Source organism: Cupressus sempervirens, chromosome 5 (assembly GCF_028749045.1).
Source record: "Cupressus sempervirens isolate cs-2001-9-10 chromosome 5, ASM2874904v1, whole genome shotgun sequence".
In the NCBI taxonomy this organism is placed as follows: Eukaryota; Viridiplantae; Streptophyta; class Pinopsida; order Cupressales; family Cupressaceae; genus Cupressus; species Cupressus sempervirens.
The window spans coordinates 642,204,692-642,276,780 of NC_143122.1; the positions used below are offsets into that span (position 1 = coordinate 642,204,692).

The 72,089-nt window shown below is 36.8% G+C and overlaps 1 pseudogene across 1 annotated transcript; it reads left to right on the plus strand.

The window, feature by feature from the left end:
* The first annotated feature begins 17,282 nt into the window (after positions 1-17,282).
* On the plus strand, positions 17,283-42,308 carry LOC149557543 (cysteine-rich receptor-like protein kinase 2; annotated as a pseudogene). Its single transcript, XR_016364891.1, has 8 exons — positions 17,283-18,091; positions 26,262-26,426; positions 26,681-26,811; positions 26,925-27,138; positions 27,237-27,468; positions 27,563-27,713; positions 27,829-27,915; positions 41,514-42,308. The product of XR_016364891.1 is annotated as a cysteine-rich receptor-like protein kinase 2 (transcript).
* The last annotated feature ends 29,781 nt before the right edge of the window (positions 42,309-72,089 follow it).

A 72,089-nucleotide genomic window follows, 5' to 3' on the forward strand; every position in this document is an offset into this window, starting at 1 on the left:
TTTGCTAGCTCTACCTCCTTCTCTAATTCTTGTTCTTCTCCTTCTTCTTCTCCTTCTTCTTCTTCTTCTTCATCCTCTCCTTTACCCTCAGTAAGCATAAAAGGGCCAATGGAAGCTTTAATCTTGGTTATCTTTCTCTTTCCTTTGTTGATTGCCTGGGGTAGCTTGATTTCAAGCTCAATTCCAGCTTTGGCCTCATCATATGTACCAAAAATTGGTAGCTTTGGATCTATAGGTTCATTCACCAGGGCTTCTATCATATCTCTAGTTTCATCAATGTTGACCCCATGTGGGAGAGGTTATACCCATGCAACTCAGGGCTTGACTACTTGAATGTACACTCTATCACAGTCAACCATGAAACACACATCATCTTTATAGTCCTCAACAAGTTTCGGAGGAATCCTAAACCTAATGTTCATCCTTTCCTTGAAATCTTCAAAGCAGTTATCCATAATTCTGTCAAAATTTATACCCATTTCTGCAATGAATTCATTTATCTGATACAAGATAGGAACACCTTTTCTCCACACAACAGAACCTTTTGATGGGAAAAAGTTTTGCACATAAAAGAAAAGACATGTCAACAAAGAACCAAATTTATAAGGGTTGTTCTTTCATGTCCTAATACTATCCATATTCTTATTCAATTTCTTCAACAGTAATTCTGATAAGACAAATTCCATATTTTTCTTCACAACCTTACATGTTAAATCCACTACCTTACACAGCACAATATTCAAATGACTAGATCTATAAATCTTATGAGCAATTACATGAATGCCACATCTTAATTCCACATCAAAAAAAGTGCTAATTTTCAAACCTCTACCATCCCACTCAGCTAGGGTTTTCTTCTGGAGTTCATCTCGACCTAGGCTTTTGGTAAATTTTTCTTTGTTCAGCATGGGGAGACCTATAATCTTATGTATCATCTTCTTGGTAATTAACATTGGCTGGTCTAATGATAGTTGACCATTGTGCACATGACTAAGAATGTACCTAATCTGCTTAATCTGAAAGCTTCTTGGCATGTGTGTGATATAGTTTAACCCTTTAGTTTCTAAGTTCTTATGCTTGAGTTTTGATGAACCATCAAGACGCATTTCTTCTAATGCACTATCCATCTCTAGGTTTCTGATCTCTTGAATAGAACACTTAAAATGAGTGCAAATGTCATTAATTAGAAGTACCTTTGGTAGAATTTGAGCTTGTGCACCATTGGGGTCTAGAGATTCTACAACTACTGGAACTAGCTTAAAATTTGGTGCTTTCCACTCTACACCTTTAACCAACATTTTGGATCCTCTTTTTGCCTTGCTACAGTTGCTACTCCTAGATGACATCACTGCTCAGTAAATGATAGAAATTTTCAAAAAAATTCTTCGCCAAAAATTCACTCAAAATTTCCCGGATGCACCTCAAATCACTTAGCTCTATGTATTCTAAATTCATGGTGAAAAATGAAGTCTAACTCTACCCCTTTTGATGAAAATTCACCATTAATGCTAGGTACCATAATGACATAGTGTATGACAGACTATCATCCACTCACTAGCTTGGTAGAAACTTGAGTCTCGATGATTGAACAAAACTTTTATTACTCCCGACCTAGCTCAATTGATTTTGTGACCAACGTTGCTCAGTATGAACTAATTTCATGTGACCCCTCTATATTTGAAATACTGATTTGGATCTTCTACATTTTCATTTGGAACTGCTTGAGATATGACTTGATGATATAGTTCCAATTCATCCTTCATGAATCTAATTGGAATTGGTGAAGTCATCCACTTCTTGAGTGACATGGCCTTCATTTGAACTATTTTTCTCAATAGATTTGGGAATCCATTGTTGTCTCATCTGCTTCCTGATGCTATTAGCTTTAACTTTCTTCTCATCTTCAACTCTTTCTATATTGATGTTGTTTTTAGCTATTTGACCAATTTCAATGCATGTATAACATCTTACTATTGAATCTCTCTTTCTCAAGTGATGCCTTGTACAGTCTATGCCAATGTGTCCTTATTCTCTACAATAGTGACATCTAGACCAACTATTGTAGTCCTGACCAAATATTGGTTTGACAAGTTGTTCAGCTAGATTGAATGATTTGGATCTACATTTAGATGCCTTGTGACCCTGTTTCTTGCATTTGTGACATTTGCCTTCAAATTTTGGTTTTTCCTTGCATTCATTAGCTTTATGACCATGTTTACTACAATTGTAGCATTTTCCATTACTCCAACATTTGTTTGATGTGTGACCAAACTTACCATAGTGATTGCAAGTAGGTATTTGATTCCTTTGGGTACCTTGTTTGGAAGATTCACCTTCTTCTTTGTATCCAAGTCCTGTTTTACCTTTTTTCCTAGGAAGATTCTGCTCACTTTGCTAATTCAATTGATCCATGTTTTCTTGAGATTTCATCATCCTTTCATTGATTTTCTTTTTATAAATTAGATCAACTTTCAATCTTTCATTGATCTGTCTTTCAATGATAAAACCATTCCTTAAACTTTCATTTTTAGATCTCAGATTCATGATTTCTTCATTTGCATTAGAGAGCTAATTGATAATATTTTCTTGCTGAATGGATTGATTTTGAGTTTCATTATTTCTTGTCTCCAAGTCTTCACTTGCCTTATTTCTTTGTTCCAAAATTTCACACATTCTTATTGATTAAATTTCCTATTCTTTTTACAATTTTCTTACCTCTTCTTACAGAGAGCCATTCTTTTCTAGGAGTTCTTTGATTGCCTCATTAGTTTCATCTAAACTACTTGAAGGGAAAAAGTCTTCAATCTTTTCTTCAACATATTGATCGTCATTCATCTATCTTTCAAGTTCCTTCCTTCTTTTTAAGGATTAAGAAAGATGCTCTTTTGCTTCCTTGAGTTGAGCTATGGCCATTTCCAAATCTAGCTTTTTATTATCAATAGCTTTGTCAAGTCTGAATATCTCCATTGCCCTTGATCTTTGCTCAAGCTATCAAACTTTATCCTCAAAACCACAAAGCTCTGATACCAATTACTAGAAATAATCAAGACTAGATAGGTCACTGAGATGGGAGGGGTGAACCAGTAACCTCAAAAACTTTAAATCAATTCAGCACTTAATAATATAAATCATTCATCATTCATTCATCTATTCTACTGCATGCATGAGAAAAGATAAACATTCATAACACATGAAAATAGTATTTTGGTGACCAAAAACCTTCTAAATAGAAAGTAAAATTGGGGTGGGATGATACCCACAAAATTTCACTAATGCAATATAAGTTGGCCTGTTAGGGCTTACATTGACCACTTCTGATGATCTACCCTATTAAGAGCAATTTGGACTGCTAGATCCACCTTGTTAGAGGTTTTACAAAAATACAATGAAGTATGCACTATGTTAAGAGAATTATACAAAGACTATTAAGTCTACCCTATTAAAGGATTTAGAAAACTAATTCCCCTATTAGGATGAAATAGTAGATTTGACTTACAACTTAAATTTTTGATTAGATCCTTGAAGTAAAGATCACCTCTTGTGATTGATATGACTTTGTTGTTCCTTGATGACCATGTTGAATACTCTACTTTGTTGCTGATTCACATTCACTTTTTTCAAAATATCACATATCCATTCCTTGATCATGCCATACATACATTGTAAATGATACAATAATTTATGTATATATATCATTCAAATATTTACAATTACAAGGTCGGCTAAAACACCAGTAAACAAGATATTACCGAGTTAGCAAAATAGTAGAAAACTCAAGTTCAGAAGTTGACTCGATGAACTTCTAATACAAAACATCTACTGTATTACTCAGCATCATCATGCACTCGATAGAAGTAGAATCTCGATCTATACTAATCACACAACATAGCTTCGAGCCTGATAACCATTGGAGACTCAGTGGATATAGTGTCACTCGATAGATACAGAATCATTTGTTTGCCTTGCATTCACTTGGTAAACACTACACATCCATCACTTGGTAGACACTAACTTCACATCACAAATACTGATGACTTGGTAGACACTGTAAAGCTCAGTAACCACTATTTTTTTGGTGAACACTATAAGCTCAATAAATAGTATTTAATTGCAGACTCACTCAGTAGCTTCAAGAATGCTCGGTGTGAACTACTTTAGTGACAAACTTACTTAACAACCATTAAATGCTAAGTATAAATTGTAGACTAAGTGATGAGCTTGGTAGCCATTCATAATTGAATAAGCATTATCACTAATGACAAATATAACATAATGCCAACAGTTCTCATGGATGAGATTCAAAATGAGACCAAGTATAATTCCTTACTTTATTCTTTCTCTAAAAGTTTTATTATATTATGACATTTTGTGTTGTCATCAATGCCAAAGAAGGAGATTGTTGAAACAATTTATTAATTGTGTATTGTCCTTGATGTTACATAAAATTTCATATCATTATCATAAGTGTATGCTAAACTCACTCGGGCATTGAAGATAGTTTCTTGTGTCTATCGAGTGTTCCAAAGTTTGCCTAGTTCAGAAGATAGTGTCTACCAAATTCACTTGGGCACCAAAGGGATGTTTCAAAAATATGAGTGTTAACCAAGCTCACTCAGTTAATGAAGAAAATGTTGGATGGAACCAGTGTTAACTGAGCTCACTTGTTTACCAAAGAAACTTTGTGAATATGTAGTGTTGATTGAGTTCACTTAGTTAACAAGGAGAAAACATTTCTAAGTTAGTACCTCCCATGAAGGGTCAACTAACAAAGGATCTTCTTGTTTTGGCATATTAAGCTCAATTGATTTGTGAATTGGTTCAAGCCGACTAAGGAGACGAATATTAATTATTCTAATTTGTATTCTAGTTGACTTGACTATAGGAAAGATATAATGATAAGGTCAAGTTGAGATTTAGAAAGTGAGAAATGCATGGAAGATAATTGAAGACTTAATTATTCTAAGAGGAAGCAAATTAGAAGGATAAGCAGAATATCCTTATAGAGATGAAAGGACATATTCAATCAAGAATGATCAATTATACAAGCTAGAATTGAGATCTATAAATAGTAATATAGTTTTATCCAAATTAGGTCCTGCCATTATTACTCTCTAACCATTGTAGTAGTGATCTAAATCTCTTAACAGAGTTGGGTTAATAGTTATTTGAAAATCCTCTAACAAGGTGGCATTTCTATTGAAGTGTCTAAAGACATCTAACAAAGCTAGTCCTAACAGGTTGATTATATCCTCTAATAGGGTTACACCTAATAGTGTGCTTTGTAACCTTTAATAGGGTTGGATCTTAACAAGACTCACTTCAAAAGAGTAAAAATCAGTAACTAGTTGTAATTGGTGGTTTTTCCCAAATTGGGTTTACACATTAAATCTTGGTGTTAAATGTGTTAATGCTATTTCTTTTATATGTTTGAAACTATGTTATTGTAATTGCAATCATAGATAACATATTAATATTTTCATGTTATGTATTTTTTGATCATTTTTAGTATTTACCAAGTTACAACATTTAATGTGTGTTTGCCAAGCACCATTAGAGTTCAGTTTTCAAAGTTGATTTTGTATTAACATTTAATGGATCTGTGATTTATTTAAGTGGTAACTAATTCACCCCTCCCCTCTCAGCTACTCCTCTTATATCTCCAATAGGTCGACCATCAAGATCCCCCTATCTAGATTCCACACCAGTAAGGATCATTAATGGAATAAGTGTGTCAAACTTTCATTTAGAGATCCAATCAGGGATTTTTAGGTACAAGGAAGAGAGGGTAGTCATCGATTAGGTCCTAATGGAGTGTGAAATAGGGGAAAAACTAGGAGGATTGGTTAGGTCCTACCTCAGTTTAACCTAGGAGAAGAAGAAGAAAAGAAGTGAAGCCTATTCTTAAGGTGTGAATATGAAATGCAGAGGTCTTCAATTGAAGTGTGTTGAATTTAAGATGGTACACATATATAATATGGAAACCCACAATAGGGGGATACATGGTTTTTCCTAAACAAACACTAAACTATCAATTCAAAAAAAAATTCACTTCCAAATCCAAATTTTAATTTAATTGTTACAAATTTGAAGATGAAGTAAATTGGAGTCTTTTGGGATTTTTGGTTTATAATTTTTAAGTAGAATTTTTATTTTAGTTTTTCAACTGATTTGATTCAATTTTTTTTCTCTCCTTAAATTTTTTATGTTTTCAAAAGCCTAATTTTTAAAGAGTGAATTTATTTTTGACAAACACAAATTCTTTTTTAATAATAGATATCAATGTGATTCTTACACATTTAGTTTTTCAACATTGAATCCAAGCCCATTGAGTTAGTTTTATGTCATTATCTTTAGTATTGCATATTTTAGTGATGTTTAAACTTGACCTAACTCTAATTTTGACATACATTTTTTTTTATGCATGTAACTTATTTTGTATTTGTTTGATTTCATATTTTCTTTTTCTGATAGAAAAAGGACTTAAACACAAAACCTTTGGTTATTTTTCAGAATTTGTGTTCTCTTGTTTATTATTCTTCTATGAGTGTGTAATAAAAAAGTTTATTTTGGGCAATAAACCCACATTTGATTCACATAAAAAAAACATAATGAAATCAAAATATACCAAATAGATATAATCAATAGAAAACATGTTCTAAGTAATTGTTCCATGCAAATGGGCATGACTTAATTTTTACATCCTCTAATTGATTTCCCAAGCCAAGATTTCTTCATCAAATTTTTAGCCTTTGCAAAATATGCTTACTTGCAAACTTTATATTGAAAGTATTTGAATTAGTTTCTATCCAAACTATTTTGAAAATTTCATGTGATTTGAAGCAAGTACTTTCAATTGAAAATATTTTGCTTTCAATAGAAAGTAAAGGACTTTCAATTAAATATTTTTATGGGTATCTATTGAAACTCTTTGTGTAATTATTTTGGCATTTCTTTTTTTGGGCGAATTCCTTCCTCCAATAATGTGTAAGCCACTATTGTTGGGTGACAAATATTAATATATATGTATGTGTCTACACACACACACACACACACACACAAGAACATACATACAAAGATACACATATATACACATAAAATGGAAACAGGCAATGAAGGAGGAAATTTTGACACATGATTATAAAATAATTATAGAGTTGACTGTGATATTATTATAAAATATGTATTGATATCTTAACACTAATTTATATGATAATAATTTATTAAGTATTCTGAAGTACTTCACATCAATAAGTGCACTAGGATGGTGTGCAAAAAAGGGTATAACTCTCCACTTCTTTTTCTAAAATCAGGAAAGAATTCTTTGAAGAGACACTTGAGTATCATAAATTTAGAAATAGGATTTGTGAAAATAATAAGAATTTCAGTACTCCAATCTAGTTTCATAACTACTAAATTATTTTTATAGAAATAGATAAGATTAAGAGGGTCAAACCTTTCATGCATGAAAATTTATTTCTAAATTTTTCAAAAAAAAACATAACATAGTTTTGTTTATGTACTTCAAAAGATATATAACTAGATTTATTATATTGAAAAACCCTTTCGCTTGATGATAGTTAAAAATGAGATATAGAAGTTGTGCTTTTTTCAAAAAAAAAAAACATTATTTATTTATTTATTATTATTATTTTTCAAAGTAACTACCTCCTAAACATTTGGCATCTATTCATGTGTGATGGGTTTAGCTTGTGTAAAATAATTGAGACTTAGAACTTCTTTTAAAAAAATTATTCAATCCTTAAATATAGAATAATAATGTGTTTTTTTTTTTTAACTTGGTCACGTATATAAAAAATTACTAAAAAATGGTAGATATGTGTTTAAGATGATTGTCAAGGTACTAATCAAGACAATTAAAGATCTCCATGCTAAGGTTGTCGAAGAATAGTAAAAATCATATTGTCAAATAAATGAGAAAACATGTGAGATTGTGTTGGTAATTTTATAGATACCCACTTGATCATTTGTCTACCAAATAATGACAAATCTAAGAAATAATATTGGAACATGAAAAAAATGTGTAAATGGACAAAAATGGAGGGAAACTAGGCTTGCAAGCCTTATGTTCATTTCCTAGTCTCTTAATAACTATAATCCATATAGATCTTAATGTAAAAAATAACCTAGTTGACTTTTGAAAAAAAAAAGTATCTTTTTAAATTCTTCATAACTTGGGTCATGTTTTAGAAATTAAAAAGTACATTTACACATTCTACATAACCCATACAAGTATGAAGACCAAAAAACATGCTTCAAATTTGAGAATACAGTAGAGATATGTATAGATTAATGTATACAATATGTGACTATGTTTGTGAATTTAAAGCTCTAAATAAATATATGTAAGTATCTCTCAATTCATGTGTCACCTCTCTTTTCAATATTTCTTCCCCATTAATGTCTCTATCTATTTTAAGCCCTACCTAACCTCCTTGAGTTCTATATCACAGACTTCTTATCGTTTCCTCTCTCTCTCTCTCTCTCTCTCTCTCTCTCTCTCTCTCTCTCTCTCTCTCTCTCTCTCTCTCTCTCTCTCTCTCAACACACACACATATTATCTCCCTCTCTCCTCTATATCTCTCTCCCTCTTTTACTCTCATAATCTCTCCCTTATTCACATTATCATCATCTTCATCTCCCACTCTATCTCTTCCGTCTACAATCTCTCCCCCTCTCCAACATCTTGTATCTCTCCTCTAACCATTTTTACCTACTCCTTATCCATCTCTCCCTCCCTCCCTCTTACCCCTCTCCTTTTCCCTCCTCTCTCCATACATCTCATCTTCTCTTTCCTAATTTCTCATCCTCCCTTAATCTCTTTCACTCAACCTCTCTCATCTTCCATGCTTTCGTACTCTCCCTTTGGCTCCCCCTCTATCATTAATTTCACTTTTCCACTCTCCTCTTTCCCTCCACCTTCACATGCTACTCCATCTCTACCCATTTCCCACTCTCCTTATTTTCCCCTTTCTCTATCTCCCACCTTAATATACCTCTCCCTCCCATATTTATTCCTATATCCATCTATCTGCCTCTCTTCAACTTCCCCTCCTCTCCTCCATATCCCTTTCCATGTATATCTCTATGCCCATATCACCATGTCCCCTTATCCTTTCATTTCTCCCTCCCTTTACTACATGATTTCCATGTTCATCCCTCTTCTTCTCTCCTACTATATCCTCCTTGTTCTCATATCTCTCCCTATCTCTTCCCTCTCTCTATCTCAACTTATATCCTCTTCCTCACCTCCCCACTGTATTTATGCCTCTTCCCTTCCACCTTCCACACTCTCCTTTTCTCTCTCTCTCTCTCTCTCTCTCTCTCTCTCTCTCTCTCTCTCTCTCTCTCTCTCTCTCTCTCTCTCCCTCCCTCCCTCCCTCCCTCCCTAAATAGCTCTCCCTTATCCCTCCCTCCCTCCTTACTTCTATCTCACTCCCTCTCTCCTTCATTCCCTCTCTATCCTCTCATCTTCTCTCTCTTACTCTCCTTCCCTCCCTTTATATCCTCTCTTCTCACCCTTCTTCTTTGTCTTCTCTTCCCCCCTTTCTCTCCCTTATTCTACCATTTGTCCTTCTCTCTCTCCCTTTTCCCTCTACCCCTTTTCCCTCTCTTCTTCCCTCTCCACCTCAATCTCTCTCTCTCCTGTTCTTCTCTCTCCTTCTGCTTCTCCCTCCCATAGATTCCACCTTCTCTATCACCCCCCTACCACCCTCTCTTCCTTATCTCATCCATTTATTTTCAAATTATCCTCTCCCTTTTCTTATCCCCCCACTCTTTCTCTTCCTCCCCATATCACTCTCTCCCTCTCCTCCCCTTCAAATACCAAATGTGGCCTCCCCCATTCCTTCCCTTTTCTCTTTCCATTCCTCCTACTTGAACTCTCTCCTTGTCCCTATCTTTTACTTCTCAATATTTGCATATATCACTCACTCCCTCTCCCACTCTCGCTCCTCCTCTTCCTTCTCATTGTACCTTTCCCACCTCTCTCCATCTCCCCTTATCTCTACCCCTCCCATATCTACCTTATCTATCATCTCCCTCTCTAACTCCACTCACCCTCCACTCATCATCCTCAACCCATCACACTCTCCCTCCCTATCCCACACATTATCACTCCCTACTCCCCTCTCCCTCTATATACGCACTCCTTCATACCTCATCTCTCTCTTATTCATAATCCTTCTCTACCACTCTCTCATAGTCCTCCCCCCTCTCTCTATGTCTCTTTCCCACTAACCCACCAACCCTCTATCTTTCTGTCACCTTATCCACCTTTCCCACCTTTTCCCTCTCACTCTCTTCCTCACTCCCCATCCTTGTCTTTCCCTCCCCCACAACCTTTTATTATTTGCATCTTTTCCTCTATCCTTCCCCTATCCCCCGTCTCTCCTCACTTCCTCTCCCCTCTTTCCCCACTTGCCCTCTCTCTAAATCTACATCTTTCTCCCTCCTCTATCTCCTTGTTCTCTCTCTCTTCCTCTCATTTTTCATCTCCACCTCTCTCCCTAAACCCTTACTTTTCCTTCTCACACCCTTTTCTCCTCCCCAACTCTCTCCACTACCTCTGTGTCCCTCCTCTCTCTATTTGTTCCCTACTCTTCATCCCTCTCTCCCTGTCTACCCTTCTCCCTTCCCACTTCCTTTCTACTTGCTTTGTCACTCTCTCCACTTCTCTCTTTGTCTCCTTCCCTTCTTCTTTATCTATCACTCTCTCCCTCTCCTACTTCTCCCTCCCTATATATTCATCTCTCCCTTTTCCATCATCCTCCTCTCTACCCTTGCCTTACATCTCTCACTCTATCCCTTTGTCTCCCCCTCCCTCCTTTACAAACTCCCTCTCTTCCTTTCTACTCAACTAGTCCCTCCTTGCCCTTCTCTAATCCATCCTGTCTCCCCCTCCCACTCCATCACTCTCCCTATCCTCCTTCCAAACATCCTCTCCTTTCTCATCCCTCCCTCTTACACCCACCCTCTTCACTCTCCCCCACCCCCCCCTCCCACCCACCCTCTCCTTTATCCTCCCTCCCTCACACCCCTCCTCTCTCAACCTCCCCCACCCTCACTATCACTCTTCCCCTCCATCTTCCTTGCCCTCCCCCTCTCCTTCTCCCCCTCTCAACACATACTCTCCCCCTCACTCATTCTCCATCTCTTCCCAATTTTTTAGTATTCCCCTATACTCTCTCCCTCACCCCTTATCCATCTCTTCTATTTTTCCTACACTCACCTTGCCCTTCTTTTCCCCTACTTCTCCCTCTACCATCTCTCCTTCTCGCCATTTTTCATAACCCCCCTCTACCCCTTCCCCTTATCCTCCCTCTACCTCATTCCTCTATTCCTCCCTCTCTGGTTTCTCCTAGCACCCCCCACCCCCCTTGCCCCTCTATTCATATCCCTCCCTAACACTTTGAATCTCCCCCACTCTCCCTCTCTAAACCCTCCCACCCATACTCTCCTTCATCCTCCCTCCCTCCCACCTCTCCTTTCCATCTCACCCCCCACACTCCCCATCACTATTCCCCTCACTCTTCCACTCATGCTCTCCTTCTCCCCCTCTCTAAGTATATTCTCCCCCTCACTCCTCTATATCTTCCCATTTACCTACTCTTCCCCTCCTCTTTCCCACTCACCCCTTCTCCATTTGTTCCATCTTTCCTAATTTCTTCTTATACCTCTCTCTCTCATCTCTCCTTCTCCCCCTATCCCTTATCCCCTATCCCCCTCCCCTTATCCTCCCTCTACCCTCTTCCACTAATTCTCCATCTACCCTTTTCCACTAATCCTCCTTCTCACTTCTCCTCCCCACTCCCTTATCCCTCCCTCCTTTTATGATCTCTCTCTCTCTCTCTCTCTCTCTCTCTCTCTCACTCACACACACACACACACACACACACACACACACACACACACACACACACACACACACATTTTTGCCACTATATAAGCCACTCAGAATTTATCCTTGTGTTGTAGGATGTACTTAGTATGCTTTATATTTTTTTTTTAATTTTATTTACTAAAGAGAATGAGGAGAAAAATATAGATGGTGAAAATTTATGGATTATTTTGAAAATTTTTTTTAGTAAATTTATATTTTTTTAGTAAATTTATATTTGTGATATTTTTTAATGCTGCAATAAATTTAATATTTATGATATATAGAAAAAAAATGTTTAATAATTGTTGCATAGATTGAATTTAGTGAATAAATTAAATTAAATATAGAGATAAAAAAAAGAAAACATAGAATATAAATATATTATTTTTTGAAAAATAATGTAATATTGAATAATAAAATAAATAAAATATTGAATGTAACAATATTGTATATGAGATATGAACCCAAGATTAAAGATTACAATAGAGAATTCAATATTTCTGCACATTTAGTTTCTAGCAATGAAGTAGTAAAATAACACAATAATTTAAAGATATTAAAATCATTGATTCACATGTTAATGGCACTATCTATGAGATTACATGTCCATGTATGTTTTCAACCATCGAACCATGAAGATCCTAAATGTGTACCAATAGTACCTATCACCATGTCTTGGCCTATCAATATGCATAAATCCTAAGGGCTTATGCTACAAGAAAAATGGATATTGGCATAGCTCCTTATTCGACCTACTTTCAACATTGATAGATACTCCTACATGAAAACTAATTCATATATAGTTATATGGAAGAAAGATTAACCTTGCTAAATCATATTGCACTTCCAGAAAAATGCAATTACTCTGACTCTATAAAACATTAAAAATCATAAATGAATGATCAGATATTTTATTGAATTTTCAAAACTTAATTGTGACCATAAATATTGTAGTAATTGTTCAATATTGTCATAAAAATTATATAAGACTATTGCTTAGCCCTTGCATGCTTCAAAGGTGCAAGAAGTAGTTATAAAACTAGCATTATGATTTAGATCCTAGTATTTCACCTTTTAAAATAAGTTGGTTGGTTTGATCAAAATCTTTTGATGTGCTAAGTGATAATTATAAATTATTTAATTCATTCCTACTCCTTTTTGGGAAAAAAAATGTATTTGGCTTAAAAATATTTTTCATAGGTTTCACATATATTTTTCTATGCTTAAATTCATAACAACTAAAACAAGTGGTATAGGAAAATTTTGAGTATTTGTAAAGTAATTTCTAGAAATCTAGTTTTTACAATTTCATTTCTAAGATTTTGTAATTGGTATAAAAGAAATAATTTAAACCTGGGATAGTGTTTATTATTTTAAGAAAAGAAGCAATTAATGGGTGCTAACCCAAAGTACAATCAGGATGCTAGACACCAACAATAGAGAATTACTAGCACCAAGTAATGAAAGACACATATAAGTCAGATCTTCCATTGTTAAAGGCAATGGTCTATAAGTGAATGACCTACCAACCATGGTCAACTCTAATAATGAAGGACTTAGGACAAGCCCCCACAATAATTGTAGACTTAAATGAAGAGAAGAAATAAAGGAACAAAGTGTACCCTTTAAAACTTCTAGCAATCACTCGATCATAAGGAAAAGAAAAACTAAAAGAGGAAAACACCATAATAAAAAGTTAATAATCTCAAGCCATCCATGCCTATTAGAAGACTAATAAAATAAATAGGACCCAACGAAACTATACCTTCAATCTTGGCAAACACAGTACATATCTTCTAACCATAGATCGAGGAATTGCTCAACCTCTAACCTTGGAAAGACTAGACAGAAGTCTTCCAGCCTTTGGTAACTCCTAGATCATCATAATAGAAATGAAAAGAGCAACGAGGAGGAAGACCAAATCCAAAAAGTAAGAACATCCTCCCTTCTTCCGCTAACAAAACTACTAAAAGTAGTGCAAGTAAACAACATCTCTATTAGAGTCTCCTATACTTCCCAATACCTAAATATGATTTCCACCTCAATAAGAGACTATTCCACCTCCATAGGAAATGTGAATGTAGAAGTAAAGAGGAAGACCCGTTCCATCCTTGTAGGTAGTAACACACATATCTGCATCAAAATACTTATTTGCATAGTCATTCCCTCCACACATGCTCTATCCAACCATATATCTTACAATAAGAAAGGGATACTCACAAAAAATAGGAGAGTATTCACTAAACACGTTCACCACAACTTTCCTCTAGCAACCAACTACCTCCATAAGAATTTCCCCCACCTCAATATGTTTTTTTATAGTTTCAACCTTATCATCTAAACTAGCACCCAAATTTAGTATTGCACCTAGCCAATAGAAGGATGAGGAGAATCCCTTGGATTCAAAAAATTTACTAGAAGAATGCCCCCTTCTCAAAGAAATGTCATGACTCATAGAATGATACATTTTGTGACATTCTCTCATAATAGACAATTCAAAGCATCTACAAATGGAGGCTAGGTATCACTCAACATAAATAAAATTTTCTTTCTTTGATCTATCAACAGGAGAAAGAATAGAAGTTATAACTAAATATCAAGAGGTGGGAAGATGTGCATATGGTTCTGGACAATTGCCTCATTTTCATTTATTGGATGGTGGAGACGAAACCACAACATACATGTACATCAAAGTCTAGGAGTAGGAATGATTCCTATTCTAAGATATAGTTTACTTGTTACTATTAGGTATAAAGAGTTACTTATTTAACCAAATGCATAGATAAATATTGGGATTAACAATTATACTAGGTCCAACTACTTGTGAGTGACCCATATATTTAATTGCCTTTAAAATTTACACCATCAACTTTTATTAAATGTGTATATGTCATCAAATTGATATCATTTTTTATGATTTTTATATTGCAAAAATAGTTGACATTATGCTTTTGGAAATGATTTTATGCAACTTTTTTCATCAACATTTTAGATCTCACACTATGTGATTCATCTTCGAGATGTAAGAAAGAACAAGGAGAGAAGAGACTCTCTTACATCTTTATGATGGATTACATAGTGTGATCCAAAATATCATTGATGAAAAAATTCACACACTATCACTTCAAGAAGTTTATAGTATCCTTATGGATTAGGGAATTCTAATAGATCTTATGGTTGAGATCTTTATTAATATTTGCAAGAAAAGAAAAATAATATAAAATAGTATAAAAATAGACCCTAAATTATATAAAATTGTGATTTCATCCTGAAGGAGTTGGCTTACTTCAAATTCTCATTCATTTTTTATATTTTTGTTTTATAGGTTTGGTTTGTTTGTTGGTTTCTTAGTACTTATCGTGAGGCATAGTACTATTGTAATCATTTTTTTGTAACTCTAAATGAATAATTTTCAAACATGATTATACAATTAATATTTCCTAAAGCACATTTCCCAGAATTGTAAATTAAGAAAAATAATTTAGAGTGATTTCATTGGCTAAAAATATTGGAGTCTTATACACAAATTTCTCACACCTCTTCAAAATTACAGTTTTTAAGATATGACCAACATTTATGCATAGTGCCATAATATTTTATTTACTTTGTTACTATTATTATATAATTATCAAATTTTATTTTTAATGCTCTATGTGAAATATATTTACTTACAAAAATATAAATTTTTTTTTTTTAAAATTATAATTATAATTTTTCCTCTCCTTATCCTATCTATATTATGAATTAGTTCAATTAAAAACATTAAATTAATTATGAACAAAATTTAACTTTTTTATAACTTATAAGAAATGTCGATTATTATTATAATTATGATTATTTAAAAATATCATAAGAATATTTAAATATATTTATCATCAATTGAAATATATTTATTTAAAATTAGGATTTAATTAATAGTTGACATTTAAGATTATAATTATACTAAGATTTTTTTTTTTAATGAAAAGACCTTTTTATTAATTAAAATAATAAAGATACATATTCACAAAAAGGGGTCGAGAAACAGGATCACCCCGTGAGTTCAAACGTCCTAAGGTTGGAAAGAAACTATTCATCAAATAACATATAAGAAAAAACAAAAAACATCAGGCTGCAAGAGTAGTGCCAGCTAAAGGAGGGTCTTTATCGTCAGAACCCTACAAATCCTTGGGGTCAGTGGTTGGCTCAGGAGGAGCCCAACTCTCAACAATAGTAGTATCTTTATCAGCTTCTTCCTCAACCCTAGGAGGAGAAATGTTAAGATCTAGTTGGGGGAAAGCCCACTTGGGGTCATGGGGAGCAAATAGCGAACCCACATCAACGGCAACATAAGAGCTACTGGGGACCATCCCGAGCCCAACCTCCGAGGAGGTGAGCAAAGCATTGACAGCCACAAAATCCACCACTAGGAGAGCGACAACAAGGCTACAACCTATGGGTCTGTAAGCGGTGAGCAGAGTTGCTCTGGCCTCATTGGTGACCACTGAGAGGAGTGCGGTCACCGAAAAAAGTATCTAGAGGGCAACCGTACAAGGGGCATTTCCCCAGTGACAAATTAGCACCTCAAGTGATCCACTTCTAGCACGACCTTGTTAGTTTGTACTTGAATTTGTAAAATGACATTATTACATATATGTGCTTTATAGTACATTGCAACATAAATATCAAGAAAGTTGTGAGGGAATAAAACAACATTACGATCCTTCTAGATTGTAAATAATATCTCCATTTTGAAAGCATGCCAGATCTTGACATATCTAAAAGCAAGTCTAGAAGCATCACCCATAACTATCATATACCAAGTGAAAGCATCTAGATACAAAAATTCAATGTTTTATCTTTTGTCACCATAGTCGTAATTTTGGTCCTTATCATATAAAGCATTGTCAAACTCAATATTCTCATTGAAATGACATTTTTAAATATATTTTACTAAAAACTTTGACTTTTAGTTAAACGTTATAAAAAGTCATGAATTATTTGGTTTTTTTCCAAGAAAATGTCTCACTTAGTTGTACATCCAAATTCAAAATCATCACTCAACACAGAAACCAAGACTTAAAAAAAGGTAATTTTACTATTTGTGAATTGTAGTTTCAATGCTTTTGTTTTCAATCACTAATATATCTATTTTTCTATTGAGATGCTTTTGTTCAGAATCACCTACTCTATTATCAAACAACTTTCTAGGCTATTAGGGTCCTTTAAGGCGGCCAGCCTTAACCATCACACACTAAGGAAGAAATTAAGCCTTAAAAAGTAAGTCAAACTTTGACTATTTAACACTTTTGCACTAGGAATCCAACCTTAGTGTGTGATGTTTAAGCCGTTCCCCTTAAGACCACCATTCGAATCATATCACTATCAAAGAGTTTTCTTCTTAAAAGCCGCTCATATTGTATTGACTAAGGAAACCGTATCAATATAGCTGTTCAAAACACTTGTGACCGCAAATTTCATTTCTCTTTGCGCAGGGAAATGTCAGAAATTAGCAGCGTAGTATTATTTGTGGGCAGTATAATCGCAATTGTAGTGGTTTCAGCAGCAGATGACCCGCAGACCACTTACCTCGGCTCCGGATGTAGCGAGAGTATAAGTGGCTGGATCTACAGAAATGCTACTACTTTCAATAACAATCAAGCTGCCGTTTATGAATCGCTTGCCTCAAATCTATCTTCGAATGGATCCCATTTTGCCACGTCAGTCATCAACAACGGCACGACAGATCCAGTCTTCGGACTCGCTCAGTGCAGAGAATATCTCACGACTAATGAATGTTTAGAGTGCCTCAACGCGGCAAAGGCGAAACTGAAACAACTTTGCCCAAGATGCAACGGAGCAAAGCTTCATCTGGATGGCTCCTTTCTACGGTTTGAGAATAACAGTTTCTTCAATGAGGGAACGGACGGTGGAGATAGTGAGAAGTGTTCCTCGGTCACCGAGTCTCTAGATTTCTCAAAAACGGCGCAAAAGCTTCTACAAACGGTTGTTATGCCGTTGGCTCCCTCGATTCTCTCTATGCTCTTGGTCAGTGCGTGAAAACCCTTGATAACGACACGTGTCAAGAATGCCTCTCGGAAGCTTGGGGGCGTCTTACGATGAATTGTATCCTCAACCGGGAAGCCCGTGCTCTGATGGCCGGTTGTTTTATGCGCTATGCAAATTATCCCTTCTTTTCTCATAATCTCACCGGTGCGCCCCAACTTCTTTTTCATAGCTTGTTCTGTTCTGGACTTGTATAGGGGAAGATACTCAGTACTCGATTAGCTTAACTTTCTCTATTGAGATCTTCTAAATAAGTTAAATTATTTCAATTTTTTTGCGTGTATTTCTTTAAGTGATTCAAGGGTTTAAAGCTAAGATTTTAGAATTTGAGCATTTAAGGTCTCTTCTTATATTGTGCTTAGAGCTTGAACTGGTAAAAAAATATTATTTTGAAACATTCCTCCAACAAAAACACCACTATTCGAGGTGAAATGTTTCAGTGGTAGTTATGCAATATTCTAAAAAATAAAATGATGACTGTTAATACATGTGTGTCTGATCTGCCAGTGGGACGAATCTATGACATCTCCATCCATCTCACTTTGCCCACCTACTGTTCCTAATCCATATATCAAAATTTGTCGATTTTTTTGGTGTACCACCATATTTGAGTGAAGAGCTTAAAATCTTTCATAGGCAACCTGTTATGTCCATCCCTCAATGTTATGTCCACGCCCAAATAATGACAAAAATGGACCAATCAGCAACTAAGAAAGTTAAAAAATTATCAATTATGAGTACATGTGGTATCATTGTTTAGAGCTTCTTATAAACTATAATTAGACATTTTGATGTGGTAGTAATTCAAAAATAGACTACAACTAGTTTAAACTAATGACTATTAGAGCTCTTCCCCAAATTAAGTACATTGATATATCTATGGTTTGTATTTGTGTTTAACAGTGTCCCAAGGGAATAAAAGTGGATCAGATTCGAACAGAGTTGCTATATTGGTGTAAGAACCCCAAATAGGCTCTACGTTGATCACTGTTTGTTTCTTCGGGTGTAATAATTGTTTTTGGTTTATTTTTGAATGTTTTAAGCTGTTTTTGGGTTTTTGAGTTGATGAAAAGAAAATACAAATATTGAAAACTAATCTACCTCAAATTATAACTCAAATCTGATTATAATGCTAATCAAATTCATTTATTCAGATGGCTCCTAATGTTTGTACAATACTTATTGCTGGAAGCATACATTAAAAACATCATCATTAATAGTTGAAAAAAATCTGATTTTTGTCTCCGATACGCAACCACGCTGCTGGTTGCTTCATCCTTGGGCAGCGCCTATCAAAAATTGCAATATTAAATCTCTGATTTTTAAATTCACTGGAGCGTTGTACTGTTCACAGCACTGTAGCTGCTGTTATAACCCCTTCCAACCTGTAACAGATTTATCCAATTCTTTCCTACTAAACACAATATTGACTCTAGAATGAAGTCAACTCACATGCAAAATTCAAGTGATATTTCACACCCTCAAATTGCATCAACTCTGAAGATACTATGTCCTCCACAGTCTGAATTCTTCTCAAACTTGTAGAAACCCTTCTTGCCACAACTTCAAGAAATTTCACAAGGCAAAGTTTTTAAGCACTTCTCATAACCTGCTCTTGAAGGAAGACAAGGTTTGTTTATAAGGACTCCTCGACTCCAGAATGAGTCTCCACGCTCAATGTGGGATAAAAGATATAATAATAACATAAAAAATGTTATTACATTAAAACTTAGAAAATCCCTTTTAATTTTTCCATAAGCTTGGACCCACAATTAATTGAAACAATGGCCCCTTTTATGATATCATGACCCTCACTTAAGTTATATATTATAACTTAACAATATAGGCTGAAAACCAATAATGTTTATTTTAACTAAATAAACATTAATATCTCCATTATTACTCAACATTTTTGAATGTCGTTTGGACTGGGAGCTAACATGATAGAACTACATATGACCATACCCCTTTTCTAAAAATAGCAGGGGTCTATCTTTGTAACTCCAAAACTACTAAAAATAGCCTGACCAAGCCAAACTCAAAGGAAAACTCATCATAAACAAACTCTGGCAACCCAGAAGAGTACTCTGCTTTGGTCCTTGGAGGATCTCCACACCAAGGTGACCCTCTATTCAATCTTATTAGCCTACGAGGGTCTCTGATAGGCTAATCACCAGCTAAAGTGATGTCTCTAGCTAGAAGGGGACATCACAGTCCGCCCTCCCTGAAATTGCTTGTCCTCAAGCAATCTCAACTCTGGATGCTGTAAAATCTCCTCGCTCTCCCAAGTAGCATCCTCTACCGGAAAATCCTTCCACTTCACCAAATATTCTCGGATGGTACGTTTCCTCAAGTTCCTCTCTCTAAAATCAATGATAGCCTCTGGCATCAAAACAAGTTTTTCCTCATCATCCAAGGGTGGTAGTACTGTAGAAGGCACAATATGATGCCCTAGCGCCTTTTTGAGGCGTGACACATGAAAAACATTGTGCACCTTGCTCTCCGTCGGCAAGTCTAACTCATAAGCCACCTCTCCCACTTTCTTGATAATCCTAAATGGACCATAGTATCGTGGCTTGAGTTTCTCGGCACCACTCTTCTTGAGAGTGGATTGACGGTAAGGCTGCTACATAAGATACACCATGTCTCCAACCTCAAAAGTCTGCTCAGTCCTCTTCTGATCTGCATACTGCTTTTGCTGATTTTGTGCCTTAGTTGGATTATCCTTGAGAGTCTTAACAAGGTCTTGACTCTCCTGTAACAAATCACCTGCACTGGGCACTCTACTGTCACTCAAAAGCAGATCCATAAAATTGGGTGCCTCATACCCATACAGGGCCATAAAGGGTGACATCTGAATAGACATGTGATAAGTGGTATTGTAGCAATACTCACAGAGATAAATCCATTTTACCCATGCCCTCTGTTGCCCTGCTATATAATTTCTAAGATATCCCTCCACCCATTTGTTTACTATCTCTGTTTGACCATCTGTCTGAGGGTGGTAGCTAGTACTCGGAGTGAGCTCTGTCGCACACAACCTGAATAGCTCCTGCCAAAAGTGACTCATAAACCTGTTGTCTCTGTCACTTACAATGCTCCGAGGTAAGCCATGTAATCTGAATATCTCTTTGAAGAACAACTCTGCCACCTGTGTCGCAGTGTATGTAGCAGTGATCAGAAAGAAGTGTGCAAACTTCGTAAGGCGATCCACAACCACATATATGCAGTCTCTGCCTTGGGCTCTAGGCAGTCCTGTGATGAAGTCCATAGACAAACACTCCCACTTCCTATCAGGAATCGGAAGTGGCTGAAGTAAACCGGCTAGATAGGAGTGTTCTTGCTTATTCTGTTGGCAATTGGGACACTCCCTAACATATTGAAGTACCTCTGCTTTGAGCCCTTTCCATGTGAATCGCTCTCTAATCTGTCGGTATGTCTTGTAAAAACCAGGATGTCCTACCATAGGTGAATCATAAAAAGATTTCAAAACCACCCTCCTCACTACTGATCCTGGGACCAAAAATATTTGTCCTTTGTAAATGATGAGCTCATTCACAAGGGTGTATCTGCTGTCCTGAATAGTCTCATCTATGAATCCAGTTGCCCAAGTGTCCTTTGCATACTCTGCAAGGATCAAGTGTCTCCAATCCTTCGATATGTCTGTCAATAAGCTCAAATGGGGCCTATGTGATAAGGCATCAGCAACTACATTCTGTGTCCCCTTAAAATATGTAATGTCAAAGTCATAGGACTGTAACTTGCTCACCCACTTTTGCTGCCTATCATTGAGATCTCGCTGCCCCAAAAAGTGTCTTAGGCTATTATGGTCGATTTTGATACAAAATTTGCTACCTACCAAATATTGCCTGAATTTGGCCAAAGCGTGCATAATGGCTAACATCTTCTTATCATATATGCTGAAGCTCCACTCTGGCCCTCTCAATTTCCTGCTCTCATAAGCAATAGGGTGCTTCTCCTGCATAAGCACCGCTCCAATGCCCTCTCCGGAAGCATCACAATGTAGCTCAAAAGGTTTACTGAAATCTGGTAATGCTAACACTAGACAAGAAGTCATCAACCCCTTAAATTTCTCAAAACACTCCTGTGACTCAAGAGTCCACAAGAAAGCTCCCTTTCTCATCAAATCTGTCAAGGGTGCTGCATGCCTGGAATATCCATCCACAAACCTTCTGTAGAAACCACATAGTCCTAGAAAGCCCCTCAACTGTGTAAGGTTCACCGGTGAAGGCCACTCCACAATGGCATGAATCTTTTCAGGATCCATGCACACGCCCTCTGCACTGATGATGTGACCCAAGTACAACAACTCTGTCATATCCAAATCACACTTCGACTCCTTTGCATACAAGGATTCTCTGTCCAATATACCCAGCACCATGTCCAGGTGAACCAAGTGCTCCTCCCAAGATATCATCGAAGAAGACAAGTACAAATCTCCTCAACTGAGGATGGAAAACCCTATTCATTGTTGCCTGAAAAGTAGCAGGTGTGTTAGTTAGCCCAAATGGCATAACTACAAACTCAAAATGGCCACAATGACATCTAAAGGCTGTCTTCTCGATATCCTGCTCTCTAACTCTGATCTGGTGATAACCTGATCTTAAATCTATCTTTGAGAAGAAGCAAGCTCCATGAAGCTCATCTATCAACTCATCGATCCTGGGAATGGGGTATCTATTTTTAATCGTCTTCCTATTAAGCACTCTGTAATCAATGCACATCCTCAATGTCCCATCCTTCTTCTTTACTAACACCACTGAAGAAGCAAAAGGAGACTTACTTGGTCTAATGTGGCCCATAGCAAGTAACTCCTTTATGGTTTTCTCAATTTCATCCTTCAACCTCTTCGGATGCCTATAAGGTGTAATCATGATGGGCTTAGCCCCCTACTCTAACTCAATGATGTGCTCAATACCTCTGTCTGGTGGTCTACTTGGTGGAATGTCACTGAACACCTTAGAGTGTTTAACTCTAAGCTCCTGAATATCAGGAGGATATTCAATCTTATGTTGTCCCTCCTGTGATGGCATCAACATGCACTCTGCTGCCCACTCTACCTGATCATGTCGAATCAATCTAGCCATTCTACGAAAAGAGACCATCCTGAGATCACTGTCCCTGATTGCCTTAAGAATATGTGTCTTCCCATCCACTTTAAACCTCATCTCCATCTCCTTGAGGTTAAGAGTGAACTCACCAATATTGTGCAACCAACTCATCCCAAGAACTATATCTGTATCTCCCATAGGTACAACATAAAAATCTGCCTTAAAGTCATAATTATTAACTTTCAATGGGAGTCCAGTGATCCTACGATCACATTTGAGGACATAGCCATCCGCTACCCTCACTCTAATTCTCCCAAACTCCTCTGTTTGTATGCCACTCTTCTCCACCATCCTAGCATCAATGAAATTATGAGTGGCACCTGTATCAACCAAGGTTATGACTCGCTGTCCAGCGAGTACTCCTCTAATCCGAAATGACCCTTCTTGCTTAATACTAGTGAGACGAGCTTCCCTAAGTTGCCCATCTCCTTCCCCATCCTTGGACTCCATTTTAGACAAGTTTTCAGCCTTGTCTTCCTCTTTTTCACCATCTATTTCCTCTATATCAGACTGCTGATCTGAATTATCTGATTCTGATTCCTCATAGTATGCCCACATAACTCTGTTAGCTTTTCCCTTTGGCCTAAGAGGACAATCATGGTTTGCATCATAGGGTCCCTTACAGTAGAAACATAATTTTTTCTTCCTCAAATCGTTTAATGTTTCCTTGTCAAAAGGTGCTGGAGTTTTATCTTTAGAATCATTTTTAAAATCAGTCCTCTCTGATTTTTTATAAAATGGTTTGTTATCCTTACTAGAAGATGCTCCTTTGGACTGAAATTTGTTTGTTGGGACTGCATGTTCCATACTTCTTTCCTTTTTCATCGCTTCCTGTAAAGAAATAGGATCAAATGCCTTTATCCAACCTCTCAGTGGTTCAGATAGGCCCTCAATGAAAAGAACTATCAATCTATGCTCTGAAATGTTTGGCACCATGACTACCAACCGCTGAAATTCACCAATGAAATACTCCAAGTTGCCTGTTTATTTCAGCTGTGCTAAGTCCCGGAAGTAAATCTCTGGATTTTTTTGTCAAATCTTTCAACCAACCTATCCATGAAGTCCTGGTATTCTGTCACTTGGTTATGCTAAAGTGTTACCATACCATGGTACCAACAATCATGTGCTATTCCCTCCAAATGCAAGGTGGCATATTTGATAGCTTCAATCTCTATCATTGGCCTCAGTGCCAAAAATGTGTCAAGCTTATGAATCCAATCTTGAGCTATCATCTTACCACTCCCATCAAATGTAGGCATAGTAAGCTTGCCTGTAGCCCTCTTCAGCTCACTATTTTGACCTCTAGGCCTCCTATCTTGTTTGAGTGACCTATAATGCTCTCTCCTCTGATTTACAAAGTGTTCAAAGGTCATCCTCTCCCGAACCTGCGGAGCTAATAATTCCCATTCATCATTTGCAGCCATGAGTGCATCTGCGAATATGGGGTCTCATGTCGCCTCCTCTACCGGAGCTTCTTCTGGCTCCTCCGGAACAAATGTAGGGTGTGTAGGCCTAGCAACTGTTTTGGAATGGGTCCGTTGTGGTCTCTGATTACCTGTAGCACTCTTGTTATCTCCCTGTTCTCTCGGCTCCCCATTTTGTCTAACAGGTGGGTTCATCCTTTCTACCATAGTAGTGAGTGCCTGTAATGCCTGTGCCATCTGTTGCTGCCCTGTAACCATAGCACGGTAGAATTCTCTGGTATCCTGATCATCATTATTCCTCCTGTTTCTAGGTGAACTACCATCATGCCTCTCTTCCATATTTCCTGTTTCCTGTAACTGTTCTCTTTCAATCAGAGCTCTCCTACGAGTATGGTACCTGTGTGGTCCAATTTTTGGTGGCTGCATATGACTCCCCAAACCCTCAGGATGCCAAGAATGAGGCTTTGATACCAATGTAAGAATTCCAAATAGGCTCTACGCTGATCACTGTTTGTTTCCCTGGGTGTAATAATTGTTTTTGGTTTGTTTTTAAATGTTTTAAGCTGTTTTTGGGTTTTTGAGTTGATGAAAAGAAAATACAAATATTGAAAAATAATCTACCTCAAATTATAACTAAAATCTGATTATAATGCTAATCAAATTCATTTATTCAGATGGCTCCTAATGTTTGTACAATACTTATTGCTGGAAGCATACATTAAAAACATCATCATTAATAGTTGAAAAAAATCTGATTTTTGTCTCCGATACACAACCACGCTGCTGGTTGCTTCCTCCTTGGGCAGCGCCTATCAAAAACCGCAATATTAAATCTCTGATTTTTAAATTCGCTGGAGCGCTGTACTGTTCACAGCACTGTAGCTGCTGTTATAACCCCTTCCAACCTGTAACAGATTTATCCAATTCTTTCCTACTAAACACAATATTGACTCTAGAATGAAGTCAACTCATAGGCAAAATTCAAGTGATATTTCACACCCTCAAATTGCATCAACTTTGAAGATACTACGTCCTCCACAGTCTGAATTCTTCTCAAACTTGTAGAAACCCTTGTTGCCACAACTTCAAGAAATTTCACAAGGCAAAGTTTTTAAGCACTTCTCATAACTTGCTCTTGAAGGAAGACAAGGTTTGTTTATAAGGACTCCTCGACTCCAGAATGAGTCTCCACACTCAATGTGGGATAAAAGATATAATAATAACATAAAAAATGTTATTACATTAAAACTTAGAAAATCCCTTTTAATTTTTCCATAAGCTTGGACCCACAATTAATTGAAACAATGGCCCCTTTTATGATATCATGACCCTCACTTAAGTTATATATTATAACTTAACAATATAGGCTCAAAATCAATAATGTTTATTTTAACTAAATAAAAATTAATATCTCCATTATTACTCAACATTTTTGAATGTCGTTTGGACTGGGAGCTAACATGATAGAACTGCATATGACCATACCCCTTTTCTAAAAATAGCAGGGGTCTATCTTTATAACTCCAAAACTGCTAAAAATAGCCTGACCAAGCCAAACTCAAAGGAAAACTCATCATAAACAAACTCTGGCAACCCAGAAGTACTCTGCTTTGGTCCTTGGAGGATCTCCACACCAAGGTGACCCTCTATCCAATCTTATTAGCCTACGAAGGTCTCTGATAGGCTAATCACCAGCTAAAGTGATGTCTCTAGCTAGAAGGGGACATTGATATATCTATGGTTTGTATTTGTGTTTAACAGTGTCCCAAGGGAATAAAAGTGGATCAGATTCGAACAGAGTTGCTATATTGGTAGGAAGCATTGGAGGAGGAGGTTTGTTCGCGGCGTTGTGCGTTTCTCTTCTTTGTAGATATTATCAGTGCTTTCGGAAGTTTAAAGGCTTCATACCGTCCTTCGCTAAAGCAGGTGCTTTAAATTTCAGAGCATATTTTATATCTGATTCTTTTCAGATTTTAACGTATTGAGATGAGGGAAAATGATGAAATTTTTTCATTTTTGTTAGATTTTAGAAATATTAGTACATAAAGAATAGTCAACTTATGTAACATGATAAGATTTGTTTTACGTGTACTCAATTCGAACAAGTAAAATGTGACTAAAGAATAACACAAATTCAAACAAATAAATGTAACTGAGATATAACGTCGTCTAATCTGCAGAGGATGATGTGCGTGCAAGAGAGGCACTGGATCAAGTTACAATTTTCAATTATGAAACTCTAAGGGATGCAACTCATAATTTTGATCCGAGCAACCTGCTTGGAAAGGGGGGATTTGGCGAAGTTTATAAGGTTTATAATACAACTTGAAAACAACAATATTGTCTTCTTGAAAAGAACAATATATTAATATTGTCTCCTTGGGTTCCTCAATGATGCTAATTCTAAACTGTATTTATGTTCAGGGAAAACTTGTACATGGGAAACTGATTGCAGTCAAGAAGCTTAGCGAAAGACAAACAACGCAAGTCATGAATGAATTTTTGAAAGAAGTGAAGCTGATCAACAGTGTTCGTCACTGCAATCTTGTTCGATTGCTTGGCTGTTGCTCGCATGGCCATGAACGCCTGCTCGTTTACGAATTTATGTCAAAAAATAGTCTTGACAAACATCTTTTCGGTGCGTAATGATTTAGATTAATCAAGATGTACTAATGAAGTTGGGTTTGCTTGTACTTGATCGCTTATGTGAAATTGTAACATTATATGCAACTGCAGGAGAGAAAGGGATGTTTTTGGATTGGGAAACACGTTTGAATATCATAGTTGGCACAGCTCGAGGCCTTGCTTATCTTCATGAGGACTCGAATGTTCGTATAGTGCACAGAGATATCAAGCCTGGAAACATTCTTCTAGATGATAAATTTCTTCCAAAGATAGCAGATTTTGGATTGGCTAGATTCTATCCTGAAGGGGAATCCCATGTTTCCACCAAAGTTGGAGGAACAATGTAAGCGCACTTACACTAATATTCTATCAATTATAATCCACCATAAGTTTGCAGATTTAAAACTATTCATATCTAACATATATATTTAAAACAGCGGTTATACTGCCCCTGAGTATGTCATTCGAGGGCAATTAACTGAAAAAGCTGATGTATATAGTTTCGGGGTGGTGGTTCTTGAGATTGTTAGTGGAAGAAAGTGTATAGATGAAAAGTTGCCAGATCCTCTTCAACTTCTTTTGCAATGGGTGTGTTCTCAATCTTCTCAACTGTTGTAACTAGTTATTGCTCTTAATTAATTTGTTCATGAATCATCAAAGGCATATATTATGATGAATACATTGTTAAATTTTGTGGTTGTAGATTTGGCAACTGTATGAGAGGGAGCAAATGTTGGAGGTAGTTGATCCGAAGTTGGAGGGAGAATACCCACAAGAGCAAATAGTGAAGGTAATAACGATTGCTCTACTTTGTGTAAAGCCCATTCCATCCATGCGTCCAAGTATGACCCAAATTGTGTCAATGTTAACAAGTGATGTGGAGATAATTGATCTGCCAAGCAGACCAGCGTTTCTCGAGAGTAATGTAAATGATACAACTCAAACTTCTTCGTCAAGGGATTCAGCACCAGGATCTCATGCATCTGTTACTGTAACTTTATTCCCTCGTTAGTTATTCCTGTTCACTTAGTGGTGGTCACTATATCACCCTACAACTGTCTACAGACTACAGGTACAGATCTGTATTTGTATGCTTATATTTTAGATAACACTTACTATTCAAATTGATCTTCCTTACACTATAAATTGAATTTTCCATTGTAAATTAATAATAATAAATTAATAGAATATTTTCCCTAACTTAAATCTGTGCATTTGATGTTCTCATTTCTTGCATTATGAGAATTTGTTTACTTGATTTTTTTAATATTGACATTTCTTTAGTTGACTTCGAGATTCTACATGGTAGCACAATGTCATTTTGAATGAACAATTGTAGTTTGGCAACTAGCATTTGTATTTGATTTACAAATGTTTGATATGTTGAAGACATGATATCCTAATTATGCGAGGTCATGATCTATGGTTTCCTGCACCATGTTTGGATGAAGGAGGTGTGATTGCCTACATAAGGAGCAGACTTGATATATTGTGCTCATTGAATCCTTACGGCCAAGCACTTACACGAACTTACTACCTTCTTCAACAACCGATTCATATCCATAGAGAAAAATGAAAGCTCTTGAAGGGGATTCAAACACACAACACCATGTTATGCATGCCATAAGTCATGTAAAATGTGTATTACTCATATTGTATTCCTGTTCTTCTGCTAATAAGACTTCTTTTTAAAAATTATAGTTTTCCTAATGGTGTAATTTCGATGTAGGAATATGTTGGGTTCTTGAAAATCTTGCATCAACAAAATTAGTTTTGTTCTTTTGTTTTTTTTTCTCATTTGTGAAATCATGAGAGTTGTTCATTGTTTGTGCATTTTAGTATGCACTATTTCCACATCTTGTTTAAGACCTATCATGAATTATTCTCCTATGATAACACATCATTTGAATTCCTACTTGATGAGTTATCATATTTTTACCATTGGAGAGCATGTTCTTCATTGGTATATGACCATGAATTGGAATTGTAATATGTAATAAATTGTTTGTGGTTTGTGATAATCAGGGATAACTTTAAGAAACTCCCTTTGGAAAAATGTATAAAATTGTGGGATTATAGTGGTGATTTTTTTCCAAAATAGGAAAAATTTACTTTTGTTGGCTAGTTTTTTCTTAAACTAAAAGAGGGGTAAAATTTTTATTGAATATCAAATAGAGCTAAACAACACAAGAAACAAAGAGAACTACAGAGCTTTATCCTGGTCCACAAGTTGATCCAACATCTGAGATAAATCAAGGGGAAGCATCCTAGGATCAAGAATGTTCCAAGCCGGTCCTTGCTCAAAGGCCCATTTAGCCAAACAATCAGCCACACCGTTCCACTCACAAGGGATATGCATAAAGGACACGGAATCTAAAGAATTGCATAACTGAATGATCTTCTGAATAACCAGAGGTAAATGCCAATCCAAATGCACAAGGTTCCTATTATACAATAAGTTCACAACCACCTGCAAGTCAGTCTCACAGATGATTCTTTTCCAACCACGTAGACAACATTGTTCCACTGCAACCAAGATAGCCAGGGCTTCCATGAGGTTATTAGTATGGTAACCCTTGTATATAGACAACAAAAATTGGATAGCACTAGAACTATCACGCCCAACTCCCCCAATACCAACTGGACTAGGATTTCCTTGAGAAGAACCATCAGTGTTGATTTTAAGAGTGCCCGCCGCAGGAGGAGACCAACGTCCCTGATGATTAACACGCTAAGGGTGTTGCTTAGCTCTATTCCAAGAGAGGGTGTGGGGGATCGAAGGAGAGCAACCCAGAAGAGGAAAGGAGAGGCGAGAGTAAATACCAGCATCAATAGGATCCAAACCCCCACCAATATCACATTTAGCAAGGAGTGTTTCTAGAAGAGAATTAACATTTCCCCCATAGGTGTATGATCTCAAATTGCAAATCATGAAAGATCCTTCTATTCCTCTCAAGCCAAACATGCCATAAAATAAGAGAAGGGTCGATAGTCCAAGCAACTTGAAGAAAAGAAGTCTTGGAAGGGGAATGGCCCAAACGGTCCTAGAATTCAGACAAAGAGGACAAATGCTAGCACGTGCATCCTCACACACTCCACCAGAAGAGCCAAATCTATTTGGCAAAGGGGCACTGGAAAAAAAGGTGAGAAACAATCTCTTCACTATTGCGGCAGAGAACACAGATGGAAGGCCCCTAGAAGCCTCACTTGCAAAGATTATTACAAGTGAGACAATGATTATAAACCAAAATCCAGAGGAAAAGGTTACACTTAGGCCATGAAAAACTATTCCAAACTTTCTTCCACCAAGAGACCTCCACCTCACCAAAAAGTTGCTTCGTCAACGCAAGGTACCCAAAAGAAACAGAATACTTGCTAGAAGAAGCACCTCCCCAAGCTAAAACATCAGGTTCCTACAACGAGCTGCACTCCCTAGAAGCCAATATCTGAGATAGTTCCAACCAATCTCCCTATCAGCCACCCACAGGCTAATCAAAAGAATTCTTCCATCTATAACCCACAGCAAGGCCTAGGTTACAAGCCTCCTTATAATGAGCCACCTTATTCCATCCAACAAAAAGGAAAGAATCACAAAGAGCCTGCAAGTGAGGATGAGAGGATAGGAGAGGAGGATGCCCATTCCAAGAATCACTCCAAAATAGAGCCTCAATGCCTCTGTTGCATATCCAAAATAAACTTCTCTTCACCAGGTGAACACCAATCTTGAGGGTATTCCACACCATGGAGCCTCTTCCCTCAAGAGAAAACCTGGAAATATTTGAAGGATCAACAGCAGGTAAATACTTGTGTGACAGGATATGGGCCCAAAGCTGAGACTGGCTAGTACACCAACACCCATAGAACTTGGCAGCAAGAGCTTGACTGCACAAGATAGTAGACCGAAGGCCAAGGCCTCCTTCCTTTTTTGGCCTACAAACAATATCCCAATTGATGAGGCTCCATTTGGTATGTTCCCTTTGTCGAAGTTTGTCAAGAAAGCTTTGCTAGAAAAGCCTAGGCTATCTACCCACCACAATAGGGACCCCCAAGTAAGTCAGAGGGAGAGACACAATTTGAAATCTCAGGATATTAGCAATCCTCCGCTGGATCGGCTCAAGAGTGTTGAAGAAAAAAATAGAGGACTTGTGGTCATTAATTTTCTCCCCAGAGACAACCAAACAAGTATCCAAGGTGAGCCTAAAGGCTTTAGCTTCCCAAATCCAAGCTCTCCCAGCAAGAGCAGTATCATCAACAAATTGGAGGTGAGAAAGAGCAGGCAAACCATTTCCCCATTGCCATCCTTGAATCAAATTTTGGGAAACATGAAACTTGATAAGTCTACCAAGTCCCTTAGCCATAATGATAAATAAATAAGGTGAGATGGGATCTCCCTGATGAAGACCTCTAGAAGCCCCAAAAAGCTCTGTCGGTTCACCATTAAGAAGGACTGAGAAGGAAGGAGTAGTAAAACAACTAAGAACCCATCTAACCCAATCTTGACTGAAGCCAAAAGCAAGAAGAACTTTTCACAAGAAATCCCAATTCACTCTGTCATAAACCTTAGCCATATCAAGCTTAATAAACATAGCACGTTCCCTGGAAGTACACATAGAGTGAATAGCTTCAAAAGCAATAACTACCCCATCCAAAATTTGTTTTCTTGCCACAAAACCCCCTTGTTCCTCAGAGATAACCATAGGAAGGAAAATCTTAAGCCTCTCTGCTAGGAGCTTAGTGATGATTTTATTCAATGTATGAAAATTTTGTAAAACAAGAACCTATAATTAGTTTAGAAATAGCAACCAAAACTAAAAATATATAGAAATCATAAATTTATATCATCCAAGATATAATAACCCGTTTTATTGATCGTGAGATGATCCAAAATCAATGGTATAAATCCTATTTTGGGCTAAAAAGTTAAAGTACAACATATTTTAGAGAAATTTTCTAAAATAATTTCAATTGTCCACAATATAATCTATTTTAGGCCAAAGGTTAGAAGGATAAAAAGTTCATTAGAAAGTCACGAGAATAGAGACACTTGTGAAATCTATGTACTTTACATATAACCTGACATAAAGTTTTGCCATATTAGCAAATGTGACCATCTATTAAGAAATGCCTTTGAAATTGGAGGGAACTTTTTTTATTTTACCATGTGGAAAGATTAGATTCCATTGTCGAAGTAATTGTCAAAATAAAACTAATTATGTATCATATTGGTGATTGGTCTTAGCATGGGACCTAGTTTTCATAAATTGCAAGTGACATTGCCACCCTAAAAGTGCCAAAAAATATTGCCAAAGTATCACTATTGATCTCTCAGCTTTACCAATTAATTTTGGATTTGGATGAGTTCTTGTTTGAATGGTAATCACTTTCCATTCCTTGATGATCCTACTATCCCAAACTGAGAAATAATGATCAAAAGTTATTGAAGCAATTGATGAATTGAAACTTTTAGATATACTTTTCTCGATCTATTCTTGCATCTTGTTCACTTGTTAAAAATCATGACAAAAGGTTTGCTTGTTTCTTTCCCACCAAAGTACTCAAACAATTGCTGATGGGGCACACTTGCAAATACCATGAGAAATGATTTACAATAAAGCATTGACCATGATTAAAAAATATCCCACATGATGTTAGGAAGTGGCATGTCATAATTAAGCTTAATAAGCACTTGTAACCAAAACTATTGTGCATATGAACATTGTAATAGTAAGTGATATATAGTCTCCTAGGTCTCCTCACAAAACACATTTGAAGGGTTGAGCTATAGAGAGTCTAAAAAGTTTATCGCTCATCAAGATCCTTTTATTTAAAGCAGTCCATGACAAGCATGCTACTTTGAGAAACACAACATTATTCCAATAAAGATTGAAGGAATGATGTGATGACCTAAGCTCAGCCATATTTTGTAATGCTTTATAACCTTCTTTAACACTCCTTATCTTGAGAAAAATAAATAATTCTTTCATTAAAAATACCTAAGGAAAAGCAACACTAATTATTATCAATAGGTAAGAATGTAGGATCCTTCCAAATACCCTTGCTCGAGTGTATCTCAATTGCATCTAAAAAGTCAATCAATTTTGTACCTCAATTTTGGTAGGTGATTAGCATAATCTCGATGACAAGTGTTTACAAGAGGTGGGAAACCCAACCAAGAATCTAACCAGAAAGAGACATTTAACCTACTATGTACTTCCTATGTGACGTAATGGGAGACCACCTCTCTCAAAGTCATCATAAAATTCAAAATTACTTAACCCTATGGAGTGTCCACTAATGTGAAGATTTGCACTAGGTCATCATTATCTAGAAACTTCTTACACATAATAGAACACCACTTGTTGTCTAGCTTCTCATACATAAATAAAACAAGTTTACCTCCAAGCTCTATATTTCTATGTAACCCCACTCCTCTATTAGACTTTGTTAGAGACATCTCTTTCAATGATATTAGGGGGATCTTTTTAACCCTAGACATTTTATCTCTCCAAAGAAAGCTTCTAATCAGCTTTTCAATATGGAAAATAATTGATGCAGGTGCCTTTAGGACAGGAAAAAAATAATTTAGAATCATTGTCAACACACTTATAATTCACAATATTCTCCTAGACATCAATAGCCACTTTGGTTTCCAAGCTGAAATTTTATTCTTTATTCTCTCAATAATGTTGTTCTAGTATACTACTTTGTTTGCACCCACAAAAAAAGGAATTCCCACATATGTCGATGGGAGTTCTCAGATATTTTGAATCCTCTTAGCCAGAACTAAAATTGTATTGAAAAAAAAAAAAGATTTTTTTATTTTTGGTGGTTACTGACCCGAAGCTAATGAGTATGCTTGGAGGGTTCTCTTGATCTTTTGAGCTTTTTGAATTGATGGAAAGACAAAAAGTAGTGTGTCATCCAAAAAAAGAGAGTGTGTAACCAACTCATTAGTGCCTACAATTGAATCACCCTTCCATAAACCTTACACTTGTTGGGACTTTATTGATCTACTCAATGCTTCTTCCACGAAAAGGAAAAGAATCAAAGATAATGGATCACCTTGTCTGATCCCTTGTGAAGATGAGAAAAACTTAGTTGGACTACCATTTATAATGATTTTGAACCATGTGCCAGATATACATGATTTTACCCATTTACACCATGCAGTAGAGAAACAAAACTTGTCCAACATTTTGATTAAAAAATTCTAGAAAAGCCTTCATAAGCTTTCATCATATCTAATTTTATAACAAAATTTTAAGTTTGATGCAAATTAGTGGAATGTAAAGCTTCATGTGCTACCAAGACACCTTCCATTATTTCCCTTCCTAGCACAAAACCCCCTTTCTCTAGAGAAATTATACTTGGTATTAATTTCTTTAGTCTGAGGTATATAGCTTTAGTAAAGATTTTATAAATTATGTTCCATGATGAAATGACTAAAATTTGCAAACGCCTTAGGAATAAGGGCAATATTAGTAGTATTAAAATTTGGCAACATGGCCTTTCTTCTCCTCAATTCCTCCAATGATACCAATAGGTCCCAATAAATAAAATCCCAATATTTTTGAAAAAAAGAGTGCTATAAACCTATCAAGCATGGGGAATTTATTGGGAGATATAGAAAACACAATTGTAAGAAGTTCCACTATAGTGAATGGTGCCATCAATGTGATATTATCCTGAGCTAAAACTAAAATTGGGATGTTATTTAATATCTCATCTTGTTGCTTTTGTGAGGGTATATCAACCTCTTGAGGGTCTGGCAAATTCTTAAAGAATTTTACACTTTCTCGTTGAATACCTTTAAAATCAAGAATATAATTCCCCGAGTCTAAATCTTTTATATAAAGAATAGCATTGGCAACACACTTATGTTTTGCAAATTTGTTGCTTAACAACCTCTTTCTTTGAGGATACATTTTTTAAAACATATATATTCCATTGCTTAATCTAAATCTTCATATGTTCAAATTCTGACCAAAACTTTAATACATCTTGGTGCCCCTAATATCTGGAGCATTAAGCCACCACTTCCTAAATAAAATAGGAAATTGAGGATTTTTGAATCACATTTGTTCAAACTTAAAAGATGGCCTATGTTTGTGAGCAGCCAAAGAAAGAGACAAATTTATTATCAAATCAATTGCAAAATGATTTAAGCATGAGAAGGCCATAATATCTAATGAAATAACATAGTTTTGTATTCTCCATAACAAGGATATCAAAAGTCTATCCATTCTCTCAGCTATCTGAAAGAAACCCATCCACTTATTAGTCCAATTATAACCACCTGAATTAGGAATCGTGTCTAGTAAATCATCATCTACTGTGAATGAAGGATAAATCTTGCATGGTCTGAGCTGGAGGGAAAATATCCCAATTTTATTTATCTTCATTTAGAATAGCATTAAAATCACCACCCATGATAACATTGAGGTCCTTGATTTTTGAATTATTCTCTTTAAAATTTTCCACAATCTTCTCTTATCATTTATAGTGGATGGACCTTGAAAAGGTGAAAAGAGAGATAGAAGTGTTGAACCTTTATCAACTATCAATTTGGTTTTGTTAAATCAACTAGTCTTGCAATGTCTTAGGATTCCAAAAAATATGTAGTCCCCCTAAAGCATCTATTCCTTGCTCATGAACAAAGCACCAACCCTTCCATTTTTAAATTGTCTTTTCATAATTTCTTTGAGATAACTTAGTTTCTTGTACCAAAACAATATCCACCTTCAAAGAATCAAGTTGGTGCTTCATTCTTTATCTTTTGTGAGAGGCATTAATGTCTTCGATATTGAAATAATCTTCATGACTGACAAGGAGAGATGTGTCAAAGTCATGAACTTTCCATCAAGAGTAGATTGAATGTCTGCTTCCACCTCTTCTTTGGCTTTCACACTTCTGGGTTTTTTCGCCCCACTCTAGGCATATTTTTGGTGTCAAAATAACTGCAATTGTTTGTTCGAGAGACAAAATCTGAGTATAGTCAAACCATCTATCAGTGACAAGGTTCACCTTAGTTCCCACTGATTCTGGTAGATCCTTAGCTCCCTAAAAATCCTGACTTACTTGTGTATATAAATCATCTTCTTCATATCCTGACTAACTTGTGTACATAAACCATCTTCTTCATGAAAGGTAACCTCTACATCCTGTTTAGCAGGAGAGCATTCTAAATTTTCTATTGGAATTAAAGTTTGGCATTTTAGATTAGTAAAAGAGGGGGGAACTGCCAATATAACCTCAACCTCATTGTTCCAACCCCTCCTTATTCTCCTGCTGATTCATAATATCTTCATTGAAAAAATCATTTACTTGGCATCTCAGATAATCCTCAATCTAGTTTGAATCTTCTAGCCCCATTATATCTTCCTGATGATCCACATTATTTATAGAAGTCTCCAGCTCACAACTCGGTTGCATGTCATTTTGATGGTGTTTAATGTTATTAGTCTGGGAGTCATCCTGAACTACGTCTTCCCCTATACAAACTCCTTCCCAAACAATCTCCTGAATCATGCCTGTAACCAAAGACCTTAGCATCTCATTTGCAATTCCCTCCAACTGTTCGTCAAACATCTCACAATTTTTCCAATACGAATTCTTTGGGACAAATGTAATGGCTTATTTTGATATATTAAGGCCTCAACTATTCCAGTTTGGAAATCAATAGGAGGTGGTGGCTCACTTTGAGATTTTGAGGGCTATTTGTATCTCCAAGCCCTAATACCTTCACATTTGTCGAATATAGCTAGAAGACAAGGAACAATTGAAATATGAACTCTTGTAGGTTAAATGATCTTACTTGAGATTCGTTATCCTTATGATTTTGTAGATTTGGTTATATATCTTAAAAACCACATCCTCGGAGTTAAAAAAAAATTGTATAAAGTCCATTGGTAAACCTAGCAAGAACTACATGAACTCTATAATTGCCATCCATATCAGTAATTGTATTTAATGTGAGGACTCTATATGCTTCTTTAACATTGCCACCTATATCAATAATTGAATTTAATGTGCAATTTTGAAACATTGAACAAATCCCAACTCAAATCTTGTTTATGTTGTTAGAAACAGTCAAATCCACATCACTTGCTATTAACAACCGATTAGAAGCAAACTGCCTGTCAATTCCTATAAATTTGGTAATGGATAGAAATGACCTCCCTGATACTAGGTCATACAACCTTATCACCTTATTCTCTAGAATCATCTTCTCATCTCATGGGCTCTCTATATATAGAAGCCATTGCATAGCCTTGTAATCAGTTTGTGAATAAAAATTTGTTTGAGGTGTTGCTCTTAATTTTTCTATACTACTGTTATATTCTCTGTTGTTTATGTTTTCATCATGGTATCAGAGCCTAGTTTAGCCAGGTTCAGCTGGAAATTCGTCTAGAAGTTCAGTTAGAAATATTGCTAGAAGGTTTGCTGAAAATGGTTTGTTTGCAGGGCTGATATATATATATATATATATATATATATATATATATATATATATATATATATATATATATATATATATATATATATATATATATATATATATATATATATATATATATATATATATATATATATATATATATATATATATATATATTTGGAGTGATATTTGGTTGCAAGGTTGTTATGCTACTAGAGTATTGCTAGATTTGTTTGAAAGCTGATCTTTTTGCTAACATGGGTTCTTCAAATGAATTTTTGCCTATCTTTGATGGAAGTGGTTTTGCAGATTGGAAGATTGCAGTGAAGAATGCTCTAAGAGAGAAGGCTTTATAGAGGATAGTAAATAAAGAAATTGGGGAACCTCAACAAACTGATAGAGAAAAGGAGTTGTGGAAATGCAAGTTGGAGCAAGCTAGAGGTATTATTGGTAAAGCTTTGAGCCCCAATCTAAATAGAAGATTTGTTGATATTGATAACCCAATAGAGTTGTGGGAGACTTTAGAAAAAGATTATAAAGATGTAGACATTGCTAGCATGTTTAGTATAGAAGAAAAATTGATGAATTTAGATCCATTTGATTTTGGAAACATGTCTGATTACTTCAATAAAGTTACTTTTTTAAATACTCAGCTAAAAAAAATAGGTGCTGAATATGCAAAAAAAGATTTTCAGTTGATTGCAATGGTTGAAAGTAAGCTTCCCCAACCATATAAAGTATTTAAGGAATCAAGGAAAATGGTTCTTCAACTAAATCCCAATACCCCCCAGCAAACTTTTGATCAATTTTGCAAATCTATTTTAGATGAAGAAGTTCAACTTATTAAAGAAGGGCATATTAAGAAGAATTGTGTATATACAGCCAAAAGTAAATTTTTTAGAAATGATGGAAAAAAGAATTGGAAAGGAAATAATAAATTTTGAAATCATGAAGGTTGTAATCATTTTTCTAGAAATGATGGTGCAGAAAAGAAAGCTAGAAGAAAGCCCTTTATTTGCAGGTATTGTGGAGGTGAGAATCGCATGGAGAAGTTTTTTTTGAAGAAGAGGGACAATGAAAGGCAGAAATATAAGCCCAAGCAAGAAAGGTTTAAGGATGGAAAGAAGGATAATCATAGTTTCGTAGCTATCTCTTTAAAAAGGCAAGAGAAATCAAATGAGGAAGTAATTGCTACACCCAAAAGTAAATCTAGTGTTAAGGGGGGATACTTTGCTTCAGATTCTAATAAAGAATGGATTTTAGATTCAAGGGCATCGTCTCACATGATTGGGGATAGATCTTTTTTTATTAATTTTTATGAAGGGAAGAATTTAGATCAAGAAATTTCTATTGGAAATAAAATGAAACGTCCTGTTTTAGGAAGAGGAACTGTTAATGTAACACATGGGTCTTTGAAAAATGTTTTATTGGTTGAAGGACTGGGGGTGAATCTTATTCCAGTATTCAAAATAGTTCAAGATGGATATGAGTTTGTTGTCAATACTGATCAAGTTATTGTTAGAGATAGAAAAGACCCAAGCAATATAATTGCTATTGGTAGAGTTGATCATGAAGAGAATCTATTTAAATTTGTGGGGTTTCTTGATGATAAATATACACTCTCTCGTGCTTTTATTGCTCAGACTGATTATATGTCACAACTTTAGCATGCTAGACTTGGACATTTAAATTATAGAAAATTACAAGATATGTTTAGAATGGATATGGTAAGAGGATTAACAAAAAATTCAGCTTGTGAAGGTGTGTATGAAGGTTGTGTGTTAGGGAAACATCATCGAGATCCTTTTGACTCAGGTAAAGCATGGAGAGCTAATCATCCACTACAACTCATTCATAGTGATTTATGTGAACTAGGATATCCTTCACTTTCAGGTGCTAGGTACCTTCTCACTTTTATTGATGATTACAACAGAAGAGTATGGGTTTATTTTCTTGAAAGGAAAAAAGAAGTGTTTCAAAAGTTTAAGGCATTAGTTGAAAATCAAAGTGGCAAAATAATTAAATGTTTAAGGATGGATAATGGGGTGAATATTGCAATTATGCATTTGAGTCATTTTGTGAAAATTATGGTATTAAGGTGCAAAGAACAGTTCTTTATACTCCTCAACAAAATGGGGTGGCTGAACGAATGAATAGAACTCTTTTAGAAATGGCTCGTTGTATGTTGCATTTTAAAAGTTTGCATAATAAATTTTGGGGTTTGGCTATTTCTTGTGCTGCACATATTATAAATAGAATCCCCACCAAAGCTCTCACAAATATCACCCCTAAAGAAGCATGGAGTGGTAAGAAACCTCACATTGGATATTTTAAAGTATTTGGGTGTATTGCTTGGGCACACATTCCTGATACACAAAGGGAAAAGTTAGAACCAAAGAGTCATAAGTGTTTTCTTATGGGTTATACTGAAGAATCAAAGGCTTATAGGTTATATGATTTGACAACAAACAAGGTCTTTGTTAGTAGAGATGTGAAGTTTGATGAGCATTCACAACTTACAGCCACTCCTTCTCACTCTACAACAACAAATGCTTCTCATTTTTCAGATATTTTAGGAGGAAATAGAGACTACATTGATGAGGATGAGTTGTGCACTTCTACAAATGATGAAAATACTAGTGAAAACAACACAACTAATGCTTGTAATCAGACATTTTCTGCAGGTAGTAATGATGAAGAAGATAACTTTTCAGCTAGCCAAAAGACAAGGAGCGTTGAAGAAATATATAGGCAAGGCTCAAAGATCCAAGGGAGGAATGGTAGTGCTCTCGTGGCCAAAGTATTACAAGTAAATGATCGAAGATCATATGAAGAAGCTAGAGGGAAGAAAGAATGGGAGCAAGCTATGGAAGAAGAATATGATGCTTTGGTGAAAAATAAAACTTGGGAACTTGTGCCACTTCCCAAAGGTAAGAATGTCATTGGTTGCAAATGGGTTTATAAAAAAAAATTTAAATCCGATGGTGCTATAGAAAAATTTAAAGCTAGATTGGTTGCTAAAGGATTTAATAAAAAAGAGGGTGTTGATCTATGAAGAAACTTTTGCTCCAGTCATTAAAATGAATACAGTTAGAATTATTCTTTCTTTGGCTGCAAGTCTTGGGTGGCATATTCATCAAATGGATGTAAAAAATGCTTTCTTAAATGGAGATTTATATGAAGAAATATATATGGATCAGCCACCAGGTTTTGTAGATTAGCATCATCCTAATCTTGTTTGTAGATTAAAGAAGTCACTTTATGGGCTTAAACAAGCACCAAGAGCATGGAATGAGAAGATTGATAGGTATTTTCAGCTTCATGGGTTTCAAAAATGCAAATCAGATCCAAATCTTTATGTGAAGAGAGTGCAAAATGAAATTATTCTTGTTGCAGTTTATGTGGATGATTTACTCATAGCTAGACCAAATATTGGGTTAATTAGTGATTTGAAATCAGATCTTAAAGGGGCATTTCATATGAGTGATTTGGGTGAACTAAATTATTTTTTTGGCTTGCAAATTAGTAGACTTCATGATGGGTTATTTATCTCTCAAGAAAAATATGCTTTGGATCTTTTAGAAAAATTTAACATGCTTGAATGTAAGCCAGCCCCTACTCCTTTTCAATCTGGAACTAAGCTTACTAAAGAATGTATTTCTAAGAAGGTGGATGCTACTTTATATAGACAGCTTGTTGGTAGCTTGGTTTATCTAACACAGTTTAGACCAGACATTTGTTTTGCAGTCAATTTGGTATCTAGATTTATGCAGGAACCAAAAGAAACTCATTGTTTGGCTGCCAAAAGGATTTTACGATACATTCATGGAACAATTTACTATGGCATACATTATAATTACCAGTCTTCAGTTTCTTTGGTTGGCTTCATAGATTCAGATTGGGGAGGTGATATACATGATAGAAAATTTATTGGTGGTTATATTTTTCAGCTCGGGTCAGGTCCAATCACATGGAGCAGCAAAAAACAAACTACTACATCATTGTCCTCATGTGAAGCAGAATATAGACCAGCAAAAGAAGCTGGAAAGGAAGCAGTTTGGATTCGCAACCTTTTATTTGAGCTTGATTTTGCATAGAGTTCAGCTACTACTTTGTATTGTGATAATCAAAGTGCTATCCAAGTTGCAAATAATCTTGTTTTTCATGCTAAAACAAAACACATTGAGATTGATGTTCACTATATTCGAGATCTTGTTCAAGCAAATTTTGTTAATCTCCAATTCTGTCCAAGTGAAGACCAAGCTGCAGACATATTTACTAAAAGTATGCTTGAGGCCAAATTTCTGAAACTACGGGGCATGCTAGGCATGATTGAGGTGAACATTAAGGGGGGATAGTCATATAATGTTCCCCTTTCTCTTTTTATGTTGTAAATAGGTACCTAACAAGGCTCAAAGCCGAGACCTATACTATCTATATTTTTTTATTGTAATTTCTCCCACACATTATCATTAGTGGTAGAAATTAAGGGAGGATGTTAGAAACAGTCAAATCCACATTACCTGCTGTTAACAACCAATTAGAAGCAGACTGCCTGTCAATTCCTATAAATTTGGTAATGGATAGAAATGACCTCCTTGATACTAGGTCATACAACCTTATCACCTTATCCTCTAGAATCATCTTCTCATCTCATGGGCTCTCTATATATAGAGGCCATTGCATAGCCTTGTAATCAGTTTGTGAATAAAAAATTGTTTGAGGTGTTGCTCTTAATTTTTCTATACTGCTGTTATATTCTCTGTTGTTTATGTTTTCATCATATGTAACTACAGTGAAAGAAAATCATCTCTCTCTCAGGTCATGCAACATTTTATTCAAAATAATCCCTTTCCATCTGGAGAACCAAAAAATAAGACCATGTATTCATTTTACCAGGTTAGCATGTTGCAAATGATTTCAAATTTGCGCGCTATCCTCTGTGAGAGGTTCGCAGCTTTAACACTCTTCATTCCCAAACATAATCTCTTTCTCGATTTTTTGCACTATTGAATCCTTACATTTATCTGACATACAATGATTTCCGTCGACTGAAAATCAAATCTGCTAGCGACCCTGCATTCGCTGTTTAAAATGGTTGATTATTCACAGGTTTATTTTTCGGACTGGACAACATTATTCTGGGTTTAGCGCATCTCTTTTATCGCCAATTAGAGTTTTTTAAAAAAATATTAGGGAATCCAGACTTACATGCACGACTGTGAAAATCTTGCATGGAAAGAAAGCTGAGATTTAACTAATTAATTTGTAATAAGTATTGAAAAAATTAATGGGAAATCATACTTCTGTGATTGTTTGTGATATTTCAATCTACAATTGTTTTTATCAATAGCTGGATCAGTTGCAAATTGTTATTATTATTACTATTTATGTTGGTGTCTTAATAATTTTATTAATATTAAAGTCTAGATAGTGAAATCAAATATTAAAATTTAAATAAGTTTATTTCTTGTTATTTAATTTTTTTTTAATACAATAATGATATGGCAGGATTTTGACCATTCTGTTTTTAGTTTTTCTATAATGTTTAAATTTTTTATTATTTAAATTTGATTTTTTGTATTTAATTTTTTTAAAATTTTTTTTTAAAAATATTGTATTGATATTTGATATTTCATTAAGTTTATTATTCAAACATGGAGGGGAGGAGGGGAGGAAGGGAGAAAGTGAGAGAGGGGAAGATGGGAGAAGGGAGAGGGAGAGAGGGAGAGAGGAAGAGAGGAGGAGGGAAAGAGAAGGAGGCGTGGTGGGGGGAGAGGGGGAGAAAAGGAAGGAGTGAAGTGGGAGGAGGAGGGATAGGGGGTAGAGGGGAAGGATGGAAAAGAGAGGGGACATGAAGGGGAGTGGGGAGAAAAGAGATGGGAGGGAGCAAGGAATGGGGAAGAGGGGGAGAAGAAGAGGGTGGGTGGTAAAGGGATAGAAGGAAAGAGAGGGACAAAGTGAGTGGGAAGAGAGTTGAGATGGGGACAAAAGGAGAGAGGAGAGGAGAGGGTTGGGGCATTAGAGGGGAGAGGGGGTGGGCAAGAGAGAGAGTGGGGCGGGGGGGAGATGGGGCATGAAGAAGAAGAGAGGGGGCAGGGGAAGAGATGGAGGGGCCGTGATTGGGGAAAAGAAGATAGGAATGGAAAGAGAGCGGGGTGGGATGGAGGAAGAGGGGGTGAGAAACAAGGTGAAAGGAAAAGAGAGACAAGGGGATGGTGAAGAGAGTGAGGGGGAGGGAGAAGAGGAGAGAGGAGAGAGGTGGGGGCATGATGTTTCAGATGATGTGAGTTCCTTCATTGATTGTTTAAAAGCATACACACTTGGTAAGCTTGATGGAAACTCCTAAGAACAAAAAATAACTATATGCCTAGCAAGAATTGCATCAACTCTATAAAGACATGCAACTATTGCAAAGAAAAAAATCTTTCTCAAGTTATAAAATTTTAATTCCAAATCATCCTTTTGATTTAGAGGGGGAAAAAAACCATGTGTTGGTTTATTTACTAGGTTAGCATGATTTTGATATTAAAAGAAGGTGAAACAAAGTGGTTGGCCCTTAGTATATCACCATGGATAAACCATTCAACAACACATTAACAACAAGTCAATACCAAAACTTTAACCACCCTTCCTTTAATATCCAAAATAGAGTACCTCACCCAAAAAACCACAACTAGATACTAACTTACATATTATCATAACTACTTGTAACAAATAAAAAATAACCAGTCAATAACATAATACCTAAATTATAAGTAGCAAAGTATATATTGTACTACATAATGTTATTCCAAAATATATAAACTATCCTACCTAAGCATCTACCAAAATATCTACTAAAGAGTTTAAACCAATAACACAAATATTATTTAAGGCCTAACACCCAAATCATAAAAGAAAAATTTAGAAAGATCCAGTAGCAAAGATTCATTAGAAACTAGTGAAAAAACATAAGACCTAATCTTTGGCCTTTTCTGATCCTTTCTTGTTACAAAGATTTTGGCCCAGTCATCCCCTAGAAACCCATAGAACTTAGTAGATTCCTCCACACCAAGGTTGTCCTCCTCATCCTCTTATTGTAACAACTAGAGCATGGTGGAAGAAGCATGAGTGACCTTAAGAGAAAATTTGGATAGCATCATGAAACTCTCGTCCAAAGCATTGAATTGTTCACTAAGGGCTACCATCTCCTATTTTCTATCCTTGAACAGCCTAGACAATTCTTGGCAACTAGCATAATTGCATTTGGTAACCTCTGTAGTTTTTGCTTGTGTCACCAAATGGTTATAGGAAACTATTATTTTATCATTTTTTCTCTACTCCAATAGAGGAAGTAGTTGTCATTGGTGACTGATCCTTATGTTTCCCCAGAGAAGGGGTAACCTTAGAGGTGAAATCCATCATATTCATAATGAAACTCATAGACACATGAGTTTAGTCTTGGCCAAATTTCTTCTTCTTCTTTTTTCTTGTTATTTTTTATTTCCTTAGACACTTAGCTAGTATCCTCAGTCCATGTCCCCTCAAATTATTCCTCCTTCCCCATTACTTTCTTCTCATTTTTCCCATTTCTCTCACTATGTTCGAACTTCATCTCCTCATTCAACTCCCAATTACTACAATTTTTTCGTTTCATCCTAGCTTTACTCTTAGCCAATCTCCTAAATATCCTTCTACCCCATCATCATCCTCCTCTAAATCAATGAGGTCAATTGATTCATTTGTGGTCCACTTTTGGCTTATGCTTACTTAGATCTCATTCTTTTTGGGATTTCCTAAGGGTGTGGAAGAGGGTGACATCTGAGGAGTGAGGGCCACATAACAACCCCCATCATTACTAGGTGGATAAGGCATGTCCTGATTATTAATGATAGAATGATGTGGGAAAAGGGATAAATAAAAATTCTAAAGCCAAAGAATGAGACCCTAATGTAAAATAGTGTAACATCTTTTTTTTTTCCCTTCTACCCTAACATCTGCTACAATGGCTTAGAGGTCATCCAATAGAAAAAAATGAAAGGAAATTTCATAATGGTGCCTAAAGTTATTCAATAGTGAGAAACATTAGTAATTGCAGACACCAAACCTACCCTTTAAGGTAAGATATTTTATGAGCACAATGCATACCTCATTCCGTGGGGGTGGGAGACTTTCTTGACTAAACCCACCTCTAAATCTCACCAACTGCTCATTCTTCTTGAAAAACCTATTCATGTTGGTCTCATTACTGACCTTTGTGACCTTCTATCATTTATTCCCATCCATGGAAAGACAAATATCTAGAGCAATAATTTCCTCATTCACATGGAAAGAAATTCCATTAAAGGTGACTCTCCTCTTAGTCAAAGAATCCACAATCAAGAAAAAATAGCATCATTGTACCCTAATATGGCTTCCATATATGGAACAAGGCCACCCTCATTTAGAGCCATCTAGGTACACAACTTCCCAACATAATTCTCAATCATTGAAGGCTCAATGCATACCATATTACCTTCATCACAAAGCTCTACTCTAAGAGAACTAGGGACAAGGATAAAGAGGGAGAGAATCAAACAAGGGAGAGGGAAAGGGGGAAAGGGAGATGGGGAGGGAGGGAGGTAGAGAGAGGGGAGGGGGAAAATATGGATGGAGAGTATGAGATAGAGAGAGGAAGAGTCAATGAGAGAGGGTGTTAGGGAGGAGGAGGGTGGGATAGAGGTGATGGATGAAGTGAGGGAGTAGGAAAGAGGGGGATGGAGTAGGAGAGGAGAGGGGGAGAGAGAAGGGGTGGAGAGTGAGAGGGTGATAGGTAGGGACTAAGAGATAGAGCAAGGGAGAGGGAATTGGATGAAGATAGGGAGTAGGAAATAAGGGATGGAGAAGGAAAGAAGAGGGGGAAAGAGGTAGAGAGGGTGATAAGGAGGGAGAAGGGGAAGTCAGAGGGGGGAGAGAGGAAAATAGAAGGGAAGAGACAGAGAAAAATAGAGGGGAAGGTGAGAGAAGTATGGGGAGGGAGAAGGGGAAGTCAGAGGGGAGAGAGAGGAAAGAGAAGGGAAGAGAGGGAGGAAAATAGAGGGGAAGGTGAGAGAAGTATGGGGAGGGAGAAGGGGAAGTCAGAGGGGAGAGAGAGGAAAGAGAAGGGAAGAGAGGGAGGAAAAGAGGGGAAGGGGAGAGAATTATGGGGAGGGAGAATGGGTCCTTCCCTTCTCCCCCTCCCCAATTCTCCCTCTCTCTCCCCACCTTTCTTTTACTCTCTCCCTCTCTCCTCCCGCTCTCCCTTCTTGTCCACCCCTCCCAATCCCTGACACCCTCTTTCTATATCTAACTCCTCCCCCTCTCTAACTCCTCCCTCCTAGACCCTCTCCCCCCTCCTACTCTCCTCTTTTCCATCCCCACCCACCCTTTGTGTACCTCTCCCTCCCCATCCCTTCTCCATCCCTCCCTCCCTAACTTCCTCCTCCCTCCCTCTCTTTTCTTGTAATCGCTCATTACCTCCCTTCCCCTTCCCTCTCTCCCCCTCCCACCTTCTCCCTCTCCCATTCTTCCCTTTCACACTCTACCTCTCTCCTCCCACTCTCCCTTCTTGTCCACCCCTCCCCATCCCTCACACCATATTTCTCCATTTCCCTCCATCTCCCTCCACCTCCCCCCTCCCCCTCTCCCACTCCCCACTCCTAGACCCTCTCCCCACTCTTACTCTCCTCTCTTCCATCCCCCACCTACCATTTTTGTCCCTCTACCTCCCCCTCCCCTCTCCATCTCCCTCTCTCCCTTCCCCTTCCCTCCCTCTCTTCCCTTATCATCCCTCTTGGCCTCCCTTCCCCTTCCCTCTCTCCCCTTGCCTTCATCCATCTCTTCTCCCATCCCCCCTCTCACCCTCTCCCACCTCCCCATCTTTTTTTGTCCTTACATTCCCTCCCCCATCCCCCTCTCTTCCCCAATCACCCTCTCTCGTAGATTCTCCCCCTCTCCCCTACTTCCCTCCCCTCCTCCTTATCACTCTCCCTCCCACTCTCCCAATACATCCCTCTCCCACTCTCCCCTCTTGTCCACCCCTCCCCATCCCTCACACCCTCTTTCTCCATTTCCCTCCATCTCCCTCCACCTCCCCCCTCCCCCTCTCCCACTCCCCACTCCTAGACCCTCTCCCTACTCTTACTCTCCTCTCTTCCATCCCCCACCTACCATTTTTGTCCCTCTACCTCCCCCTCCCCTCTCCATCTCCCTCTCTCCCTTCCCCTTCCCTCCCTCTCTTCTCTTATCATCCCTCTTGGCCTCCCTTCCCCTTCCCTCTCTCCCCTTGCCTTCATCCATCTCTTCTCCCATCCCCCCTCTCACCCTCTCCCACCTCCCCATCTTTTTTTGTCCTTACATTCCCTCCCCCATCCCCCTCTCTTCCCCAATCACCCTCTCTCGTAGATTCTCCCCCTCTCCCCTGCTTCCCTCCCCTCCTCCTTATCACTCTCCCTCCCACTCTCCCAATACATCCCTCTCCCACTCTCCCCTCTTGTCCACCTCTCCCTCACCCCCACCCTCTCTCTCTCTTTCCAAACCCTTCTCCTCTCCTCCCCTCCATCTTTACCACTTCACCTCCTAATCTCCCACTCTCCTCTCTCCCCTCTTGTCAATTCACTCATCCTCCCTCCCCTCCTCCCTGTCTCTCATTTTTTCCACCCCTCTCTCCCCCACCCACATCTTACTCCTTACCAAACTACCTCCTACTCTACCCTCTTCTCATGTCCCCCCATCCCCCACTCCCTCTCTCCTTCTCCCTCTCCCTCTCTATCACTCTACTTCCTACTCTCCCACTCCCTTCTCTCTCTCTCTCTTCTCAACCCCTTCTCCTCTCCTCCCCTCCATCTTTACCACTTCACCTCCTAATCTCCCACTCTCCTCTCTCCCCTCTTGTCAATTCACTCATCCTCCCTCCCCTCCTCCCTGTCTCTCATTTTCTCCACCCCTCTCTCCCCCACCCACATCTTACTCCTTACCAAACTACCTCCTACTCTATCCTCTTCTCATGTCCCCCCATCCCCCACTCCCTCTCTCCTTCTCCCTCTCCCTCTCTATCACCTCTACTTCCTACTCTCCCACTCCCTTCTCTCCACTCTTGTCCACCTCTTCCTTTGGCCCTCCTCCTCCTTCTCCTCCCAAAATCTCTCTTCCTAGCCCCCTCTCATAGATTTTACCCCTCCCTCTCACTTTCTCGTCCCTCTTATCCTCCCTATTCCCCCTTGCTTTCCCTCCCCCCTCTCCCCCTTCCTCTTCTCCTCCCGACTCACATCCTCTCTCTCCCCATCTACCTCCTTCCCTCCCCCTCTCTCTGTCCTACTCTTACCCATTCCTCCCTCTTCGTGTTTCACTGTACCATGACTTTCCCTCCGCTCCTGCTCTATCCTACTTTCCATACTCTCCCTCTTCCTCTCCCTCTCCACCCCTCCCTCTCTCCCCATCTACTTTTCCCCTCCCCCTTCTCTCCCCCTCTCTCTCCTACTCTTCCCTCTCTCCCCCTTCTCATCTCCCTTTGTCCTCACTTTTCCATCCCTCTAACCTCCCTCCCTCTCTCCCTCTTCCTCTCCCTCTCCACCCCTCCCTCTCTCCCCATCTACTTCCCCCGTCCCCCTTCTCTCTTTCCCTCTCTTCATCTCCCTTTGTCCACACTTTCCCTCATCTCCCCCTCTATCCCACATCTCCTCACTCTCCTACTCTAACCCTTCCCCATCCCTCCCTCTTTCCCTCTTCCTCTCCCTCTCCACCCCTCCCTCTCTCCCCATCTACTTCCCCCCTCCCCACCTCTCTCTCTCCCTCTCTCCTACTCTTGCCTCCCTCCCCCTCCTCATCTCCCTTTGTCCCCACTTTTCCATCACTCTAACCCCCCTCTCTCTCTCCCTCTTCCTCTCCCTCTCCACCCCTTCCTCTCTCCCTCCCTCTCTCTCCTACTCTTCCCTCTTTCCCTCTCTTCATCTCCCTTTGTCCACACTTTCCCACATCTCCCCCTTTGTCCCACATCTCCTCCCTCTCCTACTCTAACCCCTCCCCATCCCTCCCTCTTTCCCCTCACCCTCTCCTCCCATTTTTTACACTTTCCCTCCCTTCTCTCTTGCCCTTTTCCTCTTGCCTCCCTCCCTTCATCCCTTCATTCATATGTCTCCTACTCTAACCCCTCAACATCCCTCCTTCTTCTCATCTATCTATGAACCCACTTTCTCTCATCTCCCTCTTCCCCCCTTCCCCCTCAACATCTTTGCCCATCTACCCCCCCTTCCCACCACCCTCTCTCTCTCTCTCTCCCTCTCTTGCCCTCATCCTTCTATTCATCCTCCACACCCTCATCTCCCTTTGTCCCCACTTTCCCTTCTTTCCCTCTCTGCACCCACTTTCTCTCATCTCCTCCCATTTCTCACACATTCCCTTCTCTCTCTCTTGCCTTTTGCCTCCTTCCCTTCATCCCTTCATTCGTATGTCTCCTACTCTAACCCCTCAACATCTCTCCCTCTTCTTATCTCTCTATGCACCCACTTTCTCTTATCTCCCTCTCCCCCCATTCCTCCTCAATGTCTTCCCCCATCTGTCCCCCTTCCCACCACCCTCTCTCTCTCCCTCTCTTGCCCACACCCTTGCTATTCATCCTCCACACCCTCATCTCCCTTTGTCCCCACTTTCCCTTATCTCCCTCTCTACACCCACTTTCTCTCATCTCTCGCTTCCCCTTTTCCCATTTCTCTCCCTCTTCCCCCTCACTATCTTCCCCCATCTCTCCCCCGACCCCTCCCCCCCCCTCTCTCTCGCCCTCACCCTCATCATTCCTCCTCCACACCCTCATTTCCCTTTGTCCAAACTTTTCCTTCTCTCTTACTCTAACCCTTTCCCATCTCTCACTTTCCCTCCCCCTCTCTCACCCCCACCCACGCTATTCCTCCTCCACACCCTCATCTCCCTTTGTCTCCATTTTCCCTTCTCTCCCTCTCTATCCCATTTCCCCTCTCTTTCCTACTCTAACCCCTACCCCTCTCTCTCATGCCATTCCTCCCCCACAACATTTCCATTGCACTCGCCCTCTTTGCATCCCTCCCTCTTCCCTCTCACTATCTTCCCCCATCTCTCTCCCTTCCCCTCCCCCTCTCTCTCCCCCTCTCTCATCCTCATCCTTGCCATTCCTCCCCAACACCCTCATCTCCCTTTGTCCCCACTTTCCCTCCTCTCCCCTTCTGTCCCACTTCTCATCCCTCCCTCTCACCCCATTTCTCTCACTTTCCCTTCCACTCTCTCACCCTCACCCTTGCCAGTCCTCCCTCACACCTTCTTTCCCTTTCCACCACTCACCCTCTCCCTCTCACCTTCCCTACCTCTCTCCCTCCATATTCTAACCTCTCCCCATCCCTACCTATTCTCATCTCCTTCTATCCCTTCCCCCTCACTACCTCCCCTCATCCCTCTCCCTTCCCCTACCCCTTGTCTCTCTCCCACTCTCTTTCTCTAAAGAAAAAGAATCTTCTCATTTTTGGAAGGAAGTTTAACTTGGAAAGAAAGACATTTTATTTGTAATTTAAAATGTAATTTAAAGAAAAAGAATCTTCTAACAATTGTAATTTAACATATAATATTAAATACATTAAATTCATATAAAAAATATATATATTACAATAAAAAATGAAAAAAATAAAAATAAACATAAAAATAATATATAATAAACAAATACATAATATTTAAATAATAAGAAATATAAAAGAGTTTATATAATGAAGAAATAAAAAATAAAAATAAAATTGGACATTTCAACCATTACAGCAAAATGATTGAAAATGCATCAAAATTATATAAAATAAACATGATAAGATAAACATTTAGATTACTCTATAGAAAGAACATTTTAAACAAAACAATAAATATTGACTTGCATAGAGTTGATCAAAGTATTATGGTGGAATTTCTAACTTCACATGCCATAAAAGGAGAAATGAATAGCTCAAACATACAATATTGCAAGAATTTATTTCTTGCTCATAAGGACTTCACCACTACTATTTGTTGTCATTATATTTTCCTTTGAAATATGACATGTAAAACAAAATGCTCCTTTTGTTTCTTTATTAATAATAAAAATTTCTTCATTTTCATGATTAAGCTACCAATCCTAAGCCTGACGATACTTTTATAGTCAGATGAAGTATATTTGCATTTATTAACAGAAATTGCTTTCACTAAACTCACAACCAAGAATGCAACAATATAGAGACCAAGAAAAAAAAAAAATGCTTCACAAATAATTTTATTATACTTGAAAAATCCTTACAACACCCACAAGATGATATGACTTCTTCAACATAAGAGAAATCCTAAATAAGAGTCTTCACACCAAGAGCTTCACCAATAACTTCTACTTGAAGAGCTACACCTTTAGAGTTTTCACTCCTTGAAGTCTTCACGCCTTCTAGCTTCTACTTCTCAAACTTGATTAGAAATGCTCATATCCCTTGCTTAAATAGGCACTTGCCACCCAATGCATGACTTATCCACAACCTTCTAGAATTCCACCTACACAATATCCACAACCTTCTACAACTTCTATAACCTTCTACAATATCCACAACTTTCTACAATATTCATAACTTTTTAGAATTCTACCCACACACCTCGATAAATGGAATGACAACCATTTATTTATTTTATTTTTTTCTATTATGCCACCTATGCACCTCGAAAATAGAAATCACTTTTTCCCTTTTTTCTTGTTTTCCATTTTAAATTATTTTTCTTCCTATTTTTGTCACTTTCTCTCTCCTCCACAATTTTTTTTTTTAAATTTATAATTTATAATTTTACATTCAACATGTCTCCCCTTTATTTAAGATGCTCCTGCATCAGACTCCCCAGGTCTGAAAAGATGTTCTAATAGCTGGAAGAACATCTTTCAGGATTCAGCACATAAATCCCAAACTGGTTCTTCACATATATGTCCTCCAAATCTTTAACTTGCACACTCTTTCCCTTGTTTTTCTTCTTCTCCTTTACATCCACCATAGGTGTTCCATAGGTCTGCTTCCCATGCTAATTTTCAATCTTCTCAAAATTTGCCAACTCAACTCGACTGCCGACACTCAGGTTTCTCCTACCAAGCACTTCATTCTGCAAAGGAATCAAGGAAAACTTCCCACCACCTTTCTCAATAGTAAACACATTCCTAACACAATCATGCATAGCCCTGCAATCATACTGCCAAGGTCTACCAAGTAACACATGACAACTGTTCATATCCACAATATCACACAATACTTGATCCTTATATTGTCCAATCTGAAAATCAACAAGGCATTGCTCCCTCACTTCCAAAGCATGCTCACCTTGCAACCAGCCAATCCTATAAGGACAAGGATGTCTCAATCTCTTCAAACCAAGTTTTTGAACCATCTCCTCAGCAACAAGGTTATCAGTACTACCACTATCTATAATCACCTTGCAAACTTTCCCACCAGACTTACAACAAGTTTTGAATAAACTAGTCCTCTGACAAGAATCCAATGTCTTCTTACCCATTAATACTCGTCGAGCCAACAAACTTTCTCCTTCCTCAGGCTGATTTTCTTGGACTTCAACCTCATTCACAATAGTAGCTGTCCTACCAATAGAACATTCAAAAGATCTATGCCCTTCTTGACCACACTTGAAACAATTACCTCTAAATATACCTCCACTTGTCCTTCTTCTTTGTTCCATAGGTTTTGGTTCACCTTTTGCTTTTGGTTTAGCTTGTACCAAACTATCCTGCTTCTCCTTCCCTCGAGAACTACCTTGATTCTTCCTCTTTAGCTTTTCCTTTGCTCTCAAAGCATACTGATAAGCATCCTCCACTGTGGAAATATTTAGCATACCAACCTCATCCTGAATATTGAATCTCAAACCATTAATATACTGTGCTACCTTCTCCTTTGACAATTCTCTATGCCCAGACCGAATAGTCAACTTGTAGAACTCCTCAGTGTAATCCTTCACAATCATATCCTTCTGTTTCAGATTTTGCAACCTCTTAAACAATTCAAGTTCATAATCAGCTGGAATGAACTTTGCCTTTAACTTAGTCACCATCAATTTCCATCTAGTGATCTTCATTTCACCTTCCTCTTTTCTGTCTCTTTGCAGTTCCTTCCACCAAAGAGCAGCATGTCCCTTCAACTTAGTTTGTGCCAACCTTACTCTCAATGGATCTTCAATACCCTCAAGCTCAAAGTAGTCCTCTAATTGACCAATCCAATCAATTAGGTCTTCAGGATTCAAAGTACCTGAAAAATTAGAAACCTCCATCTTATGCTTCAGCTTCAACTGAGATCCAGGTCGAGCAAACTAAGTAGTCCTAATTCCAATAGGTCTCTCCTCATGATCACTTCTATCCTCACTAGCAGCTTCAAAGTCTTCAGCAACTTCGTCATATCTGTCTTCAGTACCCACATGCCTAGGTACACCACCCAAAGCACTCACAATTTCAGCAATCATGTCAATCTTCATCAATGCAATCTCTGATTTGACCTCTGCTCTTATCTTCTCTAAGATTCTTTCTTCCATCGCTTCACTAAGGTCATCATTTTCCTTGGGGTCCAATCTTCTTGGAGGCATCTTCCAAAAATTTAGCAAACCCTAAGCAAAACAAATCCACCAATCTAAAATATCAATCAACCACAAGATCAACCTTCTTTGCAAATCCTAGTGTAAACTGCCTCACGTTTGGCAATCTATCCACACACTCAGGAACTCCTGCTTTGATAAACTTCACCCAACCAAGGTCTTGGTACAAACTGCCTCACACTTCGACGATCTGCTTGTACACTCAGGAACTCCCGCTCTGATACCACTTGATAGAGGGCCACACCACTCTAACAACTCACAACCAAGAATGCAACAATATAGAGACCAAGAAAAAAAAAAAATTCTTCACAAATAATTTTATTATACTTGAAAAATCCTTACAACACCCACAAGATGATATGACTTCTTCAACATAAGAGAAACCCTAAATAAGAGTCTTCACACAAAGAGCTTCACCAATAACTTCTACTTGAAGAGCTACACCTTTAGAGTTTTCACTCCTTGAAGTCTTCACGCCTTCTAGCTTCTACTTCTCAAACTTGATTAGAAATGCTCATATCCCTTGCTTAAATAGGCACTTACCACCCAATGCATGACTTATCCACAACCTTCTACAACTTCTATAACCTTCTACAATATCCACAATTTTCTACAATATTCATAACTTTTTAGAATTCTACCCACACATCTCGATAAATGGAATGACAATCATTTATTTATTTTATTTTTTTCTATTATGCCACCTATGCACCTCGAAAATAGAAATCACTTTTTCCCTTTTTTCTTGTTTTCCATTTTAAATTATTTTTCTTCCTATTTTCGTCACTTTCTCTCTCCTCCACAATTTTTAAAAATTTTTTTTTTATAATTTATAATTTTACATTCAACATGTCTCCCCTTTATTTAAGATGCTCCTGCATCAGACTATTAAGGTCTCTATTTTCCACATCATGGACAAGGCACAAGAAATCTTGGGTAATTTTAATATAAGAGCTAATGGACTCGGATCATTTTCTTATCTTTTGTAAATTATGATTAAAAAATCAACATTTTCTTAGATTTCAAAAAGACCAAGGAGAAGGCTTCTATAGATAATTTCATATTAGATATGGTTTTGTTCTCTCAGTTCTAGGCTCAGTTAGTAACAGCATGTCCAACACAAGGATTATAAAAGGCACGAATTCTTGTTAGTGTCATAAATGCAACTATTGTTCTAAAGGCATGAATTCTTTGTTAGTGTCATAAATGCAACTATTCTTCTAGAATACTATCAAATAATACCAACCAGCATTCAATAGAACAATTTCGTGGTGCTGGTCTCACGCAGGCACTAACAACATAATGACACTTGAATTTACGAAATGAAAACAATGCTGAGTTGCAGTGTAATATCAATTTTCCAGTACAACATACAGTGCAGCCAGTACAAATGAGTACACAAAATACACAATCAATCCTGATCAATTGTGTAGACCTCAAAAATTCCGCTTATCAATTAATGGTTTCTAATCCAGCCAGTACAAACAAGAACACAAAATATACAGCCATGTGAGAAGAGATGGGAAAGCTTAGAAGAATCGATGGTCATATTGACCAGGAAGATGAAGATGAAGATGGGAAACACTATTGGGTGAGATTGGTTGTGAAGAGATATGGTCAACAAAACAGGGACGGACATCAATGAAATATTTTCACCAGTTTAGAAGATGACCACCAGTAGAATATGATTTTGAGTTGGAACAACTTGATCTCAAACGCTGTCAATCTTCAAATATGCCATAGTACATACATGTTTAATTAATCTAAATTTGAAATAACATCAATAGAGTTGTGCATTATTCATCAATTCTTGCATTCAGAAAGAAGAACTCATTTACCTAAAAAATGGTTGGATACTGGCTAAAAGAATGGTGAAGGCCACCAAAATAGACGGCTTAGCCAGATCAACTTCATAGCACAAAAATAATAAGATAAAACAAAGGTTAGCATGGTTACCAATTCATCGGCTACCCTCACTTTGCTAGAAGACAGTTATTTCACAACATATGATTGACTCAATATGACAATTAATGTTGTTGACTCAGTTGGAGCAGATTTTGGAATGTTCAACATTAAAGTTTTATCATAAATAGGATGTCATAGATAGAATACAGTGGAAAAACCAGAAACTAATTTACTGTAAGATAAAGTATAGAACATTTTAAACTTTTACATGAGATTGAATATTAGTACTAATAGTGGTATATCCATTATTAGTACTGATATGAAAAAATCAATGTACTATTTCAAAAATTTCAAAAGGAAATAAGATTTCATCAATAAAAAATGCAAGGATAGAATATAGAACTCAATGGTCCATCAGGGAATCTTGAAAAGCATAACTTGAACACCATCGAGTCTGCACAACAAAAGTCAGGGAAATTCCAAGCCCTATTTTGGTTACATGATAGATGCCATTTACTCAAATTTCTTAATTGATACTAAGTCTATGTATGAAAAAGTATGGCAAGGAATGATCAAGTGAGACATTTCATTTATGATAATAGTAATGCTGAATGCTTCTGACTAGTCGAGGAATAAATTTAACTGCCACAATAATCCTCTGATAATATTGCTAAACAGAGAGAAAATTGGTTACAGGTGTTTATTATCTCTGCCTAACTTGAATTATTGTAGAAATAATAAGAAAAAATTATGAGTACTGAAAAACTTACAGAAAAGGGTAGGATGGAATTTGCGGAGGATTTTACTATGGATGGCTCTGTTGATTTGAAGGGCAGGCCTATTCTTAGGTTCAAAACTGGAGGATGGACAGCCTGTTGATTTCAGGTTGGTTAAAATATATTAAAATTTATTTTGTAATAACAGTTGATCTATTATTTCGTCTTGTTTTCAGAATGCAAAAACAGAGAGCTGCAGAAGTCAGATAATTTATTTTTATTTAAAATCAATAATTTTCAAAATTTTATATGCTGTGGAACAGTGTTGCTTGCGGGGATGGAGTAAGATTTATCTGTGAGTCTGATTCCTAGGTGGTGGTGAACATGCTTTCTTCGCAAGAGCTTGAGGATGTTAGTTGGCAGCTGGCCACTGTTGTTAAGTAGATTATTTTCTTCTCTTCCTCTTTTCAGTTCATTAGGTTCACGTATATTCCTCGTGAATAGAATAGAACTGCTGATTGTTTAGCCAAATGGGCTTCTAGTCATGATCCAGGTTGGAATATTAGGGATAGGAGGCAACTGTCCTTTGAGATGGTGCAAGAATTTGATGATCTTGTTGCTCAGGATCGAGCTCCTTGTTGAGCTCTTCTTGTTGTATTCCTCTCTGTCTTAATAAATTTTTACCCCTCTTTTTGCAAAATTTTACAGATGAGAGAATTTATTGGGATGGCTAATCTCATAGAAATATTCATAACGTACTCCAATTTCATTTGAAAGATTTATAATTATAGATTTATGAAAATAGATTAAATCCCATTTGTAGATTCTATTCATTGATTGTATGAATTCATGGCAATTTTTATTGGGTTGGTGGTTACATGCAGGGTATGAAATATTTGAAAGGATGACTTTCTTTAGAATTGTCTCCAACTTGGTAAATTACTTAGCCAGAGAATTGCCATTTGGATCACTCCTCATAGACACAGTATAGATAAAGCATTATGTAATATTTTGTTTCTTGGAAAATTTGATTATCACAATAATTTTGAAAGCACATAAGCTTTTCGAAAATCAAACTATGTTAAAATTAAACTCTATATAAAGGCTCACAACCACCAAATAAGAAAGGTGAAAATATGTAACAAAGTAGAAAGTAATACAAGAGAGGAAAAACTGGTCAAGATTCAGATTCAAAAGCCTGTAAATACTGAGCCAATATTAAGAGCACAGAAAACATACAAAGAGGAACAAAACTATGAAAACAGAGCACAGTTCAGATGTACCTTGAGCGAACCGGCAAAGGTTAATAAACTTTCCAAGAAAAATGGATATATGGTAAAGATGAAATGTGCCCCTGGTTTGCACATAAATGGTGCATAAATAGATGCCATGAAAATCATATCTTCTAACGGTAATATAAATTCAAAAAAGCAAAATAAAAAGCAATCAAGCTCCCGTTTCCACGGATGGTGGAGAACCTGAGTTCATCATGTGCATAAATATTTGAGATGAAATCGATATGGTAACGGTAATATAAATTTAACAAAAAAAAAAACAGAGTCTGAAAAACCAAAAAGTAATCATGCTTTTTTAAACGGTAATATAAAAACGAATTCAAATCGCATTATCCTTTGTGGATTGCTATCCATTTGAACGTTGTAAGGTGATTGAAGGGATGAGAGATTGTATTTTTTATTTTGTGCACACTTTTAATTAATACAGCCATATTTGTAATTTATATTTCAGTAAAATAATTACAATTAACAATAATTTTTTAATTGGATAATATTTATTTATAATTTGAAGAAAATATAAAAAATAAGATATTCAACAATAAAAATTTAAATACAATATTGTAAATAAAATGTAAGTAAGCAATAAATTATGTTCTTTTAATCTTTTTGGTATGTGAAATTAAAATCATCACTAAGCTCCTAGCAGAGAGGCTTAAAGTTTGCCTTCCCATGGTTATCTTTGAGGAACAAGGCGGTTTTGTGGCAGGAAAACAAATTTTGGATGGGGTGGTTATTGCTTCTGAAGCTATTCACTCTATGTGTACTTCCAAGGAACATGCTATGTTTATTAAGCTTGATATGACTAACGCTTATGACAGAGTCAACTAAGATTTCTTGCGGAAAGTTCTTCTAGCTTTTGGCTTCAGTCAAGACTGGGTTAGATGGGTTCTTAGCTATGTTACTACTCCTTCCTTCTCGGTCCTTCTTAATGGTGAACCGATGGAGCTTTTTGGAGCTTCTAGAGGTCTTCGTCAGGGGGATCCCATCTCTTCTTATTTGTTTATCATTATGGCTGAGGGACTTGGTAGACTTATCAAGTTTCATGTTTCCCAAAATTTGATTCAAGGATGGCAAAGGGGAAATGGTTTGCCTACTCTTTCTCACCTCCAATTTGTTGACGATATTGCTCTTGCTGGGAGAGCTCGGATTCAGGAAGCTAAAGCCTTTAGGCTCACCTTGGATACTTATTTCGCTGTCTCTGGGGAGAAAATTAATGACCACAAGTCCTCTATCTTTTTCTTCAACACTCTTGAGCCGATCTAGCGGAGGATTGCTAATATCCTGAGATTTCAAATTGCATCTCTCCCTCTGACTTACTTGGGGGTCCCTATTGTGGTGGGTAGACAGCCTAGGCTTTTCTGGCAAAGCTTGCTTGACAAACTTCGACAAAGGGTCAATCATTGGACTCATAGGTGGCTTTCTACTGCTAGTAGGGTGACACTCCTTCAATCTGTTATTCAGGCTCTTCCCATATATAGAAGCATGGTTCAGGTTGCCCCGATGTATTTTCTTAAGGAATTTGATGCCCTCTCTCGTCAATTTCTTTGGAGTGGTAATTTGCAACATACCAAATGGAGCCTCATCAATTGGGATACTATTTGCAGGCCAAAAAAGGAAGGAGGCCTTGGCCTTTGGTCTGCTATCTTGTGTAGTCAAGCTCTTGCTGCCAAGCTCTTTTGGCGTTGGTGTACTAGCCAGTCTCAGCTTTGGGCACATATCCTATCACACAAGTATTTACCTGTTGTTGACCCTTCAGATATTTCCAGGTTTTCTGGAGGGAAGAGGCTCTATGGTGTGGAATACCCTCAAGATTGGTGCTCATCTGGTGAAGAGAAGTTTATTTTGGATATGCAACAGAGGCATTGAGGCTCTATTTTGGAGTGATTCTTGGAATGGGCATCCTCCTCTCCTATCCTCTCATCCTCACTTGTAGGCTCTTTGTGATTCTTTCCTTTCTGTTGGATGGAATAAGGTGGCTCAGTATAAGGAGGTTTGTAACTTGGGCCTTGATGTGGGTTATAGATGGAAGAATTCTTTTGATTGGCCTGTGGGTGGCTCATTGGGAGATCGGTTGGAACTATCTCAGATATTGGCTTCTAGGGAGTGTAGCTCGTTGCAGGAACTTGATGTTTTAGCTTGGGGAGGTGCTTCTTCTAGCAAGTATTCTGTTTCTTCTGGGTACCTTGCATTGACGAAGCAACTTTTTGGTGAGGTGGAGGTCTCTTGGTGGAAGAAAGTTTGGAATAGTTTTTCATGGCCTAAGTGTAACTTTTTCCTCTGGATTTTGGTTTACAATTGTTGTCTCACTTGGGATAATCTTTACAAGTGAGGCTTCCAGGGGCCTTCCATTTGTGTTCTCTGCCACAATAGTGAAGAGACTGTTTCTCACCTTTTTTTTCCAGTGCCCCTTTGCCAAATAGATTTGGCACTTTTGGTGGAGTGTGTGGGGATGCACGTGCTAGCATGTTTCCTCTTTGTCTGAATTCTGGGACCGTTTGGACCATTCCCCTTCCAAGACTTTTTTCTTTAGGTTACTTGGACTACCGGCCCTTCCCTTATTTTATGGCATGTTTGGCTTAAGAGGAATAGGAGGATCTTTCATGATTTGCAGTTTGAGATAAGGCACGTGTGGTGGAAAATTGTTAATTCTCTTCAGAAAACACTCTTAGCTAAATGTGACATCAGTGGGAGTTTGGATCCTACTGATGCTGGTATTTACTCTCACCTCTTCTTTCCTCTTTAGGGTTGCTCTCCCTTGATCCCCCACACCCGCTCTAGGAATAGAGCTAAGCAACACTCTCAACGTGTTAATTATCAGGGACATTGGTCTCCTCCTAAGGTGGGCACTCTTAAAATCAACACTGATGGTTCTTCTCGGGGAAATCCTGGTTTGGCTGGTATTGGGGGAGTTGGGCATGATAGTTCTGGTGATATTTAGTTTCTATTTTCTGTATACAAGGGTTACCATACTAATAACCTTATGGAAGCCTTGGCTATCTTGGTTGCAGTGGAACAGTGTTGTCAACGTGGTTGGAAAAGAATCATCTGTGAGACTAACTCGTAGGTGGTTGTAAACTTATTGCATAATAGGAACCTTGTGCATGTGGATTGGCATTTGGCTTTAGTTATTCAACAGATCATTCAGTTATGTAATTCTCTAGATTCTATATCTTTTATGCATATCCCTCGTGAGTGGAATGGTGTGGCTAATTGTTTGGCTAAATGGGCCTCTGAGTAGGGGTCGGCTTGGAATATTCTTGATCATAGGATGCTTCCCCTTGATTTATCTCAGATGCTGGTTCAACTTGTGAACCAAGATAAAGCTATGTAGTTCTCTTTGTTTCTTGTGTTGTTAAGCTCTCTTTGATATTCAATAAAAATTTTACCCCTTTTTTAGTGGTATGTGAAATTAAATAATAAAGTGTGTTTTGTGTTTTAATTAATTGGTTATATTCATCTTAACAACCAATCTTGGACGAGAATAAAAGAAATTAAATATCTTAGTAATACTTTTTTAAGAAACTGTTTAAATTATGATTCTTTACATCATGAATGGCATAAATACAAAACTCAAATTATATTAAAATTGGTTGAACGAAAAAATATGTGTGGATAGTTGAATGCTCAAAGAAAAGTCTTTGAATGAGATACATAAAATTTGAGGCAATAAAGATGAATTCAAGATAGATGGGCCTTATGAGTGGATGTCATCTATACGTCATGCTCAAGAAGGAAAGCCTCCTTATAGTAGAGAGTGGATAGGACACGAATTGATGATTTGCAAAATTCATGTTGGTATTTTGAGATTGCAGTTATAAACAAAAATTACATCAATGTTATTAAACATGAAATGGCTACCTTTGATGACTATCAAATTAGCCATGTAATAAAGAATAGAGAGTGAGGTGGTGGATATGTTATACAAATGAGCTTTGGCATTTAATGATGTTGGGGATGTTTTAATTTAGGATTTTTGTATCCTCGCCTTTGGTGACTACTATTAATGACACTAGTTGGATTTGCATTTCTTTCTCGGCAAGGAGATATATGTAATAGGATGGGAGTCTTATTAGATTGTTTGCATTATTTAGTAGTAGCTAGCAAAGACTATTTTTGTAATTTAAATATGTTGATGATTAGGCAAAGTGATGGTGATGGAGATCAATTCCACTCTTTTGACTTTGAGGCATCAAGTGGGTTTTTTTAGGCCCATTTGCACAAATAGATTGAAAGGTCTCTTTAGTGTAGAAATGCTAGGGGATATTTTTGTTAATGTTAGGAATCTAGTTACATAGCTAGTATGGATATCATCTCTATAATAATAACATAAGTATTATAACCATTAAAGGATGTGAGTAAAATTCCATGGGTGATGAAAACCATTGTGGAGAAGGTTTTTTTTGTTTGGGTTTGACTCTATTTTAGACTAGGAGATCCCTTTTGTTAAGTTTGATATCAGAGAAAACATTGGGAATCCTTGTGAAGAGGAGCTACGTGAACTAGTCTCTATTTGTGTTGATACACTATGTTCCATAGGAAAATGCAAAGAAGTGAGTCGCTAGTTGAGTGGAACAATCTAAAGCTTTTCATCCAAAAAAGGTAACTAACTTGAGTATTTCTTTGGTGGTCACAACAAGAAGTAAAGTTGAGTGTTAGGGGTAAGAGAATGGCAAAAGCATGGATGATAGTGAAGATCACTAAAATCCAAAGCTATGTAGACACTTGTTTGTTTTAGTTTTTTGGGTTTAATGGCTTTCTATATATTTTAGGCTAAAATACAAATCTTGCACCTATGGGGAATAGGGATATTTGGGATAATGAGGAACTCATTTTTTATAGTCATTAATAGTAGTCTTTTTTATCTGTATAATCTCTATAAATATTTTATTTAATATTAAAACATACATACTTTCTACAGACCAAGGAAAGAGCAAGGCTTAAGGTTCAAGAGGTTTTGTAATATTGATTATGTAGGGATGAGTAATATGGTGATGGCCTTTGAAGGATTTTGCATGGGATATTATTTAAATGCTAGTCCCATTGTTTATTATCTTCATTTATCTTTATGTTAATCATTGCAAAAGTTAGAGATATTATGGAGAGAGGTTGGAAGTTATTGTGAGTGAAAAGGGATTTTTGTTAAGGTTTTCTCTATATTCAAAGGCTAGTTTTGGTGTGAGATCGTTATAAATCAAGGATGTTTTTTCTCTACTAAGTGCGGGGCATATTTTATCAATTTAATAAGCTATGGAAGAGGGTTACTCTCTTAAGAGAGTCACTCTTTTTGGGATATGATCTTAGGATTTGATTAGTACTTTGCATAACATGAATATATTTTTAACAAGGCTTTGTATTTCTTGGAACTTTGACTTTATTTTCCCTTCCTAGAGTTATTAATACATTAGGACCTTAATCACTTAAGGGGATTTAGAGGTCATATATTTATTTGTAAATAGAATTTTTATTGGTTTCACAAATATATTTGGGCCTGAATTGCAATGGCCACTCATCACCCAATGATAGTACCATGAATTGGTTCCCATCGAATGAGCATCTAACTTTTCTTGTAATCCATCATAATTATGACAGATAAAATTGTCACAACTTGCAAGAAGGAAGGGGAAAGATTTCATGTTGATGTCATTGTAGTTGCGACGTCCATGTGACAACTGTGTTGTGGACAGTACATTGATCCTTCAGTTCTATCCATTGTAGTTGTGATGGTTGTTTGATAGTTATGCTATGCAAGAGATGGCTAGCCATTGGACCATGTCATCACAATTGCAATGGCTAGCTAAATTATTTTTAAAAATAGTAAATTCATGTTATACTCCTCAATTTGATTACAAGTATCCATTTTAATGCTTGATCATATGTATCCATTTCAAAGTAGAAACCCATAACACTATCAAATCTTTAAAGAAAAGCAAGGATATTCATGCAAGAGTCAAATTGGTGATCTTGGGATAATAAAATTGTTGAAAGGTTACTTAGTCTACTTTATCCAAGTATAGACTTATCCTCTTGGTTAAGTGTAGCAAACATACACTAATGTTCATGTCAATGTTCAAAGCTCAATCTTAACTATTATGTTTGTAGTATTTAAAATTGCAAAAATGTCATATTGAACAAAACCTATGGCATATGAATTGAAATTGCATATTGACCTATGGCCTTCTTCTGCATTGCCTGAAACCAAAATATTCACATAGTTGGTTGCATGAAATCGTAGGTTAATTTTGAGGTTCACTTGGTTTCAAAAATAGTTTAATATTGTCTACTAATCAGGGCCAACCACGTGAAGGTGGATGCTCATTTTTCCCTAGCATCCCCTCCCCCCCCCCCCCTCCAATAGCTAAATTCCCCATTAACATCTAAAATCTTTAAGAAAGGATCAATTTTATAAGTACAAAAAAAGGTTCTAGACCTTCCCATCTTCTGGTGCATTACATTTTTCCATCGCATCCAAAATAAGATTATGTCACTCTGAATCAGGAATGCACGTGCAAATGTATTCCAACTACAAGAGAATTGGATTGCTTCAAGTAGTCATTTCTTGAGGAGATGTAACCTCAAACTCATGAGTAACCTTACACATAATTAAGTTATTCACTTTATTCCTTTGAAATAGTACATAGTACACAACTATAGTAATAACTTAGTGAATAAAAAATCAAGATAGAATTGAAGTATATCACATATGCATTGGCTGATCCACCAACTGTTGGAAAAACTAGACTTTATACACAATCCAAGAGATGCTTTATGTCATACAGATACCTTTTTGCCTTATAATCTCCTCTTGTTGTTCTCTTTCCTTGACCATATCCACTAACTTCCTTATTGACTAGTGTAGAACTAGACACAGGAGTGGGGATGAAACATGAGTGGAAGCCAACTGATTTCAATGTACAATAAAGCCTTAACGTAAATGGTTACTCAAGACTCTAACACAATGCAGTTGTAGATTTAGTGAGGCTTCTCCCTTTTGAGTTATTGGGTAAGTTCATGCCATCAGTTCTGACAATGTTCCTTTGTTTCCCTACTTTTCATAGCCACCAATTCTCTGACCCTGTGATAGTCCTCTGCTCTATATTCGACAAACCCTTTAGCCTCTTTCCTTCTGTAAATCAAATCAACCCGGTCATTTGTAAACTTCTCCCTTTCTTGGTATGTGTGAAGAAACTTTCCCCTTTCTTGCTCATTCCTCGGGTAAGATCCAAGAGCCTTGAGTTGTAGGAACTACCAAGTTATGAAGATAAAACTCATGAATTTGGTCATGTAGTTCTTGTGTGGCCCTAGAGTAAGAAATTAAGAATGAATGAGTAGTAATTATAGAGAAAAGTACAAGGTCTTGTACTCAACACAATCCTAAATAAAAGTGAAGGCTTACCATCTCAATTTATTTGTATCTCCTTTTCATAGATTTAAGTTGTCGTGTCTATTGGCTCCAAGGGTAATCCCAAAATCATTGAAATAAGCAACTTTTGTAATGTCTCATCGTCTACTTTGTTGTGCTTTCATTTAAGAAATCATTTTGATTTTCTAATGGATTCAAGGGGGCCATCTAACATCATAAGTTATGAATCTTCATATGAACCTACATATAATTAATGAAAATTTTGATCATTTAAGTTGATAGGAGGGATAACACTTCATATATATTTAAGCATGCCACCATTGAATGGTCACTATAGATTATTAACTTAAAAGACCACAAATAATTAATGAAAACAACGATCATCTAGGTTGTTGGGACCCATTTCATATCTAAAAGCATGCCAAGTAGTTAAATTCTTTTAATGTTTAGTCTTGGCATAAAATCATGGTTCTTCCATCCTTTTCAGTGTATTCTCAACTTCAAGTGCTCTTTGCCTATGCATCTATGTTTGACTAAAACATGGCTTATTTTTCCCAAGTGATTAGTGACAATATAGGAGATCAAAGTAGTCTTCAATAATTTTAACACCTCATCCCACAAATTTGTGTATAATATCCTTGGATATTTAGGGATATGCACTCATTATATGAGCAAAAACTACACTCTTTTCCACCTACACCTCAACATGACCATTTAATAAAATCAAGCCATTATTGGCATTTGTCATGTATTCACTCATAATATTCAGCCAAGAAATGTGGCAAATATGGGACCTAAATATTCCATCTCCTTACTCAAAGCACAATTGAAAAGGGAGAATGATCAATAGCATATGATTGCATTGAACTACCATTAAATTTGCACACTACGCATCACCTTGGTGTCATATTTGAATTTTAATGCATGCTTGAGGGATGCATGAACCCTCATTGCAAGCAAAAGAAATCATAAGAGGAAAAAATATTCATAGAGATATTATAAAATTATCTTTCTTTTATAGAGAAAGGTTGCTTGATGGTTTGTTCTTTTTTAGGGGTAAATTTGCAATGTATTTCTGCTTATCTCCATGGAAAAAGGGATGGAGGAGAGTTAGACATTGTTCCACACTTTCAAGTAGGGCACAAACCACAGATAATGTGTTTGTTCCTATCTCTGTTTGGTCAAGCAATAATTCAAGAAATATAACATTCCACTTGAGAATGAAAAAAATAATGAGTAAAGAGTCAAGGGAAAGTGCATTTTGGTGTAACTTTATATTACTAGAAATGACCTTTTCAACTATCTTTTACTAAGAACAAAATCAAAGCTAAATAGAAAGATATATTAAATGTCTTTACCATTTATAGCTAGAACCATAACATAAAGGTAGTAGTAACCCAATGCCACTCAAGCTTCACCATCACTCCATTTTTTTTCCCATATAATAGTCTCACAAGGATATAAGAGTAGATCGAGTCATATGTGATGAAGAAAATTCTTGAAATATGAAGCCCCATATGAACTATAAGTTTAAAAACATTCAAAATATCTCAACATGGTGATAAAACTTCCATTGCTTCTATAAAAATATATTTATTCCTCTGATTTACAATAATACATTCTACCATTTTAGTTTGACTGCATGTTCTAAAATAAAATATTGAAAGTTGATATAAAGAGCAACTTCATCAATCATGAAAATGAGATACAAAGTGATTTTTTTTGGATGAATAGTCTTCATTAGGTATCCACCAAATAATCAAAAATATAAAGTTCAAAATAGAAAATAAAAAAAGAATTTATACCAAAAGATGCATCATCTATTGCAATGTTGTGGAAACTTGACCAACAAGAGATATGATGCCATAAACCTATACATACCAATCATGATGACAAGCTTTAAGCCCAAGTGTAGAACATGTTCTAAAGTTGAATTCCCCCATGACGATTTACCTATGATAAAAAAGGAGTAGTTTACCATTGTCATATTGTACAAACATGATCAACTAGATGTTAAAACATTTCACTTGTCTTCCAGGGAGCAGGTTAATTTTTTTATATTAAAATAGAAAAGATATAAACCATGAATGTAGAATTATATAAGGATATACAATTTCATGATAATTTTTGACAATTATATTACTTACTGACCAAACACAAATAAAGAAGATAAAAATATAATACAATCATAATGGCCACTATTTGTATTTGCAGAACAGTTGATAACTTTCTCAAAAGGAAGATGAGGTTTCACCTTGTGTTGCCTTCGCAAAAATTGTAAATGTACTTTCTTCAAATGGTTGAAATACAGAGTGAACAACCAGACTTCCTGAAAGATATAACTAGATAAATCAATGATTTTGCAACAACAAAGACCATAATAGTTTGTACTAAATAGACCAGACATTGAATCAGTTTAAATATGTCATAATGCCCAAGATATAAAGATAGCTACAAGAATATAATATTTCTCTAAGAAATTTCATCCTAGCGTCCATGACACATAGCCAATTGGCTTCAAGTGTGTTAACTATCTTCAAGATGTGTATGCAAAATAGTTTTAATCCATAGTTAAAAAATATGGTGTTATAATAATTGGCCCCAAATGGTTCCTCCATGGTCATTGAGAAATAAAAAGACCAATATTTTATATCACTGCCTTAGACAACTTCCACAATAGAGAAAGATGATCTTGTAAATTCTATGGAAGTAAGATAACTTTCTATTAGACAAGTGAATTTTATTAATGGTGTGTCAAGTTACCTACCTATTTTCTCTACAAGATCATATACAACTTCATCAACCATCATGTGCATACTACTACAAACTTTAATAAATAGATAACATTTAGGAAGTTACTGCATTGGACATAATTGCCTTCTTATAGCCTCTACCACCATTCACTAGCTCGTAATCTTTTCCATCATTCTTCTCATTAGCTCTTCTCTTGTGACCCCTATCAACTATAAGAAGAAAATACATCTGCTTATACTGGTAGAGATTTTCAACAAGTAGAAAAAGCATCCAATTCTTCTAATGCAGAATATACAACTGAAAATTACACTGATATAGTTAAAAGAAATATTTGTGTGTTATATCCTAAAAAACTATATTATATCCCTAAAAGCTTGAGAAGAATGAAATAAAACTACATCTATATCCAGAAATGATCTAAGTAGGAAAATACAAAATATATAGGGTTAAGGGGACCTCATATTCTAAAAACTAAAAAAATAGCTAAACACTGATCACCAAAGTAGTTTAAAAAATCAATAGGAGAATTACTAAACAATGATCACTAATTAAAATTTAAAAACCAAATCACTAAAATCTTATTATCCAAAAGACAACGGATCCCACAATGAAACATCAAGTTGATGAAAATCAGAGCAAAATCTCAAGACAAGAAACTACCACACTTAAACATCAAGGAAAGGTGATAGAGAGAATAAACAACAATGTCATCTACTCTAGTGAATGGAAAAACACATATTACCTAGAAAGTTATTATGGGGAATATCTACAGCTAAGGGAGATAGGATGAAGAATCTTAGGAGGAAGGGGAGATGCAAAGCACTTCACTTAGAATGTCTCATATCACCAAAACTGATTGGCCTTTGAAGGTACAAAAAAATGTTAAAATTCTTGAACTACTAGGCAAGGCATGTTAGAAGGCACTCAATTTTAGGAGGACATAAATCCACAAAGCCTAGTATTATAGTAAGTTACAATGCCCTATTAGTTATGTATGTAGTCTTACTGGCCTCTTCCCCTTTCAATCAATCAACATTATGTCAAGGATTCTTGATGCCTTCAAAATTCAATATTAGTTACAACCTTCAAGAATGGAGTAATTAGCTAGGTAGTTCTAGAGGTCCTGTGTAATATCACCTGAAGGTGACAACTTCTTGGACAAAACATACCAAACACATTTGGACAGGGATTAACAATAGAAAGTGCAAAGGGAAATGCCGTAGTGTTTGAAGAAAAAGGTTCCTCCCACAAATCTCATAGAAGTCTAGGACACATTAGATAAAATAATATTATGTTATTTCGTATCAATCTCCAAGAAGGAAACAAGATGAAAATCCTCGCATTAAATAGAATAGAGTAATCGATCTCAACTTGAAATATTAGAATAACTAAAAACCCAAAGAAGATGCTTACAAGAGATTCGATCATCCATAGTGTGCATGAAATATAAAACATATAAAACTAACATGGGGACAAGAGACTCCAAGGAAGAAATCTGCATCACTAGAATGTGTAGGCAATACATGTCCTCTCATAAGCTTAAATGATCACAAGTTTGAAAGTAAGGAAAAGGAGGGCATCAAAGAAGCATGTCAATGGTGGAAGAAAACCATTCAAAAATAAGAAAATTATGGGCACTTTGTGTTGAGAATAGATTGAAAAAAATAAAAGAGGGAGATTGTTGAGAACATAGAAGTATGACCAAGATGTTTCAATCATTGTTTTCTCACTAATGTCAAACCTACTACTTGCTGGTAAGACAACTACTTACATGATTTAAGTACTATCACTTATTTGATTGATGAAGAGGATTTGATCAAAAGATGTAACAATAGCATCTAGAGGAAAGGTTGAGTTATGATTATGTAAATGAGTACAAGAATTAGTTAAGATAGTGATAACATGATGTATTGATAATCTACTTAAGGTTACAAAGACTGGTTACACTAAGAAATTTTAGAAGAACAAGTTACACAAATTTTTTCTACCAAGATTAACTGAGTGGATTGTAGGTGTCGAGCAAAGACTATAGATGTTGAGCAAAAAATCAGTTGGAGTTGAGTAAAAGTTCATTCTAGTGTATGTCAAGTAGAATAGTGGATGCTGAGTAAAGTATAGTTGATGCCAAGCACTAGTAAACTTTAGTTCATGCTAAGTGATTTTATAGAGTATGCTGAGCAACATTGTATGTGCCAAGCATCAGAAGCTAGATAATGCCAAGCTACTGCATTATTTTAAAGATAATGAATTCAATGGATCTGAGCTAACAAGTTTATTTTCTTGGATTATGTGAACCACATGGAAGATAAGATTTATGAGTTGGAGGCACAAAATTCAAGGTAAATCATTTTTAGGTAAATTCAAAGAGGATTCAAGGAGAAGTTTCTAGAAGAGATATGGAATGTAGGGTAGATTCATTGTATCTTACCTAATCCATCTAAACCCTAAATTGGACAATGGAGAATGAGCAAAAAAAGATCTTAATTTCATATTTATGGGAATGACTAGTCACAAGTAAAGATTGTCATGTGTGAGAACCTAAGGGAGACAAGGAGTCAAGGGTTTTGCTTCATCAAATGACCTAAGAGAAGACACTGCATTGGAATGTTAATCAAGAAGGCTTAAGGGTACGAATGCTTGAGGGCGAACAAGCTATTAGAGTTGCAATGTATGAAGGCCAAGCAGAATGGAGGACTGAATAGTAATTTGCAATCTACAAATGAAGTTGCAAGTTGTTATCAGATCAAGCCTTACTGTTACTCTCTAAAAAATGTATCAATCTAGGGTAAATCCTTTTGATTAAGGTTGACATAATAGTCATTTGTAAATCTTTTAATTGGGTGACTTCCAAGTGAATGGTCTAAAGTCCACTAATAGGGCTCACTCCTAATAGGGTGATTGAAATCCTTTAACAGGGTCACATTTAATAGTGTGTATTGTAACCTTTAATAGGGTTGGCCTTTCATAGTGCATCGCTTTAGAAGAGTGAAAAAGAGTAGCATGGCACTAGTGGTTTTTACCAAATTGGGTTTCTACATAAATCATTGTGTCAAGTGTGTTGATGAATCTATTATGTTTCATGTTTACATTTCTACAAGTTGATTTGATAGTAAGCTACAAGTTTTAAGTGATTGCACAATCTTATGGATGATGCATGATGATAGATGTTTTATGGGTTCGCTAAGATATGAAAACTTTTGTTTATACATCTGGACCTTAGATAACTGATTCGCCCCCCCCCCCATCTTAGTTATTTTTAAAGTATTCTAAAAATTGGTATCAAAGCCATCTTCTTAAGAGGGCTAGTTTGAAGGTACTAGAAGCACAAAGATGAAGATGTCAAAAGGAGAAGTACCAAAGCTCAATAGAGATCACTTTCTTGCATAGAAAAGTTTGATGAAGCTACACCTTGGTGGACTTGGAGATCATGCACAATCTACCATTACTATTGAGCATGTTGATCCTACTGGTGCCCCAACTACTGAGGATATGAAAAAGAAGAAAGAACATAAGCAGGAAATGTTGGAGATTGCCTCTTCCCTAAGCTATGTCGAATTTGATGATATGAAAGGTTTTGACAGCACAAAGAAAATGTGGGATACCTTAGCCACCATCTATGAAGGTGACACCAATGTTTTAAGAGCCAAAGTTGAAAGTCTTAGAGGTATGTTTGATGATATTAGAATGGAAGAAGGTGAAAATATTGTTCAATATGTTGCAAGAATAAAAGAGGTTGTTAATGCAATAAGAGGAGCTAATGGTAAATTAGATGATGATATTACATTCAAGAGGAGCTAATGCTATTAGAGTTTTTGCAATTCAAGAACTAAGATGTATACTAAGAAATGATCTATCACTTGAAGGACTGGTAGGTAGACTCACTAGTTTTGAACT